The 51,775-nt window shown below is 40.9% G+C and overlaps 1 protein-coding gene across 1 annotated transcript; it reads right to left on the reverse strand.

Annotated features, from left to right (window-relative positions):
* Positions 1-20,036: 20,036 nt before the first annotated feature.
* Positions 20,037-45,914, reverse strand: TLR7 (toll like receptor 7). Its single transcript, XM_037157539.2, has 3 exons — positions 45,824-45,914; positions 45,143-45,243; positions 20,037-24,297 (listed from the first exon to the last, which is right to left on the reverse strand). Exons 2-3 carry the CDS (start codon positions 45,143-45,145, stop codon positions 21,148-21,150), a joined length of 3,153 nt encoding a protein of 1,050 aa, XP_037013434.2. The 5' UTR covers positions 45,146-45,243; positions 45,824-45,914; the 3' UTR covers positions 20,037-21,147.
* Between the last annotated feature and the right edge of the window lie 5,861 nt (positions 45,915-51,775).

Genomic DNA, 51,775 nt, shown 5'->3' on the forward strand with positions numbered 1-51,775 from the left:
TTCACAATGTGGATGATCTGTCATTAAGTGCCCCTGCCTGGCAAGCCTACAAGGCAGTGTGGGTGGCCCAGAAACACAATCACCAGCTGCAGCAGATGAGCCTCTCTGAGTCCCAGTTTCCTCATCTCCAATGGGAGACGGTCCTCCTCTGGTAGCTTTGAGGATCACATGTGCTCATGTGTGTGGATGCCTCAGAACAGTCGCTGGCACAGAGTAAGCACTCTACAAGTACACCTAGTGTTGTCATTACTAGTAATATTGTTGCTGTGAGATGCATTCATCTATTGGCTGTTGCCCACGGTAGGCCAGGAGAAGCACTCGCAGGACGCTGGCCGCAACCCTTTGCTGTAGTGTCGATGGGCAACAGAGCACTGAGGAGGCAGCAGATGGCTCCTCCCCATCGAGGCCGTGTCAAAAAGTGCCACGTATGGAAATATCATGGAGCCCTGGAGATGCCTCAAGATCTAGGACAATACCAGGTGCCAGGAACCAGTTGTTTATCAAAAAAAAAAAAAAAAAAAAAAAAAAGAACATTAAATATGGAAAAGGCTAAAGTGGAAGGAGTCATGTAAAAGAAACATTTTTTAAAAAGATTTCACTTATTTATTTTTAGACAGAGGGGAAGAAGGGGGGGAGAAAGAAAGGGAGAGAAACATCAATGTGTGGTTGCCTCTTGCGTACCCCCTACTAGCCCACAACTCAGGCACGTGCCCTGACCGGGAATCGAACTGGTGACCCTTTGGTTCGTGGGCCAGTGCTCAATCCACTGAGCCACACCAGCCAGGGCAAAAAGAAACACTTTCTAAGCAAAGGATTTAGATGAACATCGGATGAAGAAATACATGAGAGGATTCCTTGACACAAGGCCAGATCTGATAGGAGCGCATCTTGGTTTTCAGTTGTGGCACAGAGCTCTTGAGGGGACAGCAAACTGCCCTTCCCTGGTCAGCACAGACAGAGGTGAGATGGGCTGCAGGACTCAGTCACAGGTAGCAGGTACTGCCAGTCTCATGGGCCTCCTCCCCACCTTTCCCTTCCTCCCTCACTGCTGGGTGCCTTACCCCAGCCTTCCTCAACCTTCTCTGTGTTAGCGCTTACCCTGCCTCACACCTACGCCATGATGCTCATTCCCAACTGCAACAGGTTCTTCTCCATTTGTCCTATTATTTCTCATTTCACACAAAAGCTTCAAGTGCTAGGCTGCACAGCACCTCAGTACCTGTTGAAAAAATGGTGGCCCTCTGGTGGAACAAGTTCATTAAAGGCCCCTGTGGACTGAGTAGCCCCAAATCAGAGCACAGAGCTAGGTAAGAGAAGGGAGGGAGGGATTTCAGCCTCACTTGGCCATATGGCCAATTAACCTTCAGCTGTAGCCAGCCTGTGCAACTGTACATAGGGGCCCAGCTAAACTAAACAGGAGGTCATTTCATCGTGATGAATGGGACCATTTCCTTCCGTTGGCACGTCTAAGCACACACATACAGGGACAAGGCAGGTTTCCTGCAGTCCTCCACAAATTCCCCTTTTGAGTCAGTCCCAAGTTACAAGCAATTATGTGAAAACCCGTGTCTTTTCATCAGTTACAACACATTCCTATGTTTCCTGAAGTCGCTGTCTCCTACATAATTAGCCAAGATACTACCCAACCACCCCTCAGAAGACAGAAAATCAGAGTACTGTAGAGCGGGAAGTGCCCCGTAATTTTCTGGATGAGGGAACCGAAGCCAAAGGTCAAGAGTGCAGTAGTGGTAGAAGTAGCAGATGGGAGTACCAGAACTCTCACTGCGGCACTTCCGCTCTTGTGTTCTCTCAGCTTCTCCCTTCGCAAATGCCCTAGGTGAAAAGCCAAACAGTATGGAGTATTTGACCAGCATTTTGAGAAGAGGATGAGGGTGCAATTTCTGGGTCCCATCAACCCTTTGTTCTTATTCCCCACCTGTTTTGTTAAAATGTGATCATCATCATTATCTGTTCACAGATGGACTGCATACACGCCGACATTAATACCTGCTGTTTTGCCCTGACTGGTGTGGCTCAGTGGGTTGCATGTCAGTCCCACAGACTTAAAAGTTGCTGGTTTGATTTCTGGTCAGGGCGCATGCCTGGCTTGCGGGCCAGGTCCTGGGTTGGCGGCAGTGAGTGGCAAACGATCCACATTTCTGTTGCATATCAATATTTCTCTCCCTCCCTCCCCCTCCCTCTAAAAATGAAAAAAGGAGCAGTTTCAAAAGCTGCAATTGTAGATGTAGCCCAGTTGTAGATGTATGAAACACATGACACAACACATAAAACAGCATTCCCTTTCCTTGCCCAAGATTATACTGAAGCTTGGAGAAGATAAGATGGTCAGAGATGAGTGTAACAGAGGGATGCTAGTTGGGTTGGACTGTGGGAAATTCAGGGGCAGGCGACACTTAGAACCCTCAGGTAAGTTTGGGGAATCAGGAGCGCACAAAACCTCTTCCTCGTATCCCACCTGACACTGTGACAAGGGGCAATGTCTAGAATTTTCCTCATTGCCAAGCTGCGACAGCAAGGTAGAACCAATGCTGGAGGGGCAGGGTCCTCGTGCGGACCCAAACCTGAGCCAAGAGGGTCCCTGGTTCTGCCCAGGAAAGCATTCCAGACGTGAACTGGACAAGATGTTAAAGTAGAAAAGAAGGTTTTACTGAGAAATGGAAACAAGTAAGAAAAGCCACTCCACAGACAATAGAGGAGGAAGAGACAGCCCAACTGTCTCTAGAACGTGAGCTTGTATCTCTCCTTAATACCGAGGGAAAATGACTGGTATGGGAAAACAGAGAGTGGGAAAACCATTGGGATTAATGTTAACCCTTACAAGCCATATTTTGTGGCCTGTTTTCCCTTTATGGTGTGGGTAAATGATAAGCTAACAGGTGAGTGGCTGTTTATCAGGAATAGCTACTTGCAGGAATTTTCTTTGTTTGCAGCCTCCTTCCTCTTGGTCTGCTCGCATCTCTGGTCAGCTGAGTAGCCTGCCAAGCAGCACACTCCGACCCCCAACTTCACTTTGACCTTAATTTGTACAGTGCTCGTGCCCCTCTCCTATATCAGAACTTTCAGGTGAAGAGGGCCAGAGACAGCAGCCTGGGTTTGCTCTGAGCCCCAGAATGTCAGGGAAGGAAATGCTTCAGAGAAGACAGTGAAAATGGGCTGAGATGCTGAGAGGGTTTCAGAGTCAGGTGGAGGGGACAGTGGAACTAACAGTCCACGGTTGAAGGGGTTGGTTGATAGAGCAAGACCATCCTGTGTGATTGTTCCATTGCGCCTACAGTCAGATGGAAAGGTTTTCATAGTGGGCAAAGACCTGGGGGGAAGAGGAAGTTTTTATAAAAGTGCAAAAGGGCTTGGTCAAAAATTGAGCTTATTCAAGGGCAAAGGCTAGAAGAAACCACGTGGCCCTGTGTTGGTGCTGGAGACCTCAGTATAAACCCGTATTTAGCTTAATATAGATACTGATGGGCAAATATAAAACAATTTTGCTGCTAACAGGCAGCACCCCTGATATGACATGTCAAGAATGACACTCCACCTCTGTGGGTCTTGCTCCTCACAACTCATAACCTCAGTGTCAGGATAATGAAATCATTAAAGAAAAACAAAAACAGCCAACCTCAAACTGAGAGGTATACTACAAAAGAGCTGACCAGTGCCCCTCAAAACTGGCCAGGTCCTCAAAGTCAAGGACAATCTGAGCAACTGTCATAGCTGATTAGAGCCAAAGGAGGCATGACAGCTAAATGTAATGTGATATGTGGAAGAGTAATGAAAAGCGAAGAAAGTATGGAGTTTAATAATAATGTAGCTATGTTGGTTTATCAGTTGTGACAAATGTATCACAGTAAAAGGGTTAACAGTAGGGACTCTGTTCTGTCTTTGCAACTTTTCTGTAACTCTAAAACAATTCCAAAACAAAGCCTTTATTGAAAAATTAAAAATAAAATAAATGAGGGTGTAAACCATGAAAGGTTAAGACTCTCCCTATTTGCATCTATTTGCAAATGTATGTAAAATAACATGTGAATGTTCTTCCTTAAAATAAAAAGGGAGATGAACTAAGCTTTTTCCGGGGAGGAGCAAAGGTAGAGGGCATGGACATGTCTGAAGTGTTCTTGTAGCCCCAAGCCCCTCATGATGTTAATGCCCTAGTGTTTTTGGTGGCTAGAATTAAATAATTTAAATCTTGACTAGGACATAGGTACAGGCTTTAACTGACTGTTTCAATGGCTATGGTTCTCACGTAGCTTACAGTTGGAGATTAAGGGAGTACGTCGTTACTCATGTTCTGTAAAGCGAGTTCCAGGAGACATGTTGAACGGTAAACTGCCTGAGATGACAGAAAACTATAGCCAGTGAAGAGCAAAACAAGGATAGCTTAAACAGTGATGATAGTCACAAGATTTCTAGTTTCGGCTTTTTGCTTTCAAAATAACATCATTGGCACACAATTATGAGGTATTTTGAAGACTCACTTCTTCCACCCAGCGCCCCTTGTTCCCACAATAGAATTCCGTGTTGCTGATGGGCTGTTTCTTTGCCAGGCAGGAGATGACTCCGGGACCACCAGGAGTTCCATTCAAAAAAGCCTTAGCTGTGATGAAACAAACACAGCTGTCTCTCTCAGCTCCCTGGAACTCCTCTCCTGACCCCCTAGCCACAAAAATTCCCTATTCTTGCTTCTCCGGAGGCACAAATTTGAGATTCTCACTCTCCCATTCAAATCAAACAAACCTTTCTCTGTCTCCAAGCACTGGTGTCTCAACGTTTTGGCCTCCTTGGGTACCTGAAGCTGAATTTTGCAAGGTGATTCCTTGCACAGAGCCTGGCCTACAGTAAGGGCTCTGTGAAAATTCACTGTTGAATGAAGATGGTGGAAATGAAGCTGTCAAAGGAGCCAAAGGTAGAGTAATCCGAGGAAGGGGGGATTGGGACTGAACAGTATATACGTCAAAGATTAGGGGGGAAACCTGGTTTTTCTAGAATGCAGCTCTCAACTCTTCACCACCCCCACCCCCCAGCCCTTTATACAAGTTCTTCAGAGGATTTTCCATTGCCTTCACAATAAAGTGTAACTTTCCTGGGATTACAAATAAGATACTTTCTCATGAGCTCTGTCTCCCTTCCCAGCTCTTCAAAAACCAATTCCTCCTTCTGAGCCAACACTCCAGTCTTTAAAAGCTGCTTGAATTTACCCTTCCATGTCCCACTCACACACACCTCTGGGAACCCGCTCACATTGCCCCGATCTTTCCCCTCCACCAAAAGGGGGCCGCCTTTTGCGATGCCTACAGGCCTCAGTTTGGATGTGGTCAACCCTGAGATGCTGGGCCTGAACCAGCTTCCTCTCCTGGCTCGTGGGGCCCCATGTTCTGCACTCCCAAATGCCGAGCCATCCTCTGTGTCCCTTTCTCAGAACGGTAATCATTCATTGGGACTACTCTGTGGTCCACTCTGGATTGGGTGCTCCCCGAGGGCTGGCATTCTATCATTTTATCTCCATGCTCCCAGCCCAGTGGCCGTGCGCTAGGGGAAGATCGGTAAATGTTTTTGGAGTAAAGGGAAGGAGAGGCAGACAGAGAAGGGAGGGGAGCAGGAGAAAAAAGGAAGCATTGCATGGCCACAGCTAATCCTTAAAATAGAGCTAACTTACTCTGTCCCAGGTGTTTTCCTGTATTAACTTTTAAAAAAGATTTAATTTATTTATTTTTAGAGAGAAGGGAAGGAGAAAGAGAGGGAGAGAAACATCAGTGTGTGGTTGCCTCTCATGTGCCCCCTACTGGGGACCTGGCCCACAGCCAGGCCTGTGCCCTGACTGGGAATCGAACCGCAACCCTTTGGTTCATGGCCTGCGCTCAATCCACTGAGCTACAGCAGCTGAGGCTCCTGTATTAACTTATCTACCTCTCCCAGGAATCCTATGATGTAGAGAATATGATGGCTCCCATTTTTTTCAGGGAGGAAACTAAAGCACAAAGAGGTTAAAACCAGCAGGTTACCCTGGCTCCAGAGCTGTACTCTTTACCACTGTCCAACATTCCACCAACCAAAGGATCATGGGGACTGACCCAAAGTCACTTAATTTGGCAAAGACAAGGTGACTGGTGACAACCAAGAGGGTAGTTTGGACAGTGTGACAGAACCAGAAGCTAGATCATAAGAAGTTAAATGGAAGTGGGAGATGAGATGAACCTTGGCTGGTGTGGCTCAGTGGATTCAGCGCTGGCCTGCAAATCAAAAGGTCTCAGGTTCGATTCCCAGTCAGGGCATATGCCTGGGTTATAGGCCAGGTCTCTGGTAGGGGGCGCATGAGAGGCAACTACACATTGATATTTCTCTCCCTCTCTTTCTCCATCCTTTTCCCTCTCTAAAAATAAATAAATAAAATATTCTTTAAAAATTAAAAAAAAAAAACAAAAACACCTGCTTTGCTGTTGAGGGGAGGGGATCTGAAGCTGTGCCTGATTTCTTTATATTGTAGCAGGTGAGGTTACATAGGGGCCAGGGCTAGAGGAGAGCATCTGGTGGAAGGTGGGGTTGTCAGTACCAGAGGCTGAAAACGTGCAGAAAGATTTGGAGGGACACCTACTTAACTCAAATACATAAGGGCACGCTGAAAGCATGAGAACAACCTGAGAGGTCTGGCACCCAGGGCTGGTCGCAGACTCCATGAGATCTTCATTTCATTCTCTACAATCCCAGGTGTCCTTCTTCCCTCCCCCCACCGAAACACACTATTCTTCTTTTCTTCTAAACCTCTTTCCCCCATCTCAATATCTCTCAAAATGGTGCTTTTGAGTTGGAGAAAACCATGTTTGTCTCTTCCTTTCTGCACCTGTACCACAAAGGACTTCACAAACGCCTTCTGACCCTGACTGAGTACCTCAGTGGGTTGGAGCATTGTTCCGACATGCCAAGGTTGTGTGTTGCAATATCGGTTGGGCACATACAAGAATCAGCAAAGAAATGCATAAATATGTGGAAGAACAGATCGATGTCTCTCTCTCTAAAATCAGCAATTTTTTTTAAACTTAAAAAAATGCCTTTAGGGTCACAAATTACTTCTGGAAGATCCAGCTGACGGCAAAGGAGTCAATAACCATTCCGCCACCAGGTGGCGCTCCCTATCCAGTATATGGGACTTCCTGAACAGGCAGACTGATAGTTGTGTGATAACGTAAAGGAAAAAAATGAGCATATTTTAAATTGCTGTAAAAGTTCATAAGATATACACGTGTATAAAAGCTTTGTTTTTGGTTTGTGAGAAGTTTCAATCAACGTAACCCATGTTTCCAAATAAATACAATTTTTCTCATAATTTGCCCTACAGATCTCAAAGTGTTCAAGATTTAAGGAACGCAAACATCTTGAAACAGCAGGGTTTTACTCCCGCATTTGGGAAGAGATAATGTTAACTAAATAACGAGCTAGAGAAGGGTCAATTTCATAAAATTACAAATGATGTGAACTAAAGGTCCGACTTTCCAATGCATAGTCTATATCCAGTTACCAAGTCAGATTTTGAGAAAACAAAACAAAATCAGATTACGTAAGAAATACAGCCAGGCGGGAAATGTTCAAATAACTGAACATGTATCTAATGTCCTTGCTATGACCCTCAGTCTACCAACTGCAATTTGAGCTTTTCTCTTACCTGACTCTCCCGAAGCTTCACTCAGACCTTCAGGGTCCTTGCCTGCCACAGGCTGTGCACAGTTTCTGGGTTTGGTGTGCTGACAGACTAGGGCCGCGCACGCACGCATGCGCAGTCGATCGCTTAATCATTTTCCACTTAAACTTGGTTGCTCGGTCTTTGCTCAGAACCAACAGACCTCCCCAATCCTCCTATTACCTTTCCTCCCTTCCCTCTTCGCTTCTCTCTCCAAAAAGGGTGGAGGAGTAGCTTTCTTCTTTCAGCCTTCCTGGAGATCCAGGTGACTTTCAGTAGCTTTACCCCCACCCAGCCACACCCTGATCATATTAGGCCCTTAGAAGACAGAATCCAAACAACTTACCCTGCCTGTGTCCCTGGAAGCAATGTGCACAGAGCTTGAGGTCGGTTTGAATGGGAGCAAAGGAAAAGGCAGAGATGACATTCTCAAAGATTACTCTGCCTGCCAGCATCAACTCAGCACCTAACATTGTAAACTTACATTGTGTCTGGGGCAGGGTTTTGCAAAGGTTTGCCTTTAGGTCACTTGCATGGGGATCACCTGGTCCACATTTAAAAGCAGCTGTCAGGCCTCAAATATATTGACCCAGGAGCTCAGGGCAGGACCAATGAACCAATGAAGTCTGAGAATCACGCAGCAGAGCTCGAGTTCTCAACTTCGCCAGCATGTTGGAAGTACCTGTGAGCTCTAAAATCGAAAAGCCCAGGCTACATATATCCCAGGCCAATTATGTTAGAATCTGCATGAGTGAGGCCCAGGCATGGGGATTTTTAAAGCTCGCTAGGTAATTACAAGGTGAAACCAAGGTTAAGAAGCACTAACAGCTGTGGGAGTTGATCTATGAATCTCTGGGGCTGTCTCACAATAAACATATTCTTCCTTCTGGGGTATCCTGGTATTATCCACAGCCCGAGAATCTCTGTGGTTGCAACCTTTGTTGTTGATGGAACAGGGACTTCTCCTACCTGTGTGTTTGTACAGATTAAAGACTTAAATGTAGGACCTGAAACTGTACAACTCCTTGAAGAAAACAGGGGAAAAGCTCATTCATATTGGTCCTGGCAATGACTTTGGGGGGCTGGGGGGAATAACACCAAAAGCAAAAGCAAAAGCAACAGAAGCAAAAATAAACAAGTGGGACTACATCATACTAAAAAAGCTTCTGCTCAGCAAAAGAAACAATCATCAACAAAATGTAAAGGCAACCCATAGAATGGGAAAAAAATTGCAAACCTTGTCTCTGACTAGGGGTTAATATCCAAAATATATATAAGTTACTCGTACAACTCAGTAGAAAGAAATTAAAAGTGGGCATAAGAACTAAACAGACATTTTTCCAAAGAAGACATACAAATGGCCAACAAATATATGAAAAAGCACTAAACATTGCTAATCATCAGAAATGCAAGTCAAAACCGCAATGAGACATCACCTCATACCTGTTAGGATGGCCATTATCAAAAAGACAAGAGATAACAAGTATAGGTGAGGGTGTGGAGCAGGAGGAATTCTCCTGCCTTGTTGGTGGGAATGTAAATACCTTGTTGGTATAGACATTAGGGAAAACAGTATGGAGAGTCCTCGAAAAATTAAATATAGAACTACCATATGATCCAGCATCCTCACTACGAGTCATTTATCTAAAGAAATGAAATCAGTATCTCGTAGAGAGATCTGCACTGTTACTTTATTGTACATTATTCACAATAGCCAAGGTATATGAAAACAACCTAAGTGTTTGTTAATAGATGAATGAATAAAGAAAATGTAGTATATATACAATGGAAAATTATTCAACCATAAAAAAGGAAATCCTGCCGTGTGCAACAATACAGATGAACCCGGAGGACATTATGCTGAGTGAAATAAGCCAGATCGAGAAAGGGAAATACTGTATGATCTCATTTACATGTGGAATCTAAAAAAGTTAAACTCAGAGAAGCAGAGAGTACAGTGGTGGTTACTAGGCACTGGGGGTAAGGGGCTGGGGAAAGCGGAGAGCTGTCATTCAAAAAATACAAACTTTCAGTTATAAGCAAATAAATTCCGAGGATCTCATGTACAACTAAAACATGGTGATTATAGTTCATAGTACTGTATTGTATGCTTGAAATCTGCTAAGGTAGTTCTTGCCACACCAAAAAAATGTATGCTAACTATGTTAGATGATGGATGTGTCAATGAACTTGATTGTGGTAATCATTTCACAATGTATACACATTGTATATGAAGCCATCATGTTGTAGGCTGTAAGTACATACAGTTTTTCTTAGTTACACATCAACAAAACTGAGGTGATGAAAACCAGTAGCTGGGTAATATATGTCCACTGGCATAAAAACAATTAATATAAACAGTAAGATTCTGTTTTTCTGTTTACACTAAGCTACACTAGATATTCTTCTTTTATGAAAGCCAATTAGTGGTAACACATTTTCACTTGCTCACGGGCACTAACTGCCTGGATAAAAATTATAAAGTAGCAATTGTATTTGAGACTTGAATAAAATTGTGAAATTTTGAATCTACCAAGTGTTTTGAAAATAGCAGTGCAACTGAGTTCTGGCTTTTGAGTTTATAAATTGCATGTTTTCCTGTTTAAGTTTGCACAATGTTCAACTATATGGGATTCTTTTAAATCTATTTATAGAAGGTAAATATATTTAAGGCAGTCACGTGGGGCAAATCAGTTCTATATACAATTACACAATGTAAGTTTCCACTCCTCCAGTACCGAACTGGTTTAAAGACTTACGTTCTAGCAATGTTTCTCAAATCTTAAATTTCGTAGACCTCACCTGGGAACATGGGGCTCTTATACAAATGTAGATTGTAAGTCAGCGGGTCTGGGATAGGACTGAGATTCCACTCTTTTCTTTTCTTTAAAGAAAGACATTTAAAAATATTTTATTTATCAATTTTTAGAGAAGGGAAGGAAAGGAGAGAAACATTAACATATGGTTGCCTCTCGCATGCCCCCCACTGGGGACCCAGCCTACAAGCATGTGCCCTGACTGAGAATTGAACCTGTGACCCTTTGGTTTGCAGACTGGTGCTCAATCCACGGAGCCATATCTCTAACAAGTTCCCAGAGCGTGCTGATACTACTGGTCTGCAGGCCACACGGAGTAACAAGAACTCTACACACTGTCTGGGTTTCTGCACTTCTCAACCTCCTCCGATCTGAATTGAGACTTTCCCCTCTGCCAGCAGGGCTTATTCTCAGCTCACCAGCAACTTCCATGTTTAAATCAAACAGGCACTTAGCAATCCCCATCTTCATCTTCATCTCAGCAGCTTGTAACACTGTCCTCATCACACTTGCTTCCTGGGTCTCTTGGACACTGCTCTCCAGGGTTTGCTTCTCTCTTTCTCCTTGTCATTTCCCTCTTCAGGCTCCTCTTCTAGCAGCTCTAAAAGCTTGGAAGGATTCAAAGCTTAATTCCCATCATCTTTCCTTTTTATCCAGATTCTGTCCCCAGGTCAATGGTTCTCATCTAGGAGGCAATGTATTTTGTCTGCCAAGGGACATTTAAGATGTATTTTGGTTGTCACACTTTAGTGGGGAGATTGCTCCTGGCATCTAGTGGTTAGAGGCCAGGAATGCAGCTAAACATCCTTGGATGTACAGGACAGCTCTCTCCCCGACCATTCCACTCCTAGACCCGACAAAGAATTTTCCGCCCTCAAAAGTCAATAGCACTCAGGTTGGGAAATTCTATTGCAGGGCAGTGCTTCTCAAATTGTAGCACGCCTGGGAAACACCTGGGCCTCTTTTTAAATTTAGATTTTCACTTAGCAGGTATGAAGTGGGGCCCGAGATTGTCCATTTCTAATGAACTCCCAGGAGATGCTGATATTACTGGTCCAGGGACAACAGTTTGAGTAGCAAAGCCCTAGACTACATCGTCTCTGCCTGAGGTGTCCATTATTGTCATTGCCACAGGAGACTTAACTACATCTCTTCCCAGCTTAACTCTTGTCCTGCAGTTCCATAGACTAGGGCCAATTAGTGAGCGTCTCCAATTTAGGTATTGGAAACCTACCAAATTGAACATGACTGAGCCACACTCATGACCTCTCACCCACAAATCTGGTCCTCTTTCACTGCCGTCTTGTTCAGCTAACTCACTTTTCACATCTTAGCTCCAGTGGCCTTCCTTAGGAGGCCTACCTTTCCACCCCATCTGACTCAGTTCCCTGAGTTGTAATGAGAATTACATAATCTTACTGGATACTCTTCCTTTCCTTCAAAGGACTTGAATCTTCCTCAGTGTGGTTATTTGAGTAATGGGTTTCTGAATAAGCTCTAGGAAGGACAACAGGGAGAATTTCTGTTTTCTTGACTAGTGTCTTCTCAGCCCCTAGCACCATGCCTGGTCCATGGTGGGCAGGCAATAAATATGTATTGACTGACTGAATAAAATGAATGAATGAATGAATGAGTATAATTGATACTTTCTAAATACTATATCTACATAATGCAGAATACAAATTTTATAACTACATTCTACACTATCTTACAAATTCTTCAAGAAGATTATGTAAACTAATCAATAATGACAAGTATTAGAAATGATATCTTTAGTGCCCTTAAAAGTAAGGACTTTCTATGCTCTGTAAGATAGATACATAAGGGTGGGAAATCTGTAAGTTTTGTTACTTAGGCTCTAAAAGGAAGAGTCACCCTCATATCAGGAACCCAAGCATGGCATGATGTTTTGCAGATGAATTTATTAGTATTTTAGATTGTATTTATTTATTGCTGATTCAGAATGGTAGTTTAGAAGGAGATTTCTCTTCTCCTTACATTTTGACATCAACTCCTGAAATGGAGAATAGGGACTTGTTCTTCTTTCCTTAAGGAAAAAACCCCGGCCCATCACATTCTCAGAAGGAAGCACTTTATACTCTTATATATAAACCTTGACGTGGTCTTTCTAAACAGAGCTTTTTAAACAAAGTTTTTATGAAAACAGGCTCTATCGAGAAAAGTGTAACCTCATGTGTGACAAGGGAGACCAATTATACCGAGTAGTGGAACTATCAGGATAAAAGGAAAAGGATAAGCACAGGAAGAGCTGAATTCTGATTCTTACAGGCTAAGAACCATTACACAGTTTCATGAACACCAACATTTGAAAATACTTCATATTTTTGGATTATCTTCTAGCAGGATCATAGGAAAAAGCAGAACTGGGGATGTATGGGAACTTGGATCAACAAGAAGGGACTTCCCTCAGAAGTTTTAAGCAGGAAGTGGTCAACATTGTCATGGTAGCAAGAAGATTATTGAAAATAAAAAAATGATACTATTTAAAAAGACTACAGAAATGAGCTCTGGTATCTGAGACATTTCTGGAAAATTTCATGGACTTCAATCCAAAGAAAACAAGAGTAGACCAAGCAGCGATTGAGACTGAATGGAAAAGCTACCAAATTGAGTATTACTCTTTGAATAAAAAATTATTTTAGATATAATATATAAATATACCACGTGAAATGTGGAGCAAAAACTGTATACAAAGCAGAAATGCTTGGTAGAAGAAAAATTCCACATATTGTATACTAAAAGAAAAAGATGAAAAATATTTACTGTATGTAAATATATATATATATATATATATATATATATATATATATATATATATATATATACAGCAATTAAGCATTCCATCATCTGTGACTTGGTTAACTCTGTGGGAAGTGAGCAGGAAACACAAAAGCATCATACCCACCAAACAACAGTTTTCATGAACTCATAGTGAAGTGGGATTAAAAAGACTGCTAACCCTCAAACTACCAAGTTACAGCAGGCTTTAAAGATACCATTTATGGGCTAGAGTGGGAGAAGGCTGGTGGGAGAGAATGGTTAGTGGTTAGATTATTCAGAAATATTATAGAGACAGAGATGACAAAGATAGAGAGAGGAAAGAGAGAGAGGCAGAGACATAGAGAGACAGAGAGACTGAGAGAGAGAGATTCCATTGCTGCTTAAACCCGTTTACCATTGGGAACCATGTTCTATGAAAATAGGAAACATGTTATTTCATCATGGGGAGAAAGGGGCTGCTCACTCTGTTAACTCAGGTTTTTCATCTACACCTGCCAGGCCAGCCCCCTCCTGAGACACCAAGCAAAAGCAATGGAAATGAATGGTTGAAACAGATTCGAGAGTGTATGGTCTTCAGCCTCTCTTTTTATATCGCCCTCTCATCAGTAAACAACATTTAACACAAACCCCTACACATATCTGTATTCATATACTGGGTAGATGGTAAAAGAGCCCAAATCACTCTTTTTAAAAGATGGGTGTATCTATTATATTTTCTTCCCACATACCTCTTTGGTAGAGCCCCAGCCAAAGGTCTTGGTACCGGAACATCAACATCCATGACAGTCCACTAGGTGGCACTATCCCCCACACACGTGGAACAACAATCAGTGTCTAATTAAGTCAGACACTAGGAAAATTACGCTGAAGACATCCTTTAAACCATAACTGTGAGGAGGACTTATGGGGCTGTGAATCAGTTGGCCACCTGCCCCTGTCTCTACCTAAATCCGCCCAGTGTATTTGTCCAAGCTGTCTTTACCTTTCAGACCTGAACAAAACTGCCAACTCTGTATCATTAGTTATAGTCCCCCAAAGCAAGTGCCAGGTGGGAAGCAATTTGAGTTGAAGTACAGCTCCATTCCCTAGCAGTGAGTTAAGAGCACTGAGAGTCCAACACAGAAGGAGAATAAGTTGAGCACCGCCAGGGGGCCAGGGTTTCCGTGCTGGAGTGATCCCTGTATTACCAAAGGAAGGCGTGGTGCTGCCCACACTGGGGTTGATAGACCATCTGCTTCAGAAGCACCTGGATTAGCTTCAGAAATTCAGATTCCTGGGCCTCCGAGACCCGAATGTCTGGGGTGTGGTGACGGAATCTACATGGTTTCCAAGCACCCTAGGTGATTCTGGTTCCCAGTCAAATTGGAGAAGCAATTGGACTGGTTGGACAGAACAGGGGCAGTTTGGGGCAGGGCTGTTTACTTCCTCTGTGACTTTGGACATTTGACTTAACCCCTCTGATCCCACCTTCAACTTCATGTTGACCCATCATCTTTAAGTTGGAGCTCCTAATACCAGCCTTACACAGGTAACGTGAAGATTTAATGGAGTAAATGAATCATTCAATTTGCATTTGCTGCTTAATAAATGACTTCTTTCCCTCCTCTTTCTCCACCATACACCACTCAGTAACATTGTCCAGGTGCCAGTGACTTCATCTTACACACTTCTTCCTAAGATCCTCCTCACTCTCCCCTTGCCCTGTCATTCCCTTTGGTGGCCTGCCCCCACGAGTAAGAGCCAAACAAGGGGATTATTTTAAAACCCACCCTCTGCATTCAGAACATGCTTCCTGGGTTCTGTATACTTACGGGGCTTGTTCTGCAGAGTTGATCATCCCACAGATTAATCCATCATGATGTGTTAATGGAAAAGACTAACATGTTGAAACAACCCCCGGCAGGTCATAAATTAACTATTTCAATTATGATGCTTCAATCAAAAGGCAACAAATCATGGGACATGCAGACTTAGGAGAGAGAGAGAGACCCCATAAACTGTCTTTATTTAATGGTTAGCACCTAGTTCCAAAGTCCTGCTGGGTCTTCATGTGGACCTGGCCCTGGAGTCCTACTCACTGTTCCAAGTTGACTGCAGGGCAGCACACTGGTTCTAACTTCCAAATCAACTGGCTTCACATATGGGTCCATGGAGATGTTACTACAAAGTTCTATTGCCCAAGATATTAACTCACACAATTCACTGTTAAGAAAGATCCCGGAATCCATGATACACTGCATCTCCTCGGTCAGTGAGGAATGAAACAGTGACGTGCACCATACAAGACAAATGTGGCATACCAGTTGGCTGTTGCTATCTGGCCTTAGGGGTTGCTGCAGGCCAGTATAACACTGAGAGCCATTTACTGTGTATGGAAGCAACTGCCCATTTTACCCTGCCCACTGGTGGGCTCTAGCGGTATCTGAAAACTTCCACAAGGCCACTGTGACTTCTATCTCCCCTCCAGATCCTACCAGACTATTTCCAAAGGGTGCTCATTGTGAGACACTGGGAATCAAACCTCTTTGATTCTGGACTCTTTCATTCTGGACTCTGTCCATTCTGGACTCTTCCAAAACATTTAGTAATATAAATTACTAAGAGGGAGAAAGCAGATCTATACATATAGATATAGGTATAGGTATAGATTAGATATAGATATATAGATATATACTCATATGTAAAGAAATACCACCATCAAAATGTCATGGCAAACATATTAGAAATTAATTACAACCCAAGATTAGGGTAATTTTTTATAGTATATTTTATTGATTATGCTATTATGGTTGTCCCATTCCCCCCACCCCCGTATTCCCCTCTGTCCTGCACACTGCCTCCTACCCACATCCCACCTCCTGCTTTAGTTCATGTCCATGGGTCGTACATATAAGTTCTTTAGCTTCTACATTTCCCATACTATTCTTAACCTCCCCGTTTATTTTCTACCTACCATCGATGCTGCTTATTCTCTGTACCTTTTCCCCCTCTCTTATCCTCCCACTCCCCCATTAATAACCCTCCATGTGATCTCCATCTCTGTGGTTCTATTTCTGTTCTAGTTGTTTGCTTAGTTTGTTTTCATTTTTGTTTTAGGTGTGGTTGTTAATAACTGTGAGTTTGTTGTCATTTTACGGTTCATATTTTTTATCTCTTTCTTCTTAGGTAAATCGCTTTAACATTTCATATAATAAGGACTTGGTGATGGTGAACTCCTTTAATTTGACCTTATCTGAGAAACACTTTATCTGCCCTTTCATTCTAAGTGAAAGCTTTGCTGGATAGAGCAATCTTGGATTCAGGTCCTGGCCTTTCATGACTTGGAACACTTCTTTCCAGCCCCTTCTTGCCTGTGAGGTCTCTTTTGAGAAATCAGCTGACAGTCTGATGGGAACTCCTTTGAAGGTAACTGTCTCCTTTTCTCTTGCTGCTTCTAGAATTCTCTCCTTCATTTTAATCTTGGGTAATGTAAATATGATGTGCCTTGATGTGTTCCTCCTTGGGTCCACCTTCTTTGGGACTCTGAGCTTCCTGAACTTCCTGGAAGTCTATCTCCTTTGCCAGATTGGAAAAGTTCTCCTTCATTATTTGTTCGAATAAGTTTTCAATTTGTTGCTCTTCCTCTTCTCCTTCTGGCACCCCCATGATTCAGATGTTGGAACATTTAAAGATATCTTGGAGTTTCCTAAGCCTCTCCTCATTTTTTAAAATTCTTGTTTCTTCATTCTGTTCTGGTTGAATGTTTCTTTCTTTCTTCTGGTCCACACCATTGATTTGAGTCCCAGTTTCCTTCCTGTCACTGTTGGTTCCTTCTACATTTTCCTTTATTTCACTCAGCATAGTCTTCATTTTTCCATGTAATTTGCAACCATATTAAACCAATTCTGTGAGCAACCTGATTACCAGTGTTTTGAACTGTGCATCTGATAGGTTAGCTATCTCTTCGTTGCTTAGTTGTATTTTTTTCTGGAGCTTTTATCTGTTCTTTCATTTGGGCTGTTTTTTTTTTGTTTGTTTGTTTTTGGTTTTTATTTTAGTCTTGGAGCACCTGAGCCACGAAAGGCAGGTTCTGCTGAAAGGACTGATGCACCTGACTGACTTGGAATGTGCAGGTAAAAATGCTGGAATAACTCATCCTAGTGTAAAAAGTCTACCCGCATCCCCACAACTGTGGTTCCTTAGAAGAAAGTATGTTCTCAGTAGAAGGGATCACGGCTCTCTTCTTTCCAAGTTTCCCCTAGGGTAATATTAAAGGCAGCCCACCAGATCTTATCCAGTTTTTTTGACTCACGTGCTTAAAAGTTGAGATAAGTAGAAAGAGTATGAATTTGAATGTGGCAGAATCTGGCCAGAGCTACCCAGGGAAGTTTTCACCGGGCCATTTATAGAAGGTCATGCTCTTTGAAGCAGGTGGGGATTTACTGTGTGAGTGTGGGAAAGAGATCAGTTTTAAACCAAAGTACATACAAAACCACTGCTTCCAAACAGAAGAATCCACCTGCAACAACAGCTTTCTCTTCATTCTTGTGCATTACAGGAGACTCGCCATTGGTGTCTAAAGCCAAAAAGGAAACTGAGAAGGAGGGGGAGGCAAACCAAGATAGAAAAGATAAAAAACCTAAAACAATGTGAAACTGCCCCATTGTGATTTTATTGCCACCAGCATGGATGACTTCTATGTCACCAGGCCTTTTTCCACATAGTCTCATCATGAGTTGGAAACTTTTCCCTCTCTTTTTAACCCTTCCCCTTCACTGTGTTTGTTGGTTGGCTGGTTGGTCTCATGTTTTCCTTCATTATACTAACTCAGTGAAATGGACTAATGGACTAATTTTTGGTCCAAAGCACGTGTCCTTCTTCACTGGTCATTTCCTTCCCACACTGGTATGTGTATTCAGAAGATACAGGTAATTCTCAGTGTTCCTTAGGGCCAAGGTCTCAATCTTCCAGCAGATACAACTGGCAGTGTGCCCCATTACTAACTACTCCTGACACCTGGCACCCCAAAGTTCATGGAGGGATGACCTCCCACAGTAAATGTACCCCATAACCAGTGTTCTCAGCATGCACAGAAGAGGTGGGGGGCAAATTGAAACTTATCCCCATCCCTGTTTAAAAATTGGCTCATAAATACCTTGCAGGATATGCAACCTGGTTCTCCATGGTTAGGATGAGAAGGAGGAGGTAAATAAAGAGCCTGTCTTATGGGGGTTAAGGGGAAGCCTCAATGAACAGTGTGTATACTTGCTATCTCCATTAGAGTTTCTTTCGAGACTGGGGAACAAGATGCCCAGGTTCTCAACTCATGTAATGTACTCTATGTTCCCTGACTACATTTAAGAGATCATTCTAGACCTAAGAGTATTCAGACAGAGCTAAAAGTAGACGTGAAGATGGGGGTCAAAGGAAACTGACTCAGCAACAGGGCTGTGATCAGGTTCCTCCTCCCTCTCCTCTACAGACACCAGACACACCCTTTGCCTTTTTACCAGCCATAACATTTGCCCTGCCTAATGCTTCTCTTGTCTTGGATCCTGAAAATGCCCACTCCTTGCTGAGGCACAGCATCTGTCTGTAAAGGAAGGACACAGCCAGGCCAGGTTCAGGCTTGAAAGGGGCTGGGGGCCAAGCTTTGATGGTGCTGTGGGATTTATGGAGAATCGGGAGTCCCTTCCAGAGCACAGGCAACCAGAAGTGAGTCCATGGAGAAGCAGGACATTCAGAGCTTTGCAGGCAACCTGGCAGTCACACTGTCCTGGTAGTCTGTGTTGGTGGCTTTTGATTTGAGCCATCTCTGAGTGGTTCCTGTCATACAGAGCTCCACAGAGCATCCTCAGAAAGTTAAAAGAGTGACTTTTCAAGATTACAAAGGAATTAAAACTAAACCCATCTGTTCATGTGCTTTTGGTTGTTTCTTACAACAAACCACTGTACTTATAACCTCATGTCAAAATACACTGTGGCTTCTAAGTCATGTTATTTTCAGTTTCCCTTCCTCTTGATGCATTTCAGAAGATGTTTAAGTTGTCCTCAAGTCCTTATGGTTTATAAGTTGCTAAAATAGTTAAACTTCATGTATTTATGTATTTTAAAGGAAGATTATTGATGCCAAAAGCCAATTTTCTATGTCATTATCTTTGTTTTTGCTGAAGAAAGAAGGCATCTGTAACTACAGAACTTGTCAAATGGTTGGCTCTGGCAACTTAACCATCTCTCTATTCATTCCAGAGATTAATTTGGAAATTCATGACCCTTAGTAATTGATTGCATGTCCTTTGGAAACAATTCATACAGTATGTATTTACAACCATACTTAAAGTTAAACCTTTGGCATTTCCATCTATGAGGAAAATACAGTATCTCCCATCTAATGAACTCATATGAATTTCAACCCAGTTGAAAGTACGTGTGCTTTTGGAATATCTTGGTCCTTTCTGTTATTTTTGAGATGTAAAGCTGAAGTTCAAGACTGAAGCTTTCTCAGTGTAAAGGTCTTTAAACATCAGTTTCCCTCCCCACCCTCAAATTTAAAGAAAGTCATATTGTTGTCATTCCTGCCTGATACCTATAAGTAAATACATATTCTTGGGTCCTCTTTTAAAGCTTACCACCAAAACCATCTAATATTGATGGTTCAAGGTTGCAGTATTACTACTTATAAATATATAGTATTAATTAACAAAGCAGTCTGTAAGATCACTGGATGAGGCAGTTTTACTTTGGACAAAGTACTTTGCAATACAGATAAAAATATTTGTCTCAGTCAGCTCAGGCTGCTATAATAATACACCACAGACTGGGTGGCTTAAACAACAAACATTTATTTCTCACAGTTCTGGGGGGTAGAAGTCTGAGATCAGAGTGACTTTGTGGTCTGGTTCTGGTGAAGACCCTCTTCTGCATTGCAAACTCTGTTGAATTCTGTTTGTATCCACACATGGTAGGAAGACAGTGAGCTAGCTCTTTGGCTTCTTCTTATAAGGGCACTCACCCCATCATGAAGACTCCACTTTTAGGACCTCATCTACTCCTAAATGCCCCGACTCCAAACACCATCCCATTGAAGGTTAGGAACTCAACATATGAATTTGGGGGGAGCAAACTAAAATGTCCATACAATATTTAAGCAGGTAAATTATGATCAACAGTGAAGAGCATCACTCTGTATGAAAGCAGATGACTGTATTTTCCCCCATGTATAAATAGACTATGCTCAGCAATGGTAAAGATCTTTTGTACTATTTCCCCATAGAACCCAGTAACAGGCCCAAGGGAAAAGACCGAGTGGTATTTGGACAGGCAGCAATCACCTGCTGTGTAGCAACACTCGGTCTGCACAGAGCGGGCGCTAGATGACACTGAAGTCATCAGTGAGGGTTAATTGGGTTTTTATTTCACTAAACTCACTCTGGTACATTTTGATGTCATATAAACAGACCCTGAGCATTTCTAACGCTATTTATATACATACCAGTACTTCTTAAGGGTGGGAGTGTAGTTCTTAAGTTTCTGACTGTGTATATATTTAATAATCACAATTACAAGGAAATCAGAGCCATAACTCCTCTCCTTGCCCCCCTTCTCCCAATAGGATTTCCTACAGGAGCAGAAGGGAGAGATTTAAGTGCCAAGGGAAGCATAGAGAGATGGGAAAGACAACTCGATGCATTATATAAGTCCCATTTTTCCAATTCCTTTGTCATATATTGGGAAGCCTTTCTGATGTTGGCAATCCCAAGTATTGGAGAACTTAAAACCACTCTTGGAGAGACATCTTTGAGAAAATCTAGGCAGCCAAGCTTCTCCTACATAAGTTAGGTAGTTTCATTTTTCAAAGAAGAACTAAACTGTCTCTTTGAACACCCGGCTGTAGGTCACATGATTGTCTGTGGCCAGAGCATTTCTTAGACACTGCCAGAAGTACGGATGAGCCTGTGGGTTTGTTGGCCACTCAAGGACAGAACTCCCACAGAGCCTCTTCCGGAGCTGGAGGAACTTGGACTTCTGAAGGGGCTTCTCAAGGAATATCAAAATAATTACATCCACTTTTTCATCCATGAGCCTCTGATGGGATAAGTAAAAGGCTATCTTAAAATTCTCAGTCTTTGCATACTTGTCTGTCATCACAAATACTGTCTTTTTGCTAAGCTGTATGCTCTGGGACAGGTTTTCCAGAACTGGCTGCCCTGGTAACCAGTCCCTTTCCTCAAGACATAAATTAAAATGTTTCTCTCTTGGGTCTTCCAATTTGGCCACCAGCTCATCCAAAACCCACTCTGTCACTGCAGGGTCTTTAGTGTCATACACAATAAAAGCATCATAGCAAGAGTCGGGGGATATCAGACGTTGATACCCCTTTATTTTGGCCTTGCAGAAATGGTAACTATACCACACATCCCAGAAATAGAGGTGGCTTGCTGTCATAACCACCATTAGAAAGAGAGCTGCCGATATGGAGAGAGAGAACAGAACCAAGTTAGTCAGATCTAACTCACAGGTATACAGATCCAGAGAGACTACGCTTTGGCCCTTGTGTGCCCCTGGCCCCACACAAGTCACATCTGTGGCCAAGTTAGGAATAGTCACCTCTGTATTGTTAACCCACCAGACAAACCACACGGCATCACATGTGCACAAAAACCGATTATGATGCAAAAGCAACATCTCCAGATTGTTGAGGACATTTTCTGGAAAGCTAGTCTTTTGGATAACCTGGATTTTATTTGAGCTGAGGTCCAGATATCGCAACTGGAAAGCATCTTGTAGAAAATACTTTGTCAGACACCTAATTTGATTATTGTGAAGAATGAGTTTCTTGAGGCTGCTGGAACAATTGGATAATCTCTCAGGGAGAATATTCAGCTGGTTGTGGCTGAGGTCCAAAGTTTCTAGATGCTTCAGAGACTGGAGTTTCTCCCAGTGAAAAAACTTGAGCCCATTTCTGACCAAAACAAGAGTCTTTAGATATGGAGGCATACCATCAAAAACTCCAGCAGGCAAGAAACTAAGGGAGTTTGAAGAGATATCTAATTCCTGTAAGTTGGTCAGATTCTTGAAGAAATTGAAGTATCTGTCATCACCATCTCTCCATAAAATATCCAAATGATTTCCTCTGAATTCCAGTGTTCTAAGAGATTTGCTCTCCATGGTCTTGCTAGTGGAGGTAGAGATATCATTGTCATTCATCATCAGTTTCCTGAGAAACTTGAGGTTCTTGGTAAAGTTTAGCATGTGAGTAATTCCTTCTGATTGAAAATAATGGCTGTTACTACTTATATCTAAAACTTCCAGCTTGTGTAGCCCCTCAAATGCTGTTGAGTAGAGTAAATCAAGCCGGTTGTTAGAGAAGTCCAGATATCTCAACTCCACTAAAGGTTGAAATTCACTGCCATTAAGAGCTTGGCCAACACTATTTCCTGACAAGTTTAGGCATTTAAGGAAAGAAAGGTGCTGAAAATCAGAGGACCTGATAAAAAATATACTATTTCTACTTAGGTCCAAGGTCTCCCCATAACGGTAACACTCTTCATTATAATAACTCAAGAAAGAAGGAGTTTCTTCATTTTTGAATCTGCAACTCCTTGCATACTCATCATATCTGAAATAATGTAATGCTTCAAAGACCTGGAACCCATAAGCTCCTACAGAAGTTCTGGTGTTAGAACAAGAGCCAACTTCACTTGAATCTCCTGAAGGTGATATTTTATTCACTGAAAGATCTATCACTTTCAATGTTTTAAAATTTTCAAATATGCTGAGGTTAGCAATTTTAATAAAGTTAGTGCCGAGATCAAGAACTTCAAGATTGGGAAGAGAAAGTAATGGGGAGAGGTTCAAGAATTCCAGCTCCTTAAAGACATATCCTTTGATCCGCAAAACTTTCAGGTTTTTCAGTGAAGAAAATGCATTTGATAGTTTCATCTGTTCACGATAGACCTGAAGTTCATAATTGAAAGATAGATCCAATTGGACAAGGTTGTGAAGATGATGCAAAAATTTGGCATCCCCAATTTCTTTAGCCAAGAAGTTTTGAGAAAGATCGAGTTCCTTAAGTTTGTTAAGGTGTTTAAACAATCTTTCGGGCACAGACTGAAGAGAGTTACTGTGTAGACGTAAAACTTGTAATTCTGTCAATGCATCGAAAGCATTTATATGGATCCGTAGGGGAGAATTGTTTTCACAGGGTGTACAAGGAAATGGGACATTATAACAACGAGGGCAGTTTCCACTGAGGTCAAGAGTTTGCAGTTGACTGAGGTTATTAAAATCATCTGCTTGGATTTCTGCAATCATGTTGTTGTGAAGATAGAGTTCTGTTAAACTAGGTGGCAAAATAGTGGGAACAGCTGTAATATTGTTATCTTTTAGGGAGAGCAGTTTTAAATTCTGCAGTTTTTGGAAAGAATCTTTTTCAATATAAAATGAAACATTACAGGGATTACGATAATAACAGTTTTGGCCAAGGTAGAGCTTTTCTATATTGGCCAGTTGTGTTAGATTATTTATGTTGAGGGAGAAGATGCTGTTAGCTTCAAGGCTCAGCAGCTGTAAGCTGGGAGGAAGATCCTGTGGTATTTCTAGAAGCTGATTTCCATCCAGGTAAAGGGATTTTAAATAAGTCAGTCTGTGAAAGCTTCCGGGTTTAATCTGCAGGCTTTTGTTGCAAATTTTGTCTTTTGGCCCCAGTCGAATAGGTATACAGTTGCATCTGAAATCAATCTCTACCAGCTGGTCTAGCTGGCGGAAGGAGGCTGGAGAGATGTCTGGTATGTGGTTGATGGTGAGAGTGAGGTTGGTGGTGTTGGTGGGAATACCTCCAGGAATCTCCGTCAAATGCTTGTCTGTGCAGTCTACGATCACTTGGTCATTTGAGTCATTCCGACTGACATCACAGGGCAGAGTTTTAGGAAACCATCTAGCACCAAGCTTGGAAATTAGGATCATGTTAAAAAGGAGAAGGAATGGTCTCTTTAATGTCCACATTGGAAACACCTAAAAGTTTAAGAAAGAACAAATCACCATTCTAAAATATAACAAGAATCAGAATTGAAAATCCCCATTTGCTACCTCTCTTTTGCTGCACTTCAAAATAAAAAACTCAGCTACTTTCTTAATCATCTACACAGCACCCTCCACCCATGACTATATTAGTCAATCACTAAGGTTAATTATAATTTAGTTACATATTTAGCTTTCAGATTCTTAACTTTTCAGTTACATAGCTTTTAAGGTGGTAGAAGGAGCATTTTCCTATTCATCATTATCTAAATGCTGTCAAAGTCTGAAATTTGAAAGATGAAGGAATGTTAAAATACGAATACAGCTGGGAAGAAAAACATATGACTTTAGTGCGACTAATGTTTGCTTGCTAAACCTGCTGTGATGCACACTACAAGAGTCTCTCACAATATTCAATCCTCTTAACATTTTAAGTAGGGAAACAAAGGAGATCCATTAGCCTCATTTTCTACAGATCAAGATACACATAGCTCAGGGACATTAGCTGCTTTGCCCAAGACCACACAACTCCCATCATTTTGGCACTGCCATTATATGCTGGCTTTTCTCTTGGATTTTTAAAAAATCATCTCCAAGGTGATTCTGGGATGAACATTTTCCTCACACAGACTTTACATTACATAAATTTGGAAAGGAGTAGAGAGCATTGCTTAGGTGAGCCCTAATGGATTAAAAGGATGGATACTTATGTGAGTGAAAGTAGGATGGGGGCTGTTAATAATTATGCCAGCCCTAACCTGTGTGGCTCAGAGGGTTGAGAGTAGTCTCACAAAGTGAAAGGTCACCAGTTCAAATCCTGGTCAGGGAACATACTTGGTTTGCAGGCTTGGTCCCTTATTGGGGAGCATACAAGAGGCAAGCAATCAGCGTTTCTCTCACATCAATGTTTTGTTCCCTCTCTTTCTCCCTCCCTTCCCCATCTCTAAAAATAAATAAATAAATAATTTAAAAAAATTATGCCAAAACTATAGGCATAAACTAAGACTTTCTCAGGAAAATTGGCATATATGGGAACCTACTAGCCTCAATAGTGTTTCTTGGGCATTCAGGTTTAACACAAAAGACACTTGGACCCTGGGGAGAAAGACCTTAAAAAGGAATATGGGAGGCACAGAAGAACTCTACTAATCACCATAGTACCTTGAAGTTGCCCTGCCTTAGAGGGTGGTTGAACCATGGACTTGATCTGAAGTTTTAGGATTTCTATCAATATTTTACTTCAGTTGGTTTTAGTTTAACTGGTGCTTATTCATGAAGTGATCCAGTCTGTGTGTCTGCAACAGGGTTCTTGTTCAACAAATGTTTAGTTCTCCCAACTGAATGAATCAACCAATCATGTTGATATCTAATAAACTGAATGCCTACTTCTCTTAATTCCTCTAATAAGAGGCAAATCAGTGAAATTTTCCTCAGCTTTCTTTTTCTCTAATGTAAGATGGTTTAGAAAGATCTCAAAGAGCTTCTTCACATATCCTTACATACCTAAAGTTTGTTGGAGTTAGAGGTACAATGTTCTGTGTTTTTTTTCCTTTTACCTGTCTCTTTCTCCCCGTCATTAAAACCATTCACCGACTCTGGTTGACCTTCACTTGCACTCTTTTTTAAAGTATATTTTATTGATCATGCTATTACAGTTGTCCCAAATTTCCCCCCTTTTCCTCCTCTGCCTGGCACTTCCCTTCTCTCCGTCAGTACCCCCCACTTTAGTTCCTGTCCATGGGTTGTATGTGTAAGTTCTTTCGCATCTCCACTTCCTATATTATTCTTAATCTCCCCCTGTCTATTTTGTTCCTACCAATTATGCTTCTTAATCCCTGAACCTTTTCCCCTATTCTCCCCCTTCCCCCTCCCAACTGGTAATCCTCCATGTGATCTCCATTTCTGTGATTCTGTTACTGTTCTAGTTGTTTGCTTAGTTTTATTTTTTAGGTTCAGTTGTTGATAGTTGTGAGTTCATTGTCATTTTACTGTTCATAGTTTTGATCTTTTTCTGAGATAAGCCCCTTTAATATTTCATGTAATAATGGCTTGGTGATGATTAATTCCTTTAGCTTTATGTTGTCTGGGAAGAACTTTATCTGCCCTTTCATTCTAAATGATAGCTTTGCTGGATAGAGTAATCTAGGCTGAAGGTCCTTGTTTTTCATCACTTTGAATACTTCTTGCCAGTCCCTTCTTGCCTGCAAAGTTTCTTTTGAGAAATCAGCTGATAGTCTTATTGGAACTCCTTTGTAGGTATCAATCTGCATTTCTCTTGCTGCTTTTAAGATTCTTTGTTTATTGTCCTGGCTGGTGTGGCTCAGTGGATTGAGCACTGGACTGCAAAGCAAAGGGTTGCTGGTTTGATTCCCAGTTAAGGCACATGCCTGGGTTGTGGGCCAGCTCCCCAGTAAGGAGTGCATGAGAGATAACCACACATTGATGTTTCTCTCCCTCTCTCTCTCCCTTCCCCTCTCTCTAAAAATAAATAAATAAAATCTTAAAAAAGATTCTCTCTTTATCTTTTATCTTTGGCATTTTAATTATCATGTGTCTTGGTGTGGTCCCCTTTGGGTCCACCTTGAGACTCTATGTGCTTCCTGGACTTGTATGTCTATTTCCTTTGCCAAATTAGGGACATTTTCTTTCATTATTTTTCAAATAAATTTTCAATTTCTTGCTCTTCTTCTTCTCCTTCTGGCACCCCTATGATTTGGATGTTGGTATATTTAAAGTTGTCCCAGAGGTTTCTAAACATCTCCTTGTTTTTTTAAATTCTTGTTTTATCTTTCTGTCCTGGTTGAATATTTATTTCTTCCTTTTGTGCCAAATTATTGATTTGAGTCCTGGCTTCCTTCCCTTCACTGTTTGTTCCTTGTATATTTTTCTTTATTTCACTTTGTGTATCCTTCATTTCTTTCTTTATTTTTCGCCATACTCAATTAGATCTCTAAGCATCCCTATCACCAGTGTTTTAAACTCTGCATCTGATAGGTTGGCCATCTTTATTTCATTTAGTTCTTCTTCTGGAGTTTTGATCTGTTTTTTCATATTTGGGCCATATTTCTTTGTCTCCTCAATTTGGCAGCCTTCCTGTGTTTGTTTCTGTGTATTAGGTAGAGCCACTTTTACTCCCTGTTAGTAGGGTGGCCTATGTTGCAAAGGCACCTGTCTGGATGAATGTGCCTTCTTTAAATCCTTGGTTGTCAGATTACCATAGAGCTCAATTTTCAGATGATTCTGGGTATTATCTGTTTTTGAGATCTGGTTCTAATTCTTTCTATGGTTGCACAAGGAGGCAAAGTGTATCTACCTATGCCTCTATCTTGACTGGAAGTCCTCACTGTTATTCTTGACACCTCCTTGCTTTGTTTTGCCATTTTAACTGCCACAGTTTCAGCTGCGATGATTCCAACCTTGGTCTACTCCAAAGCCTCGTCCTTGTCTGCAAGCTCTCGCTCTTCCAATCTACCCCATCCATTGAGTTTCCCAAACATTAATCAGATTACATTGCTTTCAAATCTTTAGCATGGTTTTCTTTTTTTACAAAATCAACCCTACCTTTTTATCATGGCATCCAAAGTCTTTCATAAGTTTCTCCCTATCAGTTCATTTAGTCTTTCCTGATATAACTCCCCTACCAGCTCCTCTAATCACTATATACAAGCCCAGCTTGGTGTCCCTTGACTCACAGATCCCTCCACCAGCACTATTGTTCCTTACCATTTCCACCCATTCAAATTCTATTTATCTTTTAAAACTATACTTCTCAATCTGGAGCTATCAGATTCCTGGGAAGATATGACAGTTGGCCAGATGGTACAAGAAGCCCTCAGAAAATATGGAATATATTACTTGAGCATCAATCTTACTCAAAGATTTAGGAAAAGTGTTCACCACTTAACCCAGGAAGGGTTAAGTCAAGAACGGGGAAGGGCCGTGGCTGGTGTAGCTCAGTGGATTGAGCACCGAACTCAATCCCTTGAGCATGGATCCTTTGAGCAAAGCAAAGGATCGCTGGTTCAATTCCCAGTCAGGGCGCATGCCTGGGTTGTGGGCCAGGTCCCCCATGGGGGCGTGTGAGAGGCAACCACACATTGATGTTTCTCTCCCTCTCTTTCTCATTTCCTTCCCCTTTCTAAAAATAAGTAAATCTAATCTTTATAAAAAGAAGGGGGAAGGGCTTTAGAAGAGGGAAAGGCGAAAAGTAGAGTAAGCCATTTGTAAGGTCCCTGATAAAAGATCCCACACCAGCTATGCTTCTATCAGAAGATGTAATGGATTCATGAACTCCACCATCAGAAGGCAATAAGTAATGCTGCTAAGAGTGATATTCAGGATCAGGGATGTGAGGTATTACAGAGAGGGCCAGATGGATTAAAAAAAATGATGGACCAGATGCCTCTTCTGATCCCATCCTCATGAACCTTGATGACAGCCTGGGAAGAAGTGGGAAGATCGTTGAACTAACTGAATTACAAATATGAAGTGACTGAGACAATGGTCATCAAGCAGTTTTTCAGGATATGCCTAGTTGAAGTATTTTTTGTGTGTGATTGGTAGAAAGGGAGGCTCTTAGATGAAGAAAGTTGATTTATAGAAAACAATAAGAGTGGTGTACTGGGAAGTGATTAACAAGCAGCTTTCTTCCTCCCCGACCCCCAATCCTTGATTTGTTAAGTTTTGATTTGTGGCACTTGTCAACCCCCATATTGTAAATACTCCCACCATGGCCATTTCAAGCTCCCTGTGTGACGGTACTGAACACAGAGTTGGGAAGAGATGTCCAGAATTGTTCTGGCAAACCTGTGTGTCCTGGAGCTAGCAAATTACTGACAGTAACATATCTGAGATAAAGAATCTGGCATTTTTAGCCTCTACACATGGACGCATTATAAATTAGAATAAAAAATTAATTAGAGAGTGCCTTTTCTCCCTAGTTTCTACACTTTTTATTGTACCTGCCCACTTTTCTCCCTGTCTACTACCACCTCCCTACTCTGATTAGCCATTAGCTCTCATCTGGACTACCCCACTAGACTCCAGACTGGTCTGTCTCCCTGATTCCCCTTCTTCTCTACAATTCATTTATCAAACAGCATCAGAGCATTCTCTTTTTAAAAAAAGATTTTATTTTATTTTATTTTCAGAGGGGAAGGGAGGGAGCAAGAGAGGGAGAGAAACATCAATGTATGGTTGCCTTTTGTGCACCTACTACTGGGGATCTGGCCCACAACCTAGGCATGTGCCCTGATTGGGAATCAAACCAGCGATCCTTCTCAGGTCAGGGCTCAATCCACTGAGCCACACCAGCCATGGCAGAGCATTCTTTATAATCATGAATCAGATCAACTAAAGAGAATTCCTATTATACAGGAATGAAATTCAGAGTCTTTACCATTGCTTATATTGTGAATGTCCTGACTTCAGCCCACCTCTATGACCTTGAACTATCATTCCCTTTCTCTGACCACACACCAGACATCTGACCTGTTTTCTGTTCTGCATTTAAGCTAGTCTTGGTACTTGCTGTTCCCCCTTCCTGAAATTATTATTCTCTTCCTCTTCCCACAGCCAGGTCATTCTCATCTTTTAGGTGTCTGTTTCAGTGACACATCCTCAGAGAGGCTTTCTTTGGCCAGTTTATTGAAATCCCACCTTCCCATGTAACGATAGTGATAATGACAGTAACATTTGTTAACTTAGGGAGCACTTACTATATGCTGGGCATAATTTTCAGTGCTTTACATATATAAACTCATTTAATCATCATGATAACCACAGGAGGTGGTGCTAAAGGTCCTCAATCTGTATCCCGAGACTTTGGGGTTAGGAATGTTATGGAATTCAGAATTTTTGAGATTTTAGAAGGTAATACGATGTGTGTACCCCATATTATGTAATATTCCTGGGGCAGCATTCCCTAATCAAACATACAACAATTGGTTCAGTGAAGCACAGGGTTTCCACTTTAAGTGGGATTAAAGAAAACAAAGAAACAACTAGCTCATTCAGTTCAGGTCAAGATTCACCTTTAAATACCTTAGATCATGTCATGTTTGTATCAACTGAGTCAGGACACAGCTTTCAGTGTGAGGATTTTGGAATTGCAGACCTCCATCATTATCCCCATTTTACAGACGAGACAACTGTACTTGACTTCCTTGCTTGATTTCCTACATAGACCTTAACACAACCAGAAATGAACTTGATAACTTGTGTGCTTATGATTTATGCGCTTATTTGTTTAATGGTCATCCTGCTTGAGAAAAAAAAACATTGAAAAGAGCAGGGCTGGGCCTATTTTTGCGTGAAACAATACTTGGTAATTAATTAGTACTCCATTTTGTGTACTAAAGCCATGAAAAAATATAGTGAAATAAAGCAAAATACTTAAAAGACAGTTCTCCTTGAAGTAGGTTCCTTCAGGCTATACACTCAGACTCCCCAGAGACATATTCTCCTTCTTCTATTTGCCCCAGGGGTTCCTTGATTCATTGGAGAAAAGATTTAAGAAGATCTGCTTTTATATTGCCTAGTTTAAACCTGTCTTCTTCAAGAAGTTTTCTGGGATTAGCCTAGACAGAAGTAATTGCAACCTCCCCATCTCCTATTGCACTAATCATGCATGGGCTTGGGGGAAAAACTCTGGATTGAGGGTTGGAAGAAGAATTAGATCCTAGTCCTGTCTCAGACATTCACTACCATCCTAGCCTTCTGGGGCAGGTCCTGTGCTCAGGAGAACAGTACCTACCCCCCCCCCAACACACACAAGAAAATGACTGACACAGAAACAATATGACATGTACCAAGGACGCAGACAATCCTTCTGGACCAGGACAATGGACCTGGACCAGAAAGTTTCCCAACAATTGTAGCAAGTATCTGTGAGAAAGAATTTATTTTAAAAAATCAGAATTCTTATTTTTTCATTTGACAAATACTTATTGAATATGTACTAGGGTCAGCAGACATAGTCTCTGCTCTTAAAGAGCTCAAAATCTAGTGGAGGAGAGAAAATATATACTGATTTAAAATACAATGTGGAAAGCCCATTAATTCTTTCCAGACAAGATGCCAATATTTATATGCATGTAGCTTAACTGCATGCTGTGCTTATTCCATGGGGTATTTTCTGATACTTCCAATTAATTCTTTTTATTATCCTCATAGAGTTCAGAGATTGTTATATATCTCCCAATATCTTTTATTCCTTTCTCTCTTCTCCTAGTGACAGTCACCATTTGTAGCTGGGACAAGCCACTCTGAAAAAGGATTCTATTTCCCAGACTCCTTTGTAGCTAAGTATGGCCGTGAGACTAAGTGATAGCCAATGTGTAATGAGAGGAAGTGAAATGTGTAATTTCTGGGACATGTCCTAAAACAGTGGGTCTCTTCTCCTTCCTCCTATTTCCATCTAGCTCCTTATAATATGGATGTTGCAGCCAGCCACAAAGCAAATGAGGAAAACGTACTAGGAATGATAGGATGATAAGGTAGATGGTTCAGAGTATGTGGATCCTTGCATGACCTCATAGAGCAATGGCTCTGAACTACTGACTTCCAGGAGATTATAAGAGATCATAAAATTGTTATGTTGAGCCCATGTGAATTGGATTTTCTGTGTCATTTTCTCTTTCTATTTTAATTGGAAATTCTATTTCTATTGGATTTAAATGCAAACCCGATTCTAGCCAGCATAGAATTTAGAACTGGGAAGTAAATTGCTGCCATGAAAGAACCTAAAATATGTGACATTGAAGTCACCAGTCTATGGGCAAGAAAGACTCAGCTATTGCAGGCTGCAAAGCTGGGGACCCCTGTTATACCTTCCCAAAACACTTGACACAACCATCACCTATGCCATCTTGGAAGGTAGAACACCTGCCAAACTGTGACTTTTGTTTTTCCAGCTACCTTTAAATATAATTGACACCTAACATTGTATTAGTTTAAGGTGTACAACACAATGACTTGAACGATGATTACCATAGCAAGTCTATTTAACATTTTATCACATCAGGTAGTTACAATTTTTTTCTGGTGATGAGAACTTTTAAGATCTGTTCTCTTAGCGACTATAGTCACCATGCTATGCATGACATCTCTAGAATACCAACTGTGACTTTACTCTTAGGGAAAATGGTTTGGCAACATGGTTGACCCTTAATAACATGGATTTGAAATGCAAGGTTGCATTTACATGTAGATTTTTGTCAATAACTATAGAGTTGTCTCTCCATCTCCCTCTGTTTCACATCTGAGGATTCAACCAACTGCAGATCAAAAACAGAATTTTCAGTCTGCAGATAGGAAACCAGGTATACAGAGGGTAAACTACAGCTATATATGGATTTTCAGCTGGACACACAGTCAGTGCACGTAAGCCTGCATTATTCTAGTGTCAATTCTATTCCTAATGATGATGATGCACATTGACAGCTTCTCACTGTGTTTAGCAGTCTCATGAGAGAAATGAACTAAGGCTGCAGTTAGCCAGTCTGCAAGCAGGGATGGAAGAAAATACAGCTTTGCTAAGTGAGGTTTTTCTCTGCCTGTAGCCTGAACTGTATAAAGTTGATTAAACTCCTTAATTTGGGGCCTTGCAGGGTTGAAAAAGGTAATTGCTTTACCCCAAACTAAAGCAAATGTAATGGATAGTCAAAGTCACAGCCTTAAGATGACATAAGCATATGCTCACATGCTCTTTTTAAGCTCTTTTTCTTTTTAGTATTTTTTATTTTTAAACATTTAAAAAAGATTTTATTTATTCTTACAGAGAGGAGGAGGGAGAAAGAGAAGGAGAGAAACATCAATGTGTGGTTGCCTCTCACACACCCCCCATGGGGGACCTGGCCCACAACCCAGGCATGTGCCCTGACTGGGAATTGAACCAGTGACCCTTTGGTTTGCAGGCCAGTGCTCAATCCACTGAGCCACACCAGCCAGGGCTCAAGCACTTTCCATTACATATTTTTCTAGCAGACAATGAGAGCCAGTTTAGGACAGAGAATCTGATTAACTGGGCTGCCTTCACCTTGACTCATGCAGCCTCTGGGGGATTGATTAAACTGAGAGAGAGGAACATTGACAGAATACAGAAGCTTTAGACTTAAAGTTGTCTACTGTTGCTCTGTCTCATACAACTACCACCAGTCACATGGCTATTTGAATTCATTAAAATTAAATGCAATTTTAACATACACTTTCTTAGTTACACTAACCAAACTGTAAGTGGCCAAAAGCCACATGAGGCTGGATGCTGCAATATTCGAGCATGCAGATATGGAACATTTTTTACCATTACAGAAAGTTCTATTGGAGAGTGTTGGCTTAGACTGAGTGTTAGCAAACTTTTTCTGTAAAGGGCTGCATAGTTAACATTTTAGGCAAAATTGAGGATATTGTGTGAGTACTTAAATAACTTGTAGAATGTAACTAATTAAAGTTATAAAAAGAGCCCAACTCTTAGCTCACCAGCCGTACAAAAGCAGGTGGCCAGACAAATTTTGCCAAATTTGGCCTCAAATTTAGACACAATTGAGGATATTATGTGAGTACTTAAATAACTTTTAGAATGTAACTCATTAAAGTTATTATAAAAAAAACAACAACTCCTAGCTCCCAAGCCAGACAAAAGCAGGTGGCCGGACACATTGGGCCCACAGGCTATAGTGTGCAGACCCCTGGCGTGGACAAAAATCTCAGGCTGTGTGAAACTTATCCATGGAATGAACTCTAAGCAAATTCAGTCCAAGACTGCCAAATATGAGAAGAAATTCTATTAGTTGCAAAGTCGGTAAGTCACTTTACATGCCACTAACTTCAACCAATAGCATTTGGCAAAGTATTTCATCATCATCCCAATTCTAAGGGGTACGTTTGTTTACAGCGAGGAAACTGACACAGAGGCAAAAGGTGAGACCCCGGTGATTCAGATACAGAGCTGCAGTCTCAGCCACTTTCTGGAAGTCTCCATGTCAACTCTCCCATTTCTCTCTCTCGGAGGTGAACACTCCTAGATCCAGAACCTTGCCTGTCTTTACATGTACCCCATCATTTTAATGTCTGCCACATAGTGAGCACAAGACGTTGAACTCCCTTAAAGTCCCGTGAAAGTCCCATTCAATGTGAAGACTCACATTGAATGATCACAAATAGTAAAGTTTTTCCAATGATCGGCTTCTTGACAAAGGGCCGAGGAGAAAGCAGGACTTGGGGCCTCTCAAAGAAGAGCTGACGTTGGAAAAGTGCCGCAGAAGGAAAGCAGTGGTGTCAGAGGAAGGCCATGGGAAGTGGAGCTGCAGAAAGACTGCTACTCTATCAGCTTTCTCGGAAGAACTGTCCCTTTGAACCTGAAACCCCTATGAGAGTGTCGAGCATGGAGCTCATTTGTCTCTTGGGAAACAGACACAGCCAGAATGGGACTGTCCCTGTCCTGTGCTCCATGCTTGAACCCCAGCCCAATTGGCCCTTGGAATGCTATATGCCAGACCAGATGTCTCTTGGCTTTCTGCCAGCTGCACCGGGGTGGCCTGGGCCTCAGAGACAAGGGCAAGTTTGCATTCCAATATCTGTGGCAAAAGGAAATTAACCACAGCGAGAGATGACTGGGTTCTGATTAGGCACGTGAGTGAAGAAAACTGACTCAATGAATGGAGTTTCTCTAAACTTGTTGTTTAAAGAGAAATAATACTTTGGAGGCTCCCTAACTTAAAAGATAGCTTTGAGAAGATGGTGGAAAATTGAGAAATATTTCTTTGTTCCAATGGAAATTTTCTTAAGTGTGGAAATCTCCCCTTTCAAACCACTGGGAACTGCCTTAGCATCAATCAATGTTATTGTTAAAATGTAGGCGTTCATTCAGCATTGGTCCAGGTCTATTTTGTTATCGGATACAAATAATCCACGTTATTTCATTTTTCTTGTTGTTTGAGGACAATGATTGCCTAAAGACATCCATCGTTCAAGACTGTGGTGTGTAAAATAGCATAATACACCATAACATAGGCCCAGCGTTGGTAATGAATCATAGCTAATTACACATGCAAATCCACTGGGTAAATCTGGATGCTCAATTAGTCAGCTAATTATGGTAAAAGCAGGACGTTTTATTTTGTATGCACAGGTGTTCTATTCTTTCAGTAAATTACCTCATTTTGTTCAAATGGAAAATGTCAAATTCACATTGAACACTCATCAGGCATTTATGTTTTGAGTTCTTTATCAGAGATGCCTTTTATCATGTACATACTGTGTGCCAGGGGCTGAGGCAGACATGCTGTTTATATTCCGTCACTGAGCCCTGGCAGTGAAATTACAGAACATATAAATATTTCCGCTTTACTTATGAGGAAGCAGAGATTAGAGGGGCAATTTCAAACCAAGATTCAGACTCCTTTTGGACCAAGCATCTTCAAGTTGTCTCAGTTACAGCCAATGTACTTGGTACAATGTATGTCTACATTTTGGTTCATTTCCTTTGCAGTGAAAGGATTGTCACCACTGTAATGTTTTGATATTGCGTTAGAGTTTTGATAAGAAAAGCTTCCAAATATTAAAAAAAGATACTGATGATTTGAATGAGGAAAAGGGAAAGAGACTTTTTGGATGATACATTTTTTTATAAATCACATCTGAAGTCCAGCAATGCTATCTTAGGATAGTCTATGAATTTGCAAATTTAAAGGCATGCTGATCTTTACTTTCATAATAAAGAATCACATGCTCACGCAGTCATTCAACAAACATTCATCGAAACTTACTCTATGCAAGGCACTGTGCTAGACAAAGTAGGAGAACCATTAGGAGTCAGACACCATTCCTGCCCAGTAAGGCACTAAATGCCTCTACAGCTACATCTCAGAAACTGTATGTACTTCCTGTACGCAGGGCTTTCTACTGTTAGGGAAATCCATGGCAGGTGAAGGAGAGGGGAACAAAGAAGTTACAGGACAAGGGTTAGTCAGGCCTAATGGTAATGTGCCTGCCAACCCTTCAAATAACAGCTTGAACATATAACCCTTCGAAACGGCAAAACATGTCCCCTTGGATGCATCCCTTTTGTGGCAGGACTTGAGCCTGTCTTCTGAAATGTATTGTCCTGATTTGAGATCCCTATCCAATTTCTACCAGAACATCTGTGGTTGTGGAACAAGGATGACTAACAGGACAACACATTCAGCAAGATGTTGCTAACTTTGGGCTTTACAGATAGTATTTTTATCTTTGAGACTTGGCAAGTTTGTAACAGATGCACACATGCAATCTGAAGACTCAGAAGGACAGATGGCAAGAGTGAGGAAGTGAGCTTAAGTGGCTTGCATCTTGCAGAGAGTTAGAGGAAGCCCAGGATTAGTCTGACTTCTCATGCTTATTTTTTTCTGGGGGTTAGCAACCTATGAACTGAAAGTCAGATCCTCTGTCTGATGCAGGGCTGCTGACTGAATTCTCCTAAACCTTGGCTTTCTCATCCACAAATGGTGTGGGTCAAGCCAACTGACTTCAACACCCCTTCTCTATTGTAGTTTATTCTATGTATGATTCTGAGGCTTGCCCTGGCGCCCCCTGAAACTTATCTATCAAGATCTGATCCCAGCTGGGATTCTCCCAAGCTACCCAGAACCTCAATCTGCTAATATTTCAAAATGCTCTAAGCAAAACTTCTCACCACTGTGAACCTTCTAAGGATTTCACAAAGAGGGGAAACAAGAAAAACCTAGTGTATCTTTTTATAATAGTAAACATGATATGTCTTCAGACAAAACTATTTTATTAGTTTTATTCAGCTCTCTGAGATAGTAAGAATGGAAAGAACTGGGTGATGATCCCTGAATTTGGGGAAATGGTTAAAAATGAGAAACCACCCATAGTGGAATATACCCTTAAAAAAGATGGTAGAGCTTGACATGAAAATCTATGCAAGGTACACTGTTAGCTTGTAAAAAATTAAAATCAATTTTAAAGGAGCAGGACAATAACACATAGCACAATTCCTTTATGATTAATATATAGATATATTTGATTTGTATTATCTGAGAAAAGTATGGAAGAACACATTAGAAACATTTAACAGTGATTTCTATTTCTGTCTCTACTCTGAGGTGTTTTTTTCTTTACAAAGACTATGCGTGGTTTTTTAAGAAAACATTCTAAAAATTCTAGAGGAAGTACTAAAACCATCATAATAATTTGGAAATCATGAAAAATGAAAAATTCAACAAATATCTATTAATACTTGCTATGTGCCAGGTATCTGCTTCTAAGCAGTTGGGTCACCTTGACTGAACAGACAAGATTCCTCCTCTTCTGGAGCTTATGTTGTCCAAATAATAAACTCAAATATATATTACTGTGAGTTCTATCAGATGTTACTTGATAAGTGTTAAGGAGAGAGAAAAAGCAGGGCAAGGTCAAGGGGGTCAGGAATGTGAGATGGGTTGTGACTATAAACAGGGTGGCCTGGGTGGGCATCATTGAGAAACTGACATCTGAGCAAAGATCTCAAGGGAAGGAGGAAGTTGGCCATTCAGATCTATCCAGTGGAGAAGCGTTCTAGGCAGAGGGAGGAGCCTAATGCAAAGGCTCCAGGGGGAAGACATGCTGGAACATTCATGAGCATGGCAACAAGGCTGGTGTGCCTTGACCGGGGGGAAGAGATCAATGATATGAAATGAAGCCAGAGAGGGAGGGCTTCCAGCACCCCTGCTGAGTATGTAGGGCCATGTTAGCCATCTCAAGGATGGTGGCTTTCCCTCTGAGTGGCATGAGGATCCATTGTAGGTTTTGGAGCTGAAGAGTGATGTGGCCTGACTTAGATTTTAGGAAGATCATGCTTGTTGCTGTGTCGAGACAAAACAAGGAGGGGCAGGGGTAGAAGCTGGGAGACCAGTCAAGAGACTATTACAGTCATTCAAGCAAAAGACCCAGCTGGCAGGGGCGGAGGTGGTGAGAACTTGCCAGATACTGAATATATTTTAAGGTGAAGCCAAATAAAATACGACTTCAAAGTTCTTGAAAGAATGTGAGGAGAGGGATTAGGGACAGCAAACATTTCTGGGAAGTTTCCTGCAAAGGGGAACAAAGACACTGGCAGTAGTTTGCAGGGCCCGGAAGGTCAAGTAAATTTATTTTAGGATGGGAAAAATAACAGAATGTTGTAATGCTGGTAAGAATGACACACTTCAGGTCGTGAGAGCAAAATAATAATTATAAGAACAGTAATAACGATGATGCTGATGCTGCAGGAAAGAAGGGGAAGAAGGCTGAGGTCTGGACCCTAAGTAGTTGAGCAGGGAGGAGACCCAGTGCACCAATGGGCAGGTTGGCCATTGCCAGGAGCATAGACATTTCACACTTAGTTTAAGAGGCCATAGATTTGGTGACCATCACCACCTTCCTTTGAATGTAAGCTGGCTTCTGTGAATGTTTGATGAAGTAGCAGTAATGCTACAGGATTTCCAAGGCAAGGAAAGAAAAAGTGAGTGAGTTTGCATCTCACCTAGCATTTGTTCTCTCTCTCTCCCTCTTCCTCTCTCTCTCCCCGTGCCCCGTCCCCCCACCCACCCACCATTGCTTTGGAGACCTGAGTCACCAGCCTTTTAAGAAGTTGGGTTACACCATAGCCACCACATTGGAGAGGCCACATGCAGACACCTGAGCAGTTGCGGCTGCTCCAGCCCACAGCTGTTGAGGCTCCCAGCTCAGGCAGCAGATCTCAGAGAGTGAGTCTTCAGGCAAGTCCAGCTGAGGCACTGACTGCTTGAGGGACCCAGGGCCAAAGCCACCTAACTGAGTCCAGTCAATCCCTGGACCCACAACATGTAACAGTGTATGGTTGTTGTTTTAAATCAGTGAGTTTTGGGGTGGTCTGTTATGCAGCGATAGCTAATCACATAGGAAGCCAGGTAGGACATATGGGTGAAGAAGTTGTAGGTGGGTGTACAAGAAGAGTAAAACATGTGGAAGCTCTTTCCAATTGTTGCAATGCTCCTAGTGAAGTAGGAAGCAAGGTTAGCAGCTAAGCGTGAGAAGACAGCAGGAGGTGCTGGGTGTTCAAAGAAAGGAGAAGGTAGAGAGAGTCCTTCTAGAGGGCCAGGGAGCTACTGGATGAGGAAGTTGAGGGTGATTACTTGGCTGCAGTAAGAAACTCCCCCCAAACCTTCTCACTTTTCTACATTTAATTTACATTCCCTTGAACCAGTATCACCCAAATTTAATAAATTTAATACATTTAAATAATAATAATAATAATTTGTAGTCCCAGTCTTTATCATATACTTTTTGTATAGCCATTATCTGGTTAGATTTAATTACTTTCTGCAAAACTCTTTACAAGTGAAAATTCATCTTGAGATGTTATATTCAGTTAAGAGAATTTGTTCTTCTCCTTCCTCCACTCATTCATCCAAACTACCATTCAGAAGGCCACTGGACACCCCTGTGGAGTACTCTATGTCAGGCTTCAGGGGACAACAGTTCCTTGCACTCAGTTGCTCCTCTGATTCACTTTCAAGATCACAGAGAAAATAAAAGCCAAGTTGCCCGAGTTGAAAAGGAAGTATTGGAATAACCATTCCTGGTAGAGAAAGTTGCTTGAGCCAAACTGTGGAAGCAAGGAATTATGTCATGGCGAGAAGCCTGCAGATGGGGGGCTGGGGTGAACTAGAGGTGATGGCTGGCTGGAGAATGAGATAGGGACATGGAAGAGACAATAAATGGGGGAACAATTCTTAGAAACCCTTCAACTTGAATTGGTGAATTCACCAATATGCTTTCACCATATTGCTCTGGACTTGAACCACTCCATAATTAGACATGTGTTGTGTGTATCCCCCTGGGGGATAAGTGAGCACTGTGAATAAGGGAAGTTACTTAAGTGCTATTTATTTTATAGACCAGACCTCCACTGGAAAATTTCCTAATAGATTTATGACTAAATGTCTTATATCCTCTTTTTGCAAAATTTTGTAAATTTTGAAATATTTCTAATTATAGGCTAATTTCTGTAAAGTATAATCACCACAAATGTCAATGTGTCTTTATATAAAGAAAAACAATTAAAGTACAAGAATATGACCCACTTACTTTGAAAAAAAGAGGCTTTTTGTTATTTACTTCCTATCACTTTAGTCCAACAATCTTCATTTTCAAAATAAAAGTATAAATGATATAAAGCAGTCTTATATAAATGAGGTACTCAATAGTTATTATGCAACACAACAGACATCAAAGACTAAGGTTTTAAAATTTATTTGACCTTACACTTTGTCCGCTTGTTTTCCATAAACCATGAGTGACACATGTAAGGCCCAGTTAGTAAATATTTTACGTTTTAAAGGCCATTGCTCTCTGTCCCAACTACTCAACCCTTCTAGAAGTTTACTGTTGTAGTACAAAAGCAGCTATAGACAATATATGAACCAATACACAAATAATAAAACCATCTGTGGACACTAAAATTTGATTTTAATATAACTTTTACACATCAAGAAATAATATTCTTCCTTCACCTTTCTCAATCATTTAAAAACATTAAAAAATATTCTTATCTTGTGGCTATAGAAAAACTGGTGGCAGGCTGGATATGGCACACAACCACAATGTACCAACCCTAGCCCTATACTTTGGAGGGCTTCTAAGATATAAATGATCTCTTTGGGGAGTCCTAAGTGTTAAAGAGAAAACCACAGGCTCAAAATAGTGTCACTCATGCTTAAAAGCCCATACTGAAGCTAGATTTCACACCTGATCTAATTATGGTTTCAATATATCCCATAAACATCTTAATCAACCAGTATAAAATTTTCTGGTCAAGCACCAGTAATCTGTCCTGTGGGCCCTGTCCATCCCCCATAGAAAGAAGAGACAGTCTGCATGATAAAAACCCTTCTGGTTCTCTTCCCCCAAACAAAGGATGTCTGGATACAAGATTAATCCTTTCTTTTCTTTTGTAAATTATATTTTATTGATTATGTTATTACAGTTGTCTCAATTTTCCCCATTTGCCCCCCTCCATCCAGTGGCCCCCACTCCCTCAAGCTATTCCCACACCATTGTTCATATCCATGGGTCATGTGTATAAGTTCTTTGGCTACTCCATTTCCTATACTGTAATTTGCGTGCCCATGGCTATTTTGTAACTACCTATTTGTACTTTGTAATCCCCTCCCCTCTTCACCCATTCTCCCACATACCCTACCATCTGGCAACCATCAAAACACTCTCCATATCCATGATTCTGTCTCTGTTCTTCTTGTCTGCTTAGTTTGTTTTTTAGATTCAATTGTCGATAGATATGTATTTATTGCCATTTTATTGTTCATTAAAATGACAAAGGTTAAAGATAAAGAGGGAATCTTGAAAGCAACAAAAGAAAAGCAGTTAGTTACCACAGGGGAGTTCCTATAAGACTGTCAGCTAATTTCTGAAAAGAAACTTTGCAGGTTAGAAGGGATTGGCAAAAAATATCCAAAGTCATAAAAAGCAGGGACCTACAGCCAAGATCACTCTACACAGCAAAGATATAATCTAGAATGAAAGAGCAGATAAAGAGATTTCCAGACAAGAAAAAACTAAAGGAGTTCATCATCATCAAACCATTATTATACGAAATGTTAAAGGGACTTATATAAGAAAAAGAAGAAGATCAAAACTGTGAACATTTTGTTAATAGCTCCCTTGCCCCACCCTTATTTCTATAAAACTTGCCATTTTGTACAACTCCCTGGAGTTCCCTTCCAGTTGTTAGATAGGATGCTACTGATTCATGAATTGCTTAATAAAGCCAATTAGAGCTTCAAATTTACTCAGTTAAATTTTGTTTTTTAACCAAAGACACTGGTTCGTTAATCTGTAATGATAATTTGTAATTTCAGCAACATCTTACACATTTTTAAATAATCAGATTTCATTAATTTAGTAAATGGATTCCTTAGTATTCCTTTGATTAGCCATGAAGAAATTTGCTATAGTTAAGAGCAGAATAATGTTTTTATTTTGAAAATCGCTTAAGTGCTGTTACATTTTGGTATATTTCCTTCTAATACTGATCTCCCCATTCCTCTATTTCATGCAGTGAGAAGCATTTTAGTGCTAGCTGGGTCTTTGTGAGTGGGAAGATTTGATTTAAACATCAAATCGTATCAATTTCTTGCTTGTGTTTTTTCATTTACCATTATATCATACATATTTGCTTATATCATTCAGTATTATTTAAAAAATAATTTGATAGTTACATAAAATTTCATTTTATTGTGAAGTACAGTGAATGAACCCCTGCCCAACATTGGACATGAGAGATTCTCTTTGCTATGCTGTATAGGCTATCTTTGTAAACAGTTTACCACATTCCCAATCATTCGTTCTAGAAGAGTTTCTAGAAGTAGATTTTCCATATCAAAAGATGGGACCTTTAACTAGTAATAAAGTTGACTAATTTCTCCTTATTTTTTGGCCTTTGTATTTTTTCTCTCAAAAATTTTGTCCATGTCTTTTCTTATAAGAGATATACCAACCCTTCTTCTTTTAAGTAGTAACTTATCATTGAAGATCATATACACTGTCTCCTGGGTAACAGTGTGTGCTGGGCTTGGTTTACATAGAGCAGAGGGGTCCCCAGCATGGCTTGTGGAGTCAGGTGCCCAGTCAAGAGCACTCAAGCTCATTAATGGCTCAAAGCCCCAGCTTCCTCATCAGTGCCTCAAAAGGCCACTTGGAAGTCAACATAGAATCATAGTCATCAAGCCCTCAGCATGATGCTTGATTTGTAGCAAGTGGTCAACAAATGTGAGCTCTCTTTATTATTAGTCCTATGTGCCATCCCTCAAGGGGTACAGACTGATGTGGGCATGGGTTTGCATAAAAATAGACATCTGAGTTTCTAGGAAATGAAACTATAAGCAGTTGTTTCCTCTGTAACATAATATACCCATGGTTAACTCTTCAATAGACCTGAGATACAAAATGAGCCCTGGCACAAACATTCAGATCTAGCAGTCTGAAAGGGATCCTGGTACATGTGATCATGGATCCTGGATCATGTCTAATTTGAGTGACAGAATAATTTTAGAAAAGGGCCACCAATATATTTTTTTGGCTAATGTTTGGCATACCTAATAACTCATACTGCTTGCAAAAGACTTAAACATATATTCTGTCATTTGAGGCTCACAATGGCCATAAAAGGCAACTGGAGAGGTATTATAATGCTCATTTTATGGGCGGATAACCGAGTTTCAAAGGGCTTGGGGGATAGTCCCAAGGTTCCCCAGGTAGTTACTGAGACAGCCAGCACTGACAGACTCGTGGCTCAACTAAACTTGAGTCAGGCTCCTCTGAGCCATTAGACCTTGACTTTGGGGCATCTGTACCCATCTGCCTAGTTTTCACAAGATTCCTGCCAAATCCCTTTAGCAAGAATTCCTCATCCTGATACCTGATCACCCTTAATACTGGGTTCTATACCCCATCCCCTGCCACCTCCAGGCAACATTTTGCCTCCCTGTCCTCTTTTCAGCAATAAGTTTATCCCAAATCCCCCCAGCCCTGATGTTCCCTCCTGGTAATTTACACTCACTGACTCTCACTCTGCCCCATGCCTGTAAATCTCCACTTGTGTTTGCTATATTAGGAAGTGAGCCCAATTCTATGCCCAGTTCACTTTTCCTCTATTGCCATAGTTCTTGTAAAATCGGTTTTTACAGCTTTAACCACTGCCCAGCTCTGGTTTTTTTTCATTTCTTTCTTTCTTTCTTTCTTTCTTTCTTTCTTTCTTTCTTTCTTTCTTTCTTTCTTTCTTTCTTTCTTTCTTTCTTTCTTTCTTTTTTTCTTTCTTTCTTTCTTTTGTAATTTTTCAAATCAATTTTCTTTTCTTTTTTCTCTCTCATCATACAGAACTTCTCTCCATACCACATTTTTTTGCAGCTAAAACATCACTTTATGTTGATCACATACAATTTATCCCTAAAACTTTGCTGATATTAAAATAGCACAGTTAACCAGTGTTAAATCTATAAATTATTTACAGCACATTAAGCTTTTCACACTTGGCAATTAAACTACATACAAATAAGACAAGACTCCCATTCTCCATGTTCAGAATCAGGGGTTCACAGTTCCTATCTGACCACTGTACAGAAGGCAGTAGTGGTGACAACAGGCAGTTAGTCCAGAGGAATTTGAACACTGTGACCTGGAAGGCCATTACAATGTTACCTCAGTGTCCTGTGTCACCCCATATTTTTCTCTAAGTTGCTTTCATAATTCTAGAATGTCAAGTCCAGCCCATACCAAATTAACACAGACAACTCATCCTAAAAACTCGTCATGATCATCATGGTTTTTCAGGTTGGGTGATCCAACAGTCTTGCACTTGACTGTTACTTCTTTTGGGGGTACTACCAGAGCCACAGCTCTGGTATTCTTAGCACCTGGTATAGGAAGCAAGGCTTCCTATAATCCTAGTCCTATGCATTCTTCTATTGTATGCTCATTTAGATGATACCGTATCTGGAAAAACACACAGTAAGTTCAGTGATCTGTATGGCTTCAAAGCCTAAAAGGCAGGATGAAAAAAATTGAACCCATAGAAGCTATTTCTACAATTCAAACATCTGGTCCTCTTCACATTGACTCTTGTAGAAAACTGGACAGGACAAGTGTTGATTAATCTGAAACTACGAAATACCCCCATGATTAATATTGATTCTAAAGTATCAAGAACTTTCCTCCAGCAAATAAGCAAAGTATAGATTCTTAAACGTTGCTCTTACTAGCTGGTTTTGGCTTTTCCCACAAAGATTACAGACCAAATTTTTAGGGATCTCTTAGCTGTTCTTACCATTTTTAGTCTTCTTCCAAAATGAAGTATAGAGGTCTGGTTGATGAGAGCAGAGCAAGAGACGTGTCAAGGTCAGCCTGAGATGGGCCCCATGGTATCAACTAAGAGAAAGAGAACACACCAAACTGTACATTTAAAAAACAACAGTGCCTTGGCTGGTGTGGCTCAGTGGATTGAGTGCTGGCCTGTGAACCAAACAGTTGCTGGTTCTATTCCCACCCAGTCAGGGCACATGCCTGGGTTGCGGGCCAGGTCCCCAGCTGAGGGTGTGCAAGAGGTAACCACACACTGATGTTTCTCTTCCTTTCTTTCTCCCTCTCATCCCCTCTGTCTAAAAATAAAGAAATGAAATCTTTTAAAAAAGATTTTTTTAAATGTCAAATTACTGTAGCTTCATAACATGCTAGGAACATTGCTTTCAAATGTGCTGTTGAAAATACCTATTAATGATATTTACTTCCTCAGAGTTATATAGATTAGAGACATATTCCAGAAAACCATTTCTAATATTATTAGAAGTCTGATTTTATCTCTGAAGAATTGATATTTTAGACTACCAAAATTTTTCTTTAAGTTCTAAAAAAAAATTTTTTTGGTATATGATTTGGTTTCCTCTCCTTCCTGCTCCCTGAAAGCAGCTCATATATCTAGTTACTTAAATTATCCCAATGTTTAAATTACCTTTCTTGGTTGCATGGAGTGATGCTATGTCTGGAGTCTTCTGAGATGAAGAGATGCAGGAGATATAAACTCCAGTGCTGGACTTTCCAAGTGCAAAGACAAGGTTGGTGGGTAGAGGGAGGAGCCTGACTATTCAAGCCACCCCAGACATGAGGTTTGCAGAAATACCAGGTTCCTCTTATTTCTACCATCATAACTGGGGCAAGAAGTCTTGTCTAAATCCAAACAACCTGGTGGACTGATCTTTCTCCCCCTTTGTCATAGGAGAGATTCTCAACCTCGGCACTATTGGCATTTTCTGTGAGAGAATTCTTTGCTGCATTGTAAGACGTCTAGCAGCATCCCTGACCCATACCCACTAGATGCCAGTAGCATTACCCCCTTCTAGTTGCAATAACCACAGATGTCCCCAAATATTGCAAAATATCCCCTGGAGGGCAAAAGCACTCCAGGTTGAAAACCACTGTTCTATAAATATATTAGTGATAGGTTCAAATTGACCTTGTTCTGTCTTAGACCCATCTGAAAGGGAACTCTGGGTTTTCAGCAGTGGCCAAGCTTCTAGTCGGTTCACTCACCAATTAAAAACGGTCAGCTGCACTTGCAGTCTAGTGTGATAGAAAGCCTTGCTTCTCAAAGTGGGGTCCCCAAGAGAATTGTTCCCTTCCTAACTGATTTTCTGGGCCTTTTGTAGGGAGAGTTAAAATATCCAGTTATGTTTAAAAGTCTTCACCTAGTCGACCTGGAGAGAATTTGAAAAATGGCATTTGGCATGGGAAAGCAGCTGATAATGATCAGGGTTGATAAAGTAAATTAAAAAGCCAATGATGCCCCAGATCAGCTGAAAAATGATACAATAATAATAGGTGGTCTTTCCTGTGGGTTTGTTATGAGCCAGGCACTGTTTTAAAATATCTATCTATCTATCTATCTATCTATCTATCTATCTATCTATCTATCATATATTTATTTTGGGAGAGAGAGGAAGGGAGGGAGAAAGAGAGGGAGAGAAACATGGACATGAGAGAGAAACATCAAGCGGTTGCCTCTCATAAGTGCCCTGACCAGGGAATGAACCTTGCATCCCAGGAATGTGCCCCAACCAGGAATTGAACTGGTGATCTTTTGGTTTGTGGGATGATGCCCAACCAACTAAGCCACACTAGTCAGGGCCAGACACTGCTTTAACTGCTTTATATGTATTGTCCCATTAAATACTGAAAAAAAGTAAACATCTGGTTATCCCCCCCCCTTTTTTTCTTTTTAAAAACTAATGGAGTTGATGCAGAAAAAATAATTGGCTTTGCCTTGGTCATGTGCTACGGTAATATTCACACAGGCAGTAAAAATCAAATGCCTTCTTATCAAACCACCTTGCTGTGCAAACAGTTTGTAAAACTCAATAGCTTTCTTATATATAAACAGAATTTGATCCAGATTCCAGAAGGAAAGATCCCATTCAAATACTAACAAAGCTATGAAATACTTGGGAAGAAAATCGACATGAAATGCTTGGGAACCGAGGAAGTGGTAGCGGGCTGGGAAGCTATAATGAATGCATTACCTTACAGTCTTGTACTTGCCATTTCCCCTCCAGGTCCACTGTGCACACCTTCTCACCCTGCTCTGTGCCCCGAGAGGCTGACCTGTAACTACTTCATGGACACATGCCAAGCTTTAGGTTGGGGTTGGCCAATGGAGAGAGATCAGTGTGGCTCCCTGGCTCCCTCCCAGCTGCGAGAGGCTGTGGGCTGGCTATAACCCTCTAATGAAACTCTCAGCAGGTGATACTCTTCTAATGATTACTCTTCCCAAATTCCACTAATCATTCCTTCCCCTCCTGGTCTCAAGTCTGGGGTCGTAAAGATTCCCCCATGAATTGCTGTCCCACCCTTTCTGACTTCCCTAAATCCTGTTCAAACTGTCATTAATAACCACTGTGCTAAACTTAACAACTTACTTGATTGTGCCACCTGTTTCCTGCCAGGACCCCGGAGGATGCGAAGAAGATGTAAAAAAATGAAGGGAAACATATTGTTATTATTTCAGTGTTGGGCTACAGGGCACAACACTGTCAAAGATGGAAATTCAGCTTAAATTGATTTCTAAGTGCTGTGCAATCTCTATCAAATACCAAGCTATTTGTTATAAAAATGGGTCTGATGGGTTAAGACCACATGTGAGAATAGTCAGGAAATTTCTAAGAAAAAAGTGACAAAGGCAGGATTTCTCCCCTACACCTTTAAAGGCATTATAATACTGTGTTGACTACAATGGCAGAGTACCAGCACATCAGTGAGAGAGAGGAGCTATCACCCTGGCCAGGTGGCTCAGCTGGCTGGAGTATTGTCACTGAAACAGAAAGGTTGTGAGTTCTAGCCCCAGTCCAGGCACATATGGGAGGGAGGCTATCAATCAATGGTTCTCTCTTCCTTCCTCTCTCTCTCTAAAAGCAATGAAAAAATGTCTTTGGGTGAGGATAAAATTTTTTTTAAAATAAACTCTTTAAAAAAGAGAGTGAGAGAAGATATCAAGTGAAAACACACATGGCACATTAGTTTAAAGTCACATCAATGACAAAAGGAATGAAAATAATGTTGGGCAACTGGCTTAAAGTCCTACCTTATTCCATACAGCAAAAATAGTTTCATATAATTCAAACACTTAAATGGAAGACACTCAACATTAAGAGTACTAGAAAAAGCCATAGATGTATATTTTTTTAACCTGAAATGGGAAAGTTGTTCTAATTATGACAACAACAAGAAACCTACAGTGATGACCCAGAGTGTGAAAGAAAGCATCAAAACATTTGACTACATAAAGATAAATCTGTTACTAGACTTATTGTGGAGATCACTTCATAAGGTATATAAATGTCTAATCACTATGTTGTACACGTGAAACCAATATAATATCATATATGAGCTATACTTTAAAATTTTTTAAAAATCCGCTTACTCATCTGTAAAGTGAGGGATGAGGTTCCGTGATCAGTAGAGATACATCCAGGTTTCCTATGGAGGTTACAATACTGTGCATGTAGCTTATTGATTATTCTTTCTTGTCATGTTATTTATCTTTGATTCATATCTCTTAGCTTTCCAATGATATTACAGGTCGCTTGAGTTATGAATACATTGCCCCAGAACCTTGTCCATAGTAGGTGCTTCAAAAATCATTCTTTACGATGACAAAAATGAAAGTGACCAAGATAATAAGAACGATTCAATCAATGAGGTCAAGTTTGAGAGGAAGGCATTGTACAGGTTAATCATTATTAAAGTAACCAGTCATCTGACTAGTTTCACCAGCTGTTTGAATTACCCAGGAATTCAGTCAAGCACAACTTATCTAGTCACCGAGCATAAATAAAGCCTTTTGCTTTCTGAATTAAAAAAGATTCTACATCCTTAAATCAATGTGGCAAATTAAATAGCAGAGTGGTTATTGATTTTCTAATAACTGATATTACATATCATTCTATTTTAAGTTCAATTATACTAACAGCCTGTTTGCTTAAACATTTCTTTTTTCTTAGCAACTTCATTTTGAAAAATTTCAGATATGTAGAAAACTTAAAAGAATTTTACAGTGCAACCTGTATGCCTGCTGCCTGAATGCAACAATTGTTCAGAGTGTGTCATGTTGCTTTTACCTCTTTGTACGTGGATATACACATGTATATGTTTTTCTAAGTCATTTGGAAATGGCAGACATGTTACCCCAAGCTCTGAAGCTTATATATCCTCAAATAAGGATGACACTTAAGAGAATTAATAATAGCACAACATCACCTCATATTTATTTTATATTCCAATTCTCCCAGTTTGTCCCCAAACCATCTTCTGTAGCCTTTTTCTCTGGTTCAGCAGCTGCTCGGAGTCTCTGTAATCTCTTTACAGTCTTTCTTTATGTAAAACTTCCTTTAATGTGTGACATCCACCCCTGCAAAGGTGACTTTAAGCTCTGCAACAAAAGTGTTCTTCTAAGTGGCAGACCTACATTTCCAGTTATGTGCCGGACTGTTCTGTATGTACAAAGAGGGATATATTCCTCTAGAACAAAGCCCTAAGATTTTGAAAGATCAATGTATAAAAGCTGAAAAACGTTTGAAGAAATTAAAAAAACTAACACTGCTATTTAAAAGCTTCAAGAATTGTGTCTCCGTATAGATCAAGGCAGTGAAATTTGTTGCATTCTTGGTTCCTTTCATTTTTCTTCTCTCTCTCTGTTTCTATTTGAATGGGGCTTTTAGTTAGGCAAATATAAGGCAAGGCAATGACCTTCTAACTTTTTCTTTGATTTTAATAGAAAGTACCTAGTCATAAGTTAAGAACTCTTATGTATAGCAAATAGACAAATAAGAACAAAAAAGAAATGAAAGAAGGGAGACAGATTGAATGGGACTTTTACTTAGACATATAAAAAGTAAAGGACTTTCACCTTGGCTGGATAGCTTAGTTGGTTGGAGCATTGTCCTGATGGGCCAAGGTTGCAGATTTGATCCCTAGTCAGGACACATACAAGAAGCAACTGATGAGTATATAAATAAGTAGAACGATAAATTGATGTTTCTCTCTTGCACTTTCTCTCCCTTCTCTCTCTAAAATCAACTTAAAAAGTAAAGGACTTTCCTTTGATTTTATTTTCATAGATGATGTATAATATATATTCATGCGGTACAGAAATATATATAATATATATATGGAGAGAGAGAGAGGTGTGAGGGGTACCCAAAAGCATCCCTAGTTTAGTGACTCATCCTATAGTTTGCTCACAGCTGTGATCATTATGCTGAAAGGGCACAAACCAAGATCAGTACAGGGGAAGGTACAGGGCAATGACTGGAGGAACCCAGGCACAAGCTCAGGACACGCTTAATCCCCCAGCAACCACTTGAGAAAATACATATGAAATCTTACCTACCAGGGAAGCTCATTGCAGACTCAGCATTTAGAGTTTTTAGTGGGGGCCCATCACGTAGGCACCCTCTGCCTAGCACATACCAAAATTCCAGAAGGAAAGCAGGTGTTTGGTATAAATTATATTGTTTACAAACACAGTTTAGCCACAGTGAGCCACTCTTCCCAGTTCTGGGAATGGTAGGGACCCACTAGAACGTCAAGTTCCCAGCTGCCAGTCAAAGGCCAACCTTGGAAGCAGCTCTTTCTAAGGACAGCAGCCTCACTCCTGCTCTGAACTCTTGTCTGCTCAGATACAGACATACACGCATGCGTAGATGGACATACAGTAAACAAAGCTCATCGTGTGCCATTTTTCCAATTCCTCCCCTGCCCAACATCGACAAGAAACCATGTTATCAGTTCCTTATTTCTCTTTCCAGAATTTCTTTATCTTATTCCCCTCCTATTTACCCCCTAGGTATATTTCTTTAGCATATGCTTTGTTCCTCACTTGCCTTTCTTTGTGGAGATCCTTCTATGCTACAGCTTTGTAGAGGGACATCCTCACTCTTTTCTCACAGCTAGAAAGCCTTCCTTGTCTGGATATTTCAAGTTTACTTATCTGTCCCTCTGATGATGGGCAGCTGGTTTTTTTCAGGTCTTCGGTATTACAAGTAAGTAATGCAATGACTCACCTTGAACCTATGGAAGATCTGCTGAAGAGTTAGTTGTGGCCCCAGTGATGACCCAGTCTGAGTGATGACCCAGAAGATGGCCACACGGTCAGCTCAGTCTCCTGCTGGCTAGTAAGGTCCAGACCAATTATTGGATGAGGAAGTAGGAGGGTGGGCTGCCTCATACTGGGTTTTCTAAGTCTCATTGCATTTTGCGTTTTTTCCCTTTTGGTGGATCAAGACCCACCCTTGGTGGGTAGATAAGCTTTCCTGTAAGGCTGCTAAATTTGGCAAATTGGGCCATGCTTATACTAAAACAATTATTGGCTGTTTTGCTAAAATTCAAATTTGATTGGGTATCCCATGTTTTA

This window comes from Artibeus jamaicensis, unplaced genomic scaffold, assembly GCF_021234435.1.
Source record: "Artibeus jamaicensis isolate MK-2021 breed Jamaican fruit bat unplaced genomic scaffold, CSHL_Jam_final scaffold_1283, whole genome shotgun sequence".
NCBI lineage: Eukaryota > Metazoa > Chordata > Mammalia > Chiroptera > Phyllostomidae > Artibeus > Artibeus jamaicensis.